Consider the following 72,089-nt stretch of genomic DNA (forward strand, 5'->3'; position numbering starts at 1 on the left):
CTTTGCATACATTTACTAAATTCTACCGTTTTTATGTATTTGCTTCTTCGGAAGCAGTTTTTGGTAGAAAAGTTCTTCAGGCAGCTGTTTCAGTTTGATTCTTCTGCTTTTGATTTAAGTTTTTTTCTTTCAAAAATGAAAATAAACTTATTTTTTTGGGTTGTGGATTAATTTTTTCAGCGGTATATGGCTGTTTTTATTTTATTCCCTCCCTCTCTAGTGACTTTTGAGTAGATAACTCCACATCTTGGGTATTGATATCCCATATGTCACTAGCTCATGGACTCTTGCCAATTACATGAAAGAAAACATAATTTATGTAAGAACTTACCTGATAAATTCATTTCTTTAATATTGGCAAGAGTCCATGAGGCCCACCCTTTTTATGGTGGTTATGATTTTTTGTATAAAGCACAATTATTTCCAAATTTCCTTTGTTGATGCTTTCTACTCATTTCTTTATCACCCCACTGCTTGTCTATTCGTTAAACTGAATTGTGGGTGTGGTGAGGGGTGTATTTATAGGCATTTTGAGGTTTGGGAAACTTTGCCCCTCCTGGTAGGATTGTATATCCCATATGTCACAAGCTCATGGACTCTTGCCAATATGAAAGAAATGAATTTATCAGGTAAGTTCTTACATAAATTATGTTTTTTTATTATTTTACATTTCAAGGGAAATGAAATCCAAATTTTTTTATGATCCAGCCAGAGCATACAAAAGGTTTGCAATGTATTTCTATTATTACATTTACTTACTGTAGTTCTCATGGTATATATCCCAATGCTGGGGGTTAAACACATATATCTCAATGCTGGGGGTTAAACACATATATCCCAATGCTGGGGGTTAAACACATATATCTCAATGCTGGGGGTTAAACACATATATCCCAATGCTGGGGGTTAAACACATATATCCCAATTCTGGGGGTTAAACACATATATCCCAATGCTGGGGGTTAAACACATATATCTCAATGGTGGGGGTTAAGCACATATATCTCAATGCTGGGGGTTAAACACATATATCAAAATGCTGGGGGTTAAACACATATATCCCAATCCTGGGGGTTAAACACATATATCCCGATGCTGGGGGTTAAACACATATATCCCAATACTGGGGGTTAAACACATATATCCCAATACTGGGGGTTAAACACATATATCCCGATGCTGGGGGTTAAACACATATATCCCGATGCTGGGGGTTAAACACATAGGTACGTACCAGCAACAGAGCAATAATTAAATGTTGTAACATTAATAAAAGCATTTTGTTTTTTGCAACTTTTATATCCCTCATATTTTAAATATAAAACTTTATTTTAAGAAGTTGCTCAGTGTCAGCATTTCTCTCAGAAACTGAGTCATTGGTAGGTCAGGTCACATACAATAAAAATAGGTTGTGTCCTGACGTCTTCCATCCAAAAGAACTTTTCATTTACAAACCTGGGTAATACCTATTACCAATACGCGTAACGCCACTAAATTCTGAGTCACATGATCTGCCAAGCGCATTAAATGCTTCCCGTCATTGCCACCTCCAATATGGCGGTTACGACTACCAGGGGCGGGGTTTAGTGACGGAAGAGATTTAGGACTTCTACGGAAGTGAGGTTTATTGACATCTGAAGCCAGCAGCTGCCAGGAAGGGCGGTAGGGAGGTTTTGCTTCCATCATTATTTTTTGTATCAGTAAATAGCCAAGAGCTATGATACCCACCGAGGAGAGCTCGGGCCGGAAGCGGGCAATAGAAGAGAAGCTCAAGCAGGTTGTTATACAATATATGCATCTGTATGGTGATCTCTGTCATGGGTGTGAGCTACATTGTATTTACTTGCAAGCACAGAGGGTTGTAAGCTATATTAATTCTCTCATGTGTATAAGTTATTTGGTTAGAGATTTCCACTAGGGTATTTTTTATGTTGAGTGGAATAGTTGCTCTTATATAGTGATTCATTTATAACCCTGCATGTGTATATAGTTAAAGGGACAGTCAACCCCCAAAAATGTATTGTTTAAAAAGATAATGCCTTTATTACCCATTCCCCACTTTTGCACAGAAAACATGGTTATATTAAAGGGACACTACACCCAATTTGTTTCTTTTGTGATTCAGATAGAGCATGACGTTTTAAGCAACTTTCTAATTTACTCCTATTATCAAATTTTCTTCATTCTCTTGGTATCTTTGTTTGAAATGCAAGAATGTAAGTTTAGATGCTCTGTGTGTTCTGTGAAGGGACCAAATTTTGTAAAAGAGCGAACCATGTCACTTCCTGTGACGTTTCATCAGCTGTTGCTCTCATTTTGCACAAAATGCGCATGCGTGCCAGCGTCATCACATACCTGGCCGCATACATCACGCTGAAACTATTTAGACTTGTGAAATTCTGAAACCTTTTTATAGCGCATGCGTGGGCTTTTCTATCACGAATGGGGGTGGTTTATGGAACGATGTTTATTCAATACAGTATGTGAATTATGGTGTGAAACACAAATCAATGTATACTTATTTAAAAATATTAATTTATATGTAACCTCAAACATGGAACGATGTGTTTTCGTCCCTGCATGACAAACAGCCACTCGGCTATCGCCACTGCATGTCGTATTTTAAAGTAATCATAAAGTGAAGTGCTTTGAATGCACGCCTTCTTGTTTGTATGCACATCGTTCCATGTTTGAGGTTACATATAAATTAATATTTTTTAATAAGTATACATTGATTTGTGTTTCACACCATAATTCACATACAGCGTTCCATAAACCACCCCCATTCGTGATAGAACAGCCCACGCATGCACTATAACAAGGTTTCAGAATTTCACAAGTCTAAATAGTTTCACCGTGACGTATGCGGCCAGGTATGTGATGACGCTGGCACGCATGCGCATTTTGTGCAAAATGAGAGCAACAGCTGATGAAACGTCACAGGAAGTGACATGGTTCGCTCTTTTTTACAAAGTTCGGTCCCTTCACAGAACACCAGACCATTTTTGGTGAACAACCAGGGTTGTCCTTGCTGATTGGTGGATAAATTAATCCACCAATAAAAAAAAAGTGCTGTCCAGAGTACTGAACCAAGAAAAAAGCTTAGATGCCTTCTTTTTCAAATAAAGATAGCAAAAGAAAGAAGAAAAAATGATAATAGGAGTAAATTAAAAAGTTCCTTAAAATTGCATGCTCTATCTGGATCACGAAAAAAAAATATTATTATATTAATATACTTTTTATCTCTGTGATTACCTTGTATCTAAGCCTCTTCTGACAGCCCCTGATCACATGATTTTTTATCTATTGACTTGCATTTAAGCCAATTAGTGCTGTGGTCTTAGAACCTACGGGTGTGAGCACAATGTTATCTATGTCACACATGAATTAGCACTCTCCTGTTGTAAAAAGCTAATAAAAAAGCACGTGATAAGAGGCTGTCTGTAGTGGCTTAGAAACAGGCAGACATTTAGAGGTTTAAAGGTTATAAAGTATATTAATATAACAATGTTGGTTGTGCAAAGCTAGGGAATGGGTAGTAAAGGCATTGTCTATCTTTTTAAACAACAAAATCTTTTGTGTTGACTGTCCCTTTAAAACTGATTGTAAACTTAAAGGGACAGTTTACTCAAAAATGTCCTCCCCTTTAATTTGTTCCCAATGATCCACTTTACCTGCTGGAGTGTATTAAATTGCTTATAAGTATTTCCATTACCCTTATATTGGCATATGAAATAGATGATTTAGCCTGTGGTATCCACACCCATCCTTTAAAGTTTTTGGCCTTGAGGCCAAGCTGTGTTAACACAGCCAGTAGAAGAAATCACACTCCCAGTGGGTTATAGAAGAGATAAGGTAATAAAATGTTAATTATCCATTGTTCTCCAAGTATTGGTGATTGGTTTATGGACAGATATAAGATAAAGAAGCAGGTGATATGTACACCATGTGATAATGTAACGAGATCTGATTATACCTACAAGCTCAACCCTTTTTATTAGGTTGTGGCTTCAAAACACAAAATCAGCTAATTTATATACACAAATAAGCCTTAAAAAAAGCAAATCTCATGCATTTTATACTCTGCAACTGGTAAAAAAAGTAATTGGAAACACAATTGTATAGTATACTGTCCCTTTAAGCTCTACTCTCAACAATATTTGTAATAAAAAAGTAAATGATGGGCACTTTTATTGATCAAAATGATTGAAGATACTAAAATATATTATTTTCTTATACATTCCGCTGTTCCTACTCCCTCAACGCATAGCCTTTTTCTGTGTAAAATGATTGATCATGCTGTAGCCAATCGTAACGCACCCCTTTGGCGTCAATACCGGGGCAGTTATTATTATATATTTTTTTTTAATGATTCAGATAGAGCATGCAATTTTAAGCAACTTTCTAATTTACTCCTATTATCGATTTTTCTTTGTTCTCTTGCTATCTTTATTTGAAAAGCAGGAATGCAAAGCTTAGGAGCCAGTGTTCTGTATTATTTGCCAACTTCGTTACGTTCCCCTACCTCCGGCCACACCTACCAAATTCTTACAAAGCCGGTTGTTGACGCATGCGCACACCGCAGCATTGCTACAATAAAGTGCAGAATGACACTAAATAGTATGCATGCGCCCATGCCGCAGTCGGCAAATATTACAGAAGCGGGTCAAACACAGTTTTGGCACTAGCTGGGTCAGGTGGCATACAAATTGATTGTCCTTATATTTTCGCAATATACATAGTTACAAGCACTTAGATGTCCCCCAGAGTGTGTGTTTGTAAATATTCATATTATGTAATATAGGTACGATCCATTTGTCTGCCACCCAGCTAGTGCCCAAATTGTGTAGGTCCCCAGAGTGCTTTTAACTATGTATACTGTGAAAACATAAGTACGATCAATTTGTATGTTGGATGTTTTATTTACTCATTGGGCGTACAGAACCTCTCTTTTTTTTGCACGATCAATTTGTATGCCACCTGACCCAGCTAATGCCAAAACTGTGTTTGACCCGCTTTTGTAATATTTGCCGACTACGGAATGGGCGCATGCGTGCTATTTAGTGTCATTCTGCACTTTATTGTAGCAATGCTGCGGTGAGCGCATGCGTCAACAACCGGCTTTGTAAGAATTTGGTAGGCGTGGCCGGAGGTAGGGGAACGTAACGAAGTTGGCAAATAATACAGAACACTGGCTCCTAAGCTTTGCATTCCTGCTTTTCAAATAAAGATAGCAAGAGAACAAAGAAAAATCGATAATAGGAGTAAATTAGAAAGTTGCTTAAAATTGCATGCTCTATCTGAATCATTAAAAAAATATATATAATAACTGCCCCGGTATTGACGCCAAAGGGGTGCGTTATGATTGGCTACAGCATGATCAATCGTAACGCACCCCTTTGTGAAGTGCCGGCTGGGAGGAGTCAGATCTAAATCGGATCAAAGTTAGTATTTAAAATATATAATAAATGTTAAAAAAATATATATGTGTAAACGAAGTAGTAGGAGGCTTCATTCACTTTAAGTTGAAGGGACATTCCAGACAAATTGGAATCCACATGGGTGTATTTAGTGTTGAATATAGGCATTTTTATAATATACATGTATTAGCAAAAATGCTTTTTAATAAAAAGCTATAGCTGTTTCAAAAGTGTAATAAAAGAGTGGTGTACAAACGTACATCCAACCCCACAAGGGGTGCTTCCTACTACCTGTGTACAAAAACAATATTGGTAAAAGAAATACAACTGTTACAAAAAAAAAAAAAAACGAAAACAACTATACATAAGAGTCCATATAATCCAAAAATGGGGCAGCTCTCTGTTGAAGGACGGTCAAATCCTGGTATGTCATGATCTGCAGAAAAAGAACAAAAGGGGCCACCATGGCCTGGTACCACCAAAACAGATATAAAAGGATGCAAGAAAACATATATACTCACAAACAAAAAGCACCCAGGTGCTAATGGGGCAGACTGGAACTTCGCAGTGGTCTTCTCACTGTGTGCGACTGTGTGTGTTTCAAAAGTGCATTTAAGTATGCACTGTGCACCAGCATTTTAAACACAGCACTTGGTCAGAGAGCCTAAGATGCTTGTACCATCTGGTAATGACTCAATTTGTTAATTGCTGACATGATACAAGCCCCACTGGCGCTCTGAGCAGCTGCAGTATTTAAAATGCTGGTGTACTGAGAATATCCGGTTATGCTTCACATGCACGTGCAGAGAAAAGTGTTAGCACTATAACTGTGATAACTTATACTAGAAGCATTTTTGCCAATACATGTATACTGCAATAATGCTTCTATAAAAATATGTAAATCATCTACGTGCTATTAAGTTTTGACCGGAATGTCCCTTTTAATCTTGCTGGATAAGGTTATGAAGATAATTATGCATTACATAAATTGTTGTTATAAATTAACCTGGTGTCAGAGCAATGATGATTTAACAGAGGATATCCATCTGAAAGGTTGAGGCCTTCACAATTTGTTTAGTGTTCTCAAGTGTAGAAATATTGAGAACTGAACTGTCATTTATGGGAACTATGAAGAGACTGGAATAAAACCACCGGCTATGTTCTGAAGGAGAAACATCGCAAGATTCACAGGGATACAAAAACCATGAAGGACAGCTCAAAAAACCCTTCTTTATAGCAGGTCCTGAAGGGCTAAGAAAAGGAAGACTTTTTGTGGTGCAAGCCTGACCAAGTCTGCACTGTAATCCTGGGATTGTTTGCCTATGGATTCACCAAACATAAAAACTGTGTTTGCTGAGAATATCTTGAAGTAGAAGTCTGCATATACAGAGTCTGAGCACCAGGCATCCATTGGCGTCACCCAGAGACAGAACTTTTCTTCACTTTCTGCATTGAGATTTTTTTACTGAAAAATGTCTGTAGAGCTGCAACAACTAATCGGCATAATCGTTAGTTGCAGCCCTAAATGTCTGCAGGTCATTTTGTAATAAAATTCAATTTTAAATTAAGCTGTTACACTAAAGCACCAGTTCAATTGTAATGTGTTGATTACCTGGAGAAAAAAACAAGTTTTAAAGTTTTATAATATAGTGAAGCAGTTGAAAACTGCATTGCAAATTAGGTGCAGATAATAAAAAAAAAAAAAAAAAGACATTTTGTTAAATAGACAGTCTACATTTTTTATTTTAAAAAGATAGATAATCCTTTTATTACCCACTCCCCAGTTTTGCACAACCAAAACAGTTACAGGTGGCCCTCGTTTAACAACGGTTCAATTTACACCGTTTCAGAATAACAACCTTTTTTTCCAGTCATGTAACTGCTATTGAAAAGCATTGAGAAGCAGTGCATTGATTAAAATAGCCAGTAGGTGGAGCTGTCTGCTTGTGTTGCAGCAAAGCCAAGCAAGCTGAAATTAATCAGTTTAACCAGAGCTGAGCTATCGAGCAGATTTCAAAAGAACAAGATCTTCCTGTCTATAAATCAGTCCAGATTGGAATGCATAGAAAGAACTGTTTGCAGAAAAATGCAAGTGAAGTCTGTGTTGTGTGATTATTTTATTAGGTTTATAATGCTGTTTATCATTTAAAGTCTTCATTTCAAAGCTTTAAAAATAATGTATTAGATGTTACTTATGACAATTTGAGAGGGGCCTGGAACCTAACTCCTTCACTTCCCATTGACTTACATTATAAACTGGGTTTCAATTTACAACGATTTCGATTTACAACCATTCCCTCTGGAACCTAACTGAGGGCTACCTGTATATTAAAACACTTTTTACCTCTGCGATTACCTTGTATCTAAGCATTTTCTGACAGCCCCCTAATCACATGACTTTTTATTTATTATCTGTTGACTTGCATTTTAACCAATTAGTGCTGTGTTGTGCTAACTCTTAAATAACTCCCTGAGCATGAGCACAATGTTATCTATATGGCTCACGCGAACTAGCACTCCTGTTGTGAAAAGCATTCTGATAAGAGGCGGCCCTCAAGGGCTTAGAAAATAGCATATGAGCCTACCTAGGTTTAGCTTTTAACTAAGAATACCAAGAGAACAAAGCAAATTTGATGTTAAAAGTAAATTGGAAAGTTGTTTAAAATGACATGCCCTATCTGATTCATGGAAGTTTAATTTTGACTAGACTGTCCGTTTTTTAAGTTTTTAAAATTTCTTTTTGAATAAATTTGTTTCTTTTTCTCTTGACCTAACATCACAAGGTAGAAATGTAGCAATAAAAAGGTGCATTGCTCACAAGAACATCTTACATTCAGAAGTCATATCTTTTCAAGCCGGGAAAGGCTAGAGGGCGGGGTTGAAAAAATCCCTGAGAGACAGTCAACAATAAATGCACTGCTGCTTTGCAGCGCTGCTCCATATTTGACTGTTCTCTTTGAACAGATGCTCTGTGTTAAGGAAAACTTACACTGTGCAGCCAGAGCACAGCTCTGTTTAAAGAGAACCGTCTAATGTGGAGCAGCGCTGCAAAGTGAAAGTGCTAACAGTTCCTGCATGTGTCCCATTCTTTCTGCAGACATGCTGCATTTTCTGCAATGACATCTCAGATCACAGCATGTTCTGCCTTGGGGGGCGTCACCTAGGTAGTCTTCATGCAAGACTTAGTAACAGATTACCAGAAATACTTATCAACCTGTTCAGAGAACTCCCCTTATACACAGTATATCACGAGGAAGGAAAGTGCTCTTACTGATTTAATAATATGTATTTACAGGGAAAGTATTTTATTTCAGCCAAAGGGGTCATCATTCATAAGCAGATGCCAAGATCCTTAAGGCATAAGACCACTTGAGTCTGAGCAATAAAGTCTCACAGCTACCACCAAAACTAGTAAAGGGGTAATGCAAGGAGGGTCCATATTTTTCTGGGCATTTACAAGCGTATGTGTATAATAGTCTGTAATTAAGTGATGGCTGACACACGATACAGGGCAGGGAAATAGAAGCAATCTTGAAATTTCTTAGAACAAAAGTCTACTGAACATGTGAAATTCAGAGTATGTTATTTCATATTTGTTTTATTGTGCATTATGCAACTATACTGTATTTAATGGTTTCTTTTATATCCTTTAAAATATTTTATGGGGATTTAATTTTGCATTTCATGATAATTTCTAGCTCTAAGGTACGTGAACTATTGTGTTTGGGTACATAAATATTATATGGTGTTTCTTACTGATAATGTCAGTCTTATCCCTTCCTTTGAATAGTTGATATGATTATGCATATTTATATTCTAGATACTTCTTGCATGTTTTAAGTAACTTGGAAACTTTGAGGGCATTGTAGTTGCATTCAACCCTAAACTGGAACTCGTATGTGTTTAAAAAGGGTTAACACACAAAGCCAGTGAGCCAATTGGCAGCCGTAGTCACATGACCCTGCCAATAACCAACTTTATTCAGCTCAGGAGCCGCAGTGCTTGCTGGCATTTGCACCCAGTGTAGTTGTTAATTTTCTACTTCCGGTAAGGCATGTTAAAGCGTCTGTAACGGAACTCTGTAAAGCTGCAACCTGGAGTTTGCTGCATACTTTCAAGAAACAGGTGATGCAGTTCATATTTCAAATGGACCACACACTACAGCAAGAGTGACCTAAGAATAGAGTAGCACTTATTGTTAACATTTCAAGCTATGTAACTGCTTGTTGCTAATACATATAGGCATCATAAGAAAGTTATATTTAATAAAACTATATATTTGTGTGTGTATGTATATATGTGTGTATGTGTATGTGTATATATATATATATATATATATATACATACATACATACATACATACATACATACATACATACATACACACACACCTGCTTTATGTTTTCCTTTGCAGTTTATAAGCATCGGCCTTACATAATTTGTATTCTCCTCTCACTGTGTTTCCTTGGCTGTCTTTTTTTTTTTTTCTCACTTGCAGGAGGAGGAAACTTTAAATTTTATTAGAGAGAGTTTGGACAAAAGTGACCAGCTGACAAACAACATGGTGAGTTTAAAAAAATAAATTTTACCTGCTGCAGTGTATTATATTGTTTACAAATAGATCCTTTAACTTTCTATCAGCATTTGAAATAACTGGATTTTGCATGTGGTATCGCTTCATATACTTAGTTTCTATGCTATAAAAAAAAAACTGGGCAAACATAGCCAGCAGAAGAAATTACACTCCCAGTGGGAGGTAGGAAAGAAAAGAAATAAAATGTTAATTTCTTATTGTTCTCTCTAAGTATTGGGATCTGGTCTACAAGTAGAAAGAAGATAGGTAGCATTTGTGTGTACATAAAGTGATACCATAAGACGATCTGATTTCCATGCCAGCTTAAACTATTTTGATGGTACAGCATCTTCATAATTTGAGTGAATTGTTGCACTTGTGGATGAGAGTGGTTGACTTTGGCAGAAAAACATCTCTAAGCTACAAATCTATGACCTTTATACATTTTGTTAATCAGACTTTGATACTGTTTAGTTAATACCATCAGGTAGGTATGAGTACGTAACAACCTTACTGAAATAGACGTATTCCACAATTTGCAGCTGTACAACAAACTCATCTGGGCTTGGAGCTTAGGACCAACTAAATGGTTAGTTTTCATATGTTGTAAGTGCGCTGGTGGAGTGTGGACCAGTTTGCTTGTCTGTGGTTCCTACTTTTACTGGCCACCCATATATAACAATCAGTCCTTGTGGTCCCCAGTCCTTTCATTACATAGACCACAGTTTGACTGCCTAGAATATATTTATTTTATTTCTGTACATACCCAAATGAATATACAGCTCAGATTTCTAACAAATCAGCAGTTATCACATACTTCCAGTTTGGTTACTACTGTTTGCTGCTCCTTCCAAGCTTTGACCAAGTGATAGAGGAGCCAGGTAGGGTTTCCTATTCTTAATGGTCATTTTATGAAAAGCAGGTAGGAAGTGGATATGTTGTAGTGGTTAACGGTTGCTTGAGCAATTGCATATTTAGAATGAAGTCTGGAACAAAGGTGGATAAAATGATTGGGATATTGTGAACAAATTAATTTGAGTGGTTGGGGTATGGGGAATAAAATCATGAGGGCATGGGGTATTGGGAACAAGAGTTGCTTAAGGATATTGATATTAAACATTTTGTTAGTTGGAATCTCCTATGTAGTAGGGAGAGGGGCATTATGAAAGATGGTGTTGCTTACAAAATACATTGTCTTCATCCCCTTAGGTTTCCATTCTGTCCTCTTTTGAGAGCCGTCTCATGAAGTTGGAAAATTCCATCATTCCAGTGCACAAGCAGACAGAGACCCTCCAGCGCCTACAGGAGAACGTGGAACGTACTTTGTCTTGCCTGGACCATGTGATCAGTTACTATCATGTTGCTACGGAGACAGAGAGAGTCATCAGGGAAGGGTGAGGATGGAGTTTTGTGTCTAATGAAGGCAATCTCTTTACACTAATAATTAATGACTGATCATAAATACAAGGATAGTGGGTAATAATTAGTTGTGTGCACAGCAAGAAACTAGTTAGTAGGAGTCAGTTGCTAATTTATTTATTTTTCTTGACCAGTTTCATATGGTATGATTTTTTTTCATCCAATAGTTCATTTTCTTTTCAAATAAAATCATAATTGCCCTTTTCAGTCTCAGTGTTTAACATCTAACACTGCAACATGATGCTGCATCAATGTTTTATTTATACTGAAAACATAGTTTGGGTTTTAAAACATAAATATTATGTGGACTTCCGGTAGCGGCCATCTTGCAAGTTGCAAATTAATCCGGCTCCTAAAGAGGCCTACACAATTCACTGAAAAAGAGTTTGAAAACCACCTCCATAAGTGTTACTTGCACAAATTGCTGAAGAGATACAGATTGGATTGGTATGAATACCTCAACATCTGGTGGCCTCCGGATAGAGAATAGTGAACAGCAAGGGCCTGCATTGTGCTAGATGTCAGGTTTTACTGGTGGGGCACCGCCAAGTAAGCCCACAGCCGTACCCCCTCTTAGTGAATGGTTTGCTATGCACTATCTTTTTTATGCTTATAATAGAGGAGACCTGTGTGTCAATTGTAAAAGAGCTTGCTAAGCTCCTAAATGGTCGTCGGCAAGCTTTCAAAGAGAAAATAGATGGCACAATCCTGAGAATGCTTTGCAGACACTTTTTTTTTGGGTGAGTTAGAAGCAACATGAGCCTGCAAGATACCAAGCTGTCACTTTGGATTCTGAACTAGAGAAGAGTGAGCTTGATAATGTATGTTCAGTATAGACCGGCCACTGCCTCAATTTGTCCGTTACGACTAACTGTTTTATCTGCTATTAAAGATCTACTATCTATGTACTTAGAGGAATATGACCTCGCTAATTCTCCTCTAGTGGATACAAGCCCTGAGGGATAGCTGGAGCCAATTGCTACAAATAAGCATGTTGTGCACAAGCCGCTACAGAATATTCTGGAGCTTGTGAGATATGTGTGGACAGACGAGCTATACTTTAAAGCTGCGAGTTAAACAGAGAGCTGCCACCATTAGTAGTAAAAAAAAGCCAGTTATTAACACCTTACTGACTGGATCGCTTAACCAGCTGATTGGTGGTAATGCTGCACCCTTGGAGTCCTGTGATTATTACCTTGAGAAGGTGACCAGAGATCCTGGATCGCTTATTGTCTCTGTGAAAGAAATTATCAGCCTGCGGGCCGCTCATGCTAAGATATTGCAGAATTATCTTTGCTGACAACTGGCTGTATAGGTTAGGCAGGAGGTGTTAGGTTTTGCATCTTGGACTTCTATTCCTTTTTAAAGACCTAATGCTGCTTTTAATTTATTCATTTTTGGGAACTATTAGACTGTTTGCTATTAAGGAACTCCTATAAAACGGTTTCTGCTGCCGAGGCAATTTCGTAAGGGATATGTGCATGTTATTAACTTTGGTAATGCCAACATTATAAGCCTGGACTCGATAAATACAGTATGTGTGTAAATCACCATAGAACAGGCTAACAATAGTATTGAGCCAGTTGTTCGTTCCTGTGAGTGTGCTTCTCTGTGTGTGTGTATATACAAATGACTTTGTATTTTATTTTGTGATCAGACCCTCTGGGCGACTTGAGGAATATCTGAACTGCATTGCTAAAATCCAGAAGGCTGTGGAGTATTTCCAGGACAACAATCCTGATAGCCCGGAGCTGAACAGAGTGGTATGTTCTGCAGCACCTCCCCCAAGGAGCTCTATCTTGTCTTCTCCATCACTGATGAAGTTTTTGCTCCTACTGTACTTGTTTAAATTGTGAGCTGTCTCTAGAGTAGGCCCCTTAAACCCTTTTATTTCAGTCTGCCTATCCCTGTTTTTTTCTGTTGTTAATCCCCAAGTGTTGCCATATTGAATTTGCTTTTGTGCTACAAATAAGAATGATCAACGTAATTCAATTTTCATTATAATAGTCTCTAAAATCTTGCAAGTGCCAAGGGGTAAGTCATGCCATTAACATTATTGTACTGTAAAATAATTAAATGAAAGCTAATGTATGAATGGTTTAATGAGAGAGCTAGTACGAGGAGTTTACCACTACAGTACTAGTTCCTGACTTGTAATTACAGTCAAACAAAATCTGATGGAGACCCAGGTTCTAATGTAAATGGTTCATAACTCTCGGATATATTGTTTCACTCACAGGGAAAGGAACTTGAATACCTTACTAAATATCGCTTCCCAAATAGAAACTGAGCTAAGAAAAAAAAAAAAAACTTAATACTGCAACAGCACGACCAACGACTTGTCAATGGGGAAACATTGACATTGTATGAGACCTATAGAGCTTCATTGACATGTTTTGCCTCTGTAATGAGAACTATCATAGACAATTTGCTGTTACATTTACAGTTTATTTAAATATTTCATTAACCAATTATATCCCATGTTTTTTCGCATACTATCCAATATGGGTATCAGACAATCCGTTTCTAGCATTCAGCATCTACTAGCAGTAAGATATACTAGAATATGACAGCTTCACATTTGTCTACAACACTGTATCCCCAGTATTTTATTCTTTAATTGTTATGTGTTGTTATCCATGTGGTTTGTGTCATATGACTGTGAAATGAGATCTGTTATATAATCTAGAGCAGTGTTTTTCAACCAGTGTGCCGTGGCACACTAGTGTGCCGTGAGAGATCCTCAGGTGTGCCACGGCAAACTGACCACAGTGTGACATTTTTTAAATTTTGCTTGTTTTTTACTCTGGGACTTTTCCCAGTGCAGGGGTGTCCCTCTTTAAAATTTTGGAATATTGGGAGGTATGTGACAGGTTCATCAGGCATTGTTTACAACCATTACATATTGAAATTAATTCACAGACAATCATTATGATTGTTTGTGAATGAATGTCAATATGTCATGTATAGTTTGTAGGAGGCATGGCATGACAGCACAGTACAGTATGTGTGTATATATATATTGTAATAGGCTAGAATGTGTGATTTTGTAAAATTTTGGGATGGTGGTGTGCCGCAGGATTTTTTAATGTAAAAAGGTGTGCCACGGCAAAAAAAGGTTGAAAATCACTGATCTAGAGCTAAGCATGTTGTCCTCCATTTCTGTGCAGAAATCCCTGTTTGAGAGAGGAAAAGAGTCATTAGACACCGAGTTCCGGAGCCTCCTTCAAAGACACAGTAAACCGGTACCACCTATCCTCATCTTGGATCTGATTGGCTCTGATGAGGAAATTGAGGGACAGGAAGATGGGGTTATTGAGCATCTCCCAGAGGGAATCCTGCAGGATGTGATTCGTATCTCACAGTGGCTGGTTGAGTATGGAAGGAACCAAGGTAAGAAAGGATTCCTATAATGCAAACAACACTCTATTGTGGTCCAGCAAGCTTGAGTGTAATGTAGCACAGCCCAAGAGCCAATGTTCATCTGCCCAAACTGGTGTTACTCCATTTTATTTTGCTCTTGATCTCTCTTCTCTCCTTTTCTCCTGTCCTTTATTTCTCTCCTGTTCTTTTACACCAATCACCAATCAATTTCCTAGCTCCAGTTCCTCCCTCTGTTTTTCTCATTATTGCTTCTCAATACACTTTATCAACCTTGTTCACTAGCAGTTTTATTAATTCTATTTCTCACCTTCCCCATGTTGCCTCTCTGTGGCTTACTCCTCTTTTCATCTCCCCCATAGATTTTATGACTGTTTACTACCAGATACGCTCAAGCCAGCTGGACAGGTCTCTAAAAGGTCTAAAGGAGCACTTCCGAAAGAACAGCTCCTCCTCAGTTCCCTATTCCCCTGCAGTGCAGAACAAGAGGAAGGACACCCCCACCAAGAAGCCAGTCAAAAGGCCAGGTCAGATAGGAACTAGCATGGAAGGGATGGGGCTACTTCTAGGATCTTCTTATCATTGTAGAGCACTTGTAGGTCTAGAACTAGCAAATTATTTTGAGGAAGCGCTGTTGGTATTTATTTGTTCCTTGTGAAGTATTGACAGAAATGTGTTTCCTCTCTCTTATGTCCTGACATCAGTCTTCATCCCAGGTAAAATAAATAAAGCGTTTTGCTCCAGCTCAGCATTGCATTGCACATTAACTTTTGCAGAACATGCGTGTGCAGCTTATTGTAACGTGCCAGGCATTGTATAACACTTCCAGCCAGCTTCATCATATTTAGATGTTATTTTGTTTGTTCTGTCACTTGCCTAAGGTAAAGTTTTCCTGTCTCTCTTGTCATGAAGTTTAATAAATGTTCACATAACTTTTAACCCTTGTTTTGCCAGCCTACAGCCTCCACCGAGATCAGGTTCTCCAAGTGTCTACAGCTTGTGGGTGGGAGAGGGAACCATGTGCGATGTGACACTCTGCACCCCCTTTCCCTCACTCTGGTGGACTAAAATTTCTCCTCTGATAATTTGGTTACTAATTTACCCCACTGCATGCTGGGAACTTAAGTGTAGACTGTAAGGCATTAATTATACTCAGTGAGCACTGCACTGCTGCAGAGTTTCCCTATTACTATCCTGTGTGTCCCCCTGTTTTCCTGTAACAAAATTTGACAGTTACTGTCTCTGATGACTGTGTGCTTTGACCTATTGTAGTATATATGTTGCAATTACAGTCCCTGAGAAATGTGTGCTGAGATCTCTCTGGAAGTGTATCATCTCTCTCTTGCCCCAGTGTGGCATCTTTCTTTCCACCGTGTGAACATTACTGTTATGTATTGTGTGTGGCCTCTCTCTAGCCGCAATGTGTGCATTGCTGTTCTCTCCCTATTAGCCACAGTGTGTGTATCATTGTTTTTTCCCTATCTTGCTGAAGTGTGTGTATTGCTGTTTTCACTCTGTTACCGCAGTGTGTGCATCTAATTTTTTTTCCCCATCTTGCCACAGTGTGTATCATTGTTTTTCCCTATCTTGCCACAGTGTGTACATTGCTGTTCTCTCTCTATTTTGCCGCAGTGTGTACATCGTTTTTTTCCCTATCTTGCCGCAGTGTTTGTAGCATTGGTTTTTCCCTATCTTACCGCAGTGTTTGTAGCATTGGTTTTTCCCTATCTTGCCGCAGTGTTTGTAGCATTGGTTTTTCCCTATTTTGCCGCAGTCTGTGTAGCATTGGTTTTTCACTATCTTGCCGCAGTCTGTGTAGCATTGGTTTTTCACTATCTTGCCGCAGTGTTTGTAGCATTGGTTTTTCCCTAGCTTGCCGCAGTGTTTGTAGCATTGGTTTTTCCCTAGCTTGCCGCAGTGTTTGTAGCATTGGTTTTTCCCTAGCTTGCCGCAGTGTTTGTAGCATTGGTTTTTCCCTAGCTTGCCGCAGTGTGTGTAGCATTGGTTTTTCCCTAGCTTGCTGCAGTGTGTGCATCGCTGTTATTTACCTGAGAGTGTGCAGCCTCCTTTCTGTTACTGAGTACTAGTTATTGTCCCTGGGTATCCTGTAGCCACTACAGTGTAACAAACTAGACTGCTCTGATTTTATTATACCAGTTGTAAACTTGAGAAATTAATTCCAGTCACTATTTATTGGTTTAGTTCCCTCTCAAGCTTCCCAGCATGCCGTGGGGTGTAGAGGTGGTGGCGCTGCAATTCTCTTGCTAAACTTTGTGGCATCTAACCTTTTGCTGTAATAACACAATCTGGGGTTTCTGCATTTTTTAACGTCCTTGTGAAGTTATCTCTAGCTTCTGGGTGTACTTGGTGTTTTTCCTGCTCACTCTTTGGTCTTGTCTCTTGCCCTCCTGTTTTCTGCTCTCCTCTTGGTGACAGGAACTATCCGCAAGGCTCAGAATCTCCTCAAACAATACTCGCAGCACGGGCTGGATGGGAAAAAGGGAGGGTCCGGCCTCGGAGTCTTAGAAGGTAATCACATTATAGTTTAGGATGTCCAGGTACCAAGCTGAATTTGGATCTCACATCAAGACACAAACTAGTCACATCTTGATTGGAGAAACAAGAACTGAAATAGCTCAAAGATTTTGCTTGGTGTATTGGTTGAAGGCAGCTACATCCTTCTATTGAGATTTTTCATTTATAAAATGTAATATACTATTTATATAGTAAAATCAGGTAGTTCATTAACTCAAATCTCAGGCACAGAATTTAAAAACAAAATGGCAGCTGGGTGTCTGGCTATAAAGCCATCTCAAATTCTGTTAATTTATTGTTGGGCTCTGTTTGGTGCATATTCTATAAAGCAGAGATGCCCAAACTGTGTTGTGGGGTCCACATCAGCCTCTCAATGGTTTTTGTGTGGCACTAAGCACCTCTGGGCAAAAAGACATTTAAGGATGGTGATATAGGTAGAACTGTTGAACTGCATAACCCACAAAGGAATAATAAAAAGACAATGCATTAGCACTTGCTATGGATTTCATATAAGTGGCAGATTTATACACTGAACTCTTGCACAGGCTCAGTAGGAACTGGTGCACAGTTTGATAATGGAGTCAAATAGGACAGGTTTTTTATTTTTTTATTTCATGCCCTATCTGAATCATGAAAGTTACTCTTTTACTTTATTATCCCTTTAATAATTTGATATTGGATAAGTAATTCCACACTTCTCATTAAGTAATTTAGAGCATGTGTATTTGTACCACAGTTTGTAAATTTCAATAGTATAATACAGTAGAATTCATTAAAGGGACAGTCTACTCCAGAATTGTTATTGTTTAAAAAGATAGATATTCCCTTTATTACCCATTCCCCAGTTTTGCATAACCAACACTGTTATAGAAATATACTTTTTACCTCTGTGATTACTTTGTATCTAAGCCTCTGCAATCTGCCCCCTTATTTCAGTGCTTTTGACAGAATTGCATATTAGCCAACCAGTGCTGACTTATAAATAACTCCAAGCGAGTGAGCACAATGTAATCTATATGGCACACGTTAACTAGCGCTGTCTAGCTGTGAAAAGCTGTCAAAATGCACTGAGATAAGAGGTGGCCTTCAAGGGCTTAGAAATTAGCATATGAGCCTACCTAAGTTTAGGTTTCATCAAAGAATACCAAGAGAACAAAGCAAATTTAATGATAAAAGTAAATTGGAAAGTTGTTTAAATTTGCATGCCCTATCTAAATCATGAAAGTTTTTAATTTTGTAACGTTTAACAAATGTGGTTCTAAAAGAATAAACTGTTTATATTCACATTTAAATGTGATTATAAACTAATTGTATTTTGAGGCGTCAGTTTTGCTTAATTGAGTATAATGTGATGTGTCTACCAGCTAATGTCATTTTAATGATCAGCCGCCATATAAAAAAGTTTGGGCACCTCTACTAAGCAGCCAAAGACCAGAATTACCTATGGGTAAGAATAGGAAGGTTAATTCTATAAATGGCACCCTTTCTTGTTCTATAACAAATGGAACAAGGTCTTTGTGGCCTCCTTAGAAGGATGTAGCCTGCAGGATTTTGTGTGTTATATGCACTTTAATATATGGGTTGGTCATCTCCTGCATCTTCCCACCTTTACCTCCTCACTTCACACACTCCCACCCCCTTTTTGGACACCGGACAACCCCTCGGAATGGTCCAGGCCTCCCTATTTTTCATGCCAGATAACCCTGTACCCTGCCTCCCCCTCCACACCAAGCAGGTCATGAACAGGACTCACGTGGCCGATACCATGGAGAGGCCATGGGAGATAAACACGGGCCGGCATCTGGTAAGTACAGGGAGACCCCACATATTACCTTTTATCGGAACTGGTATTTCAATAGATCTCTGACTCATGTTGAGTTTGGTGTGTTTTCCTTTTCATGGTGAACTGGTTTTTTGGTTTTGGGATGCTCTATTCTGAGAATTTCTTTTTTAAGTCTCCATGTAACTCCTCATGTTCATTTCTAGGGAAGGAAGACATGTTGGACCTGGAGATTGACACCTACGTTTACTGCATTAGCGCCTTTGTCCGCTTGGCACAGAGTGAATACCTGCTCCTTATGGACATAATTCCTGAGCATCACCAAAAGAAGACATTTGACTCTCTCATCCAGGTCAGCAATGTACTAAAAAATTGCAACCATAAGTGGTATTTCTGGGGGAAGATACCCTGATTTGTGGCATTTATTCTCCTTCCTTTCTCTAGGAATCTTTGGATAATCTGATTTTGGAGGGGGAGAATATTGTGTTGGCTGCCAAGAAAGCCAACTCCCGGCACGATTTCACTTCTGTCCTAAGCATCTTTCCCATACTCCGCCACCTCAAGCTCACTAAACCTGACTTCGATAAAGTTTTGCAGGTTAGTGCTGTCCCTGTATTGTGAAGGGGTTATATCTCCATTCACCTATCACTGATCCTCTGCATCTTCTCCAGGGGACAGCAGCCAGCACCAAGAACAAACTACCCAACATCATAACCTCAATAGAGACAACTGGAGCCAAAGCACTGGAAGACTTTGCAGATAGTATCAAGGTATCTCATCCAGATTGGTTAACAAACAAGCTAACTTTAGGGGTAAGTTAATAGTTTGAGAACCAACCTACAAAATGGTCTTTCTGTTGTCCCCAGAATGACCCTGATAAGGAGAATAGTATGTCCAAAGATGGGACTGTGCATGAATTGACCAGTAACGTGAGTATTTGGAGGGCAGATGAAACTGGACGTACTACTGCATACTTGTGTGATTGTAGTTCTTCTAGTAGGAGTAGTCTGTGCTTGTGCATTACATTGGATCTCTGGATTGTGTTTATATGTGATAAATATTATGTATATATGTTGTGTGATTTGCCTTGTTACTTGGTATAGTGATTTATTTAGACCTCTCTTTGTAGGCTATTCTGTTCTTACAGCAGCTACTGGAGTTTCAGGAGACAGCGGGGGCCATGCTTGCTTCACAAGGTAACCTGCCTGCCTATAATCCCTTTACCCTGCGGACTCCTATTGTCCTTTCTGTGTGGTCACAGCTCCTCATCTCCATGGATACAATCATTTCAGTATGGTGCACTTGTGTCTTCATTCACCTGCTCTCCCCATTCGCTAATAAATGGCGTTCTCTTGTTTTCAGTGATTTTCACTCTGACACTTTCACTGTTAGGTTTCCACTTTACCTCACTTCTTTCTCCGTTTTTGTTCTCATTCTCCTCCTCCCATTACCGGTTTAACGTTCCTTTTTTTTTTTACCTGTAGTATATTTTTGCTTTCACTTTGTCTTCTCTTTATAGTGCACTAAACAAATCTTCTGTTGATCTCCATCTTATCTCTTCCCATGTGGCTTTTACCCTCCCACCCTGCCTTATCACCCCTCTTTCTTTACCCTTTTTCTGTCTATTTTTCCTTTCCCCAATTGTTTTTCCTTTTTTCCTCTCCCCACGTCTTTCTAACCTAAATACACCCACCTTTCTCGCTCTGCTTTTTTCTTCCTGCTTCTTTACCAATAGTTCTTGGGGACACTTACAATATTCCTATTGATCCTAGAGGTAAGCAGTGTAATGCGGTCGTTCTGTGCCATGCTGCCATTTTGCGTATTTTTGTTTTTTACTCATTGACCTTTTGTGCTGGCTTCCAGCAGATCACGTATGAATGATTGTTTTGAAAATAAATATTTAGCATTTTTATTATTTTTTTTAAGTCTTTTTGATCATCTATGAGACACGTAATTGTTGCATAAGAAATATTTAACATTCCAAACTGTTATATACTGTTCCAATGTGTGACTGATGACGGTCCGGAAAAGTCTGTCCATGTTTGTGTTTATTTTAGAGTTTCTTTGGGGCACTGTTGCTTGCATATAACTGCATTTAACCACTGCAAATGTGTTAAATACATAGTTAAAGTCTGCTTTAGACCAGCAATACACTGTTGGGAAATACCTGAACACAGGGATTGAGTCCATGATGGAGGATTTTGTCATGTTCATATGTGGTGTAGACGTAATTTATATGCAAGCAACAGAGCTTTAATAAATTTGTTCAAACACATTTGAGCATCTTCTTAGTGCACGTTTATGCCCCTTTAACTAGACTTATCTCTGTAGAAAAGGCTCACTGACCCTCTTCTACAACGTATTCTGCCCCAGGTCCTAATTAATCTCCAGATCAGACCCACATGACTCCTCTGCTCTCCTGCCCATAATCAGATCCTTCTCATCTGACACCTCCTCCTCAGATTAGACCCATATGCCCCTCCAAATCATAGTTGTTCCCCTTCTCCTGGCTGTATTTGTCCAGTTTGTAGCAGTTATCAATCATCCTCCAGTTCAGTCAGCTGTCAGATCAGACCAGAGTTACTGTTTCACACAAGGTTAAATCCACCTGTTCCCCTCACTTCAGATTGACTTAACCTGTACTTTACACTCTAGAGTAGGTTCCCATCTCCTGAGACGTTGTCTGTTCAGATCTCACCAATGCTTTAAGACCACTATGTATCTTGTTTCTTTAGTTGGCTACACCACACCACGTTTTCTGTAAAGTACAGTCTTCTCATGCTTGGAATATGGGTCATGGTAGCTCATCCCTTTTGTATCTTTATTTCCAGAGACCAGCTCCACCGCTAGTACTTACAGTACTGAGTTCAACCGCCGTCTACTCAGCACCTATATCTGTGAGTATTACAGCAGACTGGAGATAGTACAGTAGAGCATTGTGATTCTCTTGTTGGTCTGTATTCTCCCTCTGTATTGTCTGTTTTGTATTTTATGTAATGGTTCTACCATGACAAACGCATGAAGTAGTAGTCTGTAGAGATGTGTATGTACTATCAGCACACAATTAGAAAAAAGCTCATTCAAAGGTGTTCACTTGGCTTCTAACACTTACTGCTTTTTTTAGTTACTTAACTGGAGAATCAATCAGTTCTTGAGCTGTGCTCCATGGTGTACAATTTTCTTCAATTTATTGCTTTCCCAAATTTGATGAAAGGGATACATTTTTGCTTTCTTTAAATACATTGGATAACCCAGAGCTACCTTTTTTTTTTCTGGTAAATATTGAAGAAATAAATGTAAAGTTTTAATCTCCATTAAAGGGACAGGAAACTCCAAAATTTTCTTTCATGATTTTGGATAGAACATACAATTTTAAACACGTTTCCAATTTACTTCTATTATCAAATTTGCTTCATTCTCTTGTTATCCTTTGCCGAAGGAACAGCATTGCACTACTAGCGGCTAGCTGAACATATTTAGTTAGCCAATCACAAGAGACAAATGTGTGCAGGCACCAATCAGCAGCTAGCTCCAACTAGTGTAGGATATGTGCGTATTCTTTTTCAAGTATATTTCAAAATAGAAATGAATTTAAAAGTGTCTTAAAATTACATGTTCTATCTGAATCATGCAAGTTTAATTTTGACTTTCCTATCCCATTAATTAATGAATACTGCCTTGTTAGCTAGGTTTACCCTTTTTTTTATTTTTTTTATCTCCTCTGCTGAGGCCAGTAAGGTACACATATGTGAGCAAATCGTGACTGTGTAGAATGTAGCAGTGTTGGGCTTGTGAAATTTACAGTGTGTACTTCTTAGAAATTGGCTCACAATTTACAGGTTAAAAGTAAGGGAAATTGGGGCAAAATAAATAATACTGTTGTGGTGTTACTACACGTACACTTTTTATATTACAATATCAAAGTGTTTTGATGTTTCACCTGAAATCTGCTTTAGTCACAGCTCACTGACATTTAACTGCTGTAATTCACCGCTCTACAGAATTCTGCAGCATAACTAAGGGTGTCAGTAACCTAGTGAATTGCAACCCAGTATTACCAACTCAGGGCCAGATTACAAGTGGCGTGGTATTTTTTTTTTTTTTTTTTGCGTTAGGGAAAACTCTGCTTGGATTTTCATTTTTCCCCCATAGAGATCAACATAGTAAAAAAAGTGGAAATATATATATATCTACATCTTTAGCCTGCCTTTTTTTTTTCTAACTCCCGAAATCTCCAATCTTTGAGCTCTTATAATGTTTTTGTGCACTATTTTTTAAAAATAATATTTATTAGACAGTGTAACTGTACTTTGTAATGTATTTTTGAAGTGCCATAGCACTGAGATTGCAGAAAAGATTGAAGCGTAAAAGGCGATTACGCTAGCGCAGTTGCGATTTTGCACAACTTGTAATATCAGGGAATGAAGAATTCTCCTAGAAAAACAATATTGCTAGCGCAAAACCGTTGCGCTGCTTTTCTGTGCAGTTTGGGAGCCACAAGATTTTTCTCTTGCAGCACGAGTAAAGACGCTATATCCGTTGCATTTTCTGTATGTCACAAAGTGGTTGTCTCATATCTTGTAAAGACAGGGACCATTCAGCAGCAATGACCATGCTTACAGGCTCCTCTATACTACCCATGGGGCAGCTTGAGATTTCTTCGTGGGAAGACCTGGCTTGCTGAGTTTTCTTCATGGGACGACATTTAGGGTTTTTTTTAGCCGCATGCTACAGACTAATTTTGTAAGTCATCATTATGCTGAGCAGTGCTGTAGATATAGCCTGCATCCTGACCTGGGTCTCAGTATTTGTTATACTATTGTGCCATTTCCCATTATTTTATGAGATCTTGCTCTTCTCTATTTTACCGGGATAAATCTACTAACGTCTGCGATATAAATTAGTGAGTTTACCCTCATCTGTAGAAAATATTTAAAGGGACAGTAAACACATTGATATTTGTATATAAAATGTTTAATTATGCATAAACAACTTTGCAATATATATTTAATTATTTATTTTGCCCCTTTTTGTGTAATTTAGCTCTGAAATTGAGCAATTTCTAATTCTCAGAACATAAAATGCACCTGCTGACTTACCAAGACTAACCCTGCTACATATACGTTCCTAATTGGCTCTATCAGATAACTACACAGATTACAGGAGTACAAGAACAGTGGGAATATTTTACAAATTTTATTCTAGATGCAACTAAACACTGTGTTAGGCTTGTTTGTAAAAGAAAAAGAAAACCAAGAGAAGTAGCACATGCAGTTAAGTCAAAAAAGACAGTCTATAAAAAACTCAAACTCACTGGCTCAGAAGAGGATGAGGAAAAATAGAGAACCCATCAAAAGATGACAAAGCAGTTAATCAGAAAGGCTAAAGCTGATGCAGAAGAGAAAATAGCACAATCTGTAAAAAAAAACAGCGACAAAACCTTCATTAGATATATCAGTGAAAAGAGAAAAACTAACAGAGGGATAGGATAGTTAGACTCAAGAATGATGATAGAGTAGTGGAAGAAGATAAACAAATAGCAAACTTTTGTTCAGTCTTTACAACAGATCGTAAAGATAGTGAGATTCTATTAAGGGATGTTACTGTAAATAATAATGTGAGTAGTATATATTTTTTTTTTTTTTTTACAGAGGAAGAGGTTTCAAGGGCTTTATCAAAAATAAAAGTAAATAAGTCTGTGGGTCCAGATAATATTCATCCAAGGGTTCTAAGAGAACTTTGATCCATAATCGGTACTCCATTAGCTGATTTATTTAATCAGTCACTTCTAACAGGAGTTGTTCCAAAAGACTGGAATTGCCAATGTAGTCCCTCTTCATAAAAAAAGGGTAGTAGGGAAGATTCTGCTAACTATAGGCCAGTCAGTTTGACCTCTATTGCAGGGAAATTAATGGAAACTCTTTTAAAGTCTTGCGTCTTTCCTTCAGACAAACAACTTAGAAGACAAAGGACAGCATGGTTTCACTGCTGGAAGATCATGCCAGACTAATCTAATTGATTTCTTTGACCATGTAACTAAAATAATAGACCAGGGAGGAGCCGTAGATGTTGCATATCTAGACTTTAGCAAAGCATTTGACACCGTCCCACACAACAAACTTATTCACAAAATGTATTGCCTTGGAATAGATGCTAAGATTGTTAAGTGGGTAGAATGCTGGCTTAAAGATAGACGACAGAGGGTTTCAATTAATGGAGTACATTCAAATGAGGCTTCAGTTACCAGTGGTGTTCCCCAAGGGTCAGTTCTTGGGCCTGTTTTGCTTAACATGTTCATAAGTGATATTGGAAGTGGACTAAAGGGGAAGGTTTGCTTGTTTGCTGATAAAAAAATTTGTAACAGGGTAGATGTTCCAGGAGGGGTTGATCAAATGAACAGTGATATTAAAAAACTAGAGGATTGGTCAAATAAATGGGATCTGAAATTTAATATTACCAAGAGCAAAATTATGCATATAGGATCCAAAAACCCAAATGCCAATTATAGTCTCAATGGTACATTACTGACTGTAACTAAAGAAGAAAGGAACTTGGGAATTATTATTTCAGATGATTTAAAATTTGGTACGCAATGCAGCAGTGCAGCCAGTAAGGCCAGTCGAATACTTGGTTGTATTGGAAGAGGTTTTAGTAGCAGAAATAGCAAGGTTCTTATGCCCATTTAAAGATCATTAGTTAGACCAAATATGGAATACTGTGTACAGGTCTGGAGACCATATCTTCAGAAAGATATAAATAAACTAGAAGCTGTCCAAAGGAGGGCTACTAAATGGTACATGGTCTAAAATATAAAACGTACAAAGAAAGACTCTATGATCTAAATATGTATAGTTTAGAGGATAGAAGGGAAAGAGGTGACACGATAGAAACCTTCAAATTACATTATATGAAGGGACTTAATAAAATAGAAGCTGAAAGCATTTTCACAAAATAATGAATGCCAAAACAAGGGGTCACAATCTAAAGTGAGAGGGTAGCAGATTCAGGAGAAATTTGAGGAAGAAGGATGGTGGATTCATGGAATAAACTTCCATTCGAGGTGGTAAACACAAAGACTGTAAAGGAATTCAAAAATGCCTGGGACATGCACAAGGCTATTCTAAGGAAAACGTAACATGTAATATGTATAGACTTGATGGGACATGCATAAGGCTATCCTAAGGAAAACGTAACATGTAATATGGATAGACTTGATGGGACATGCACAAGGCTATCCTAAGGAAAAAGTAACATGTAATATGGGTAGACTTGATGGGACATGCAGAAGACTATCCTAAGGAAAACGTAACATGTAATATGGGTAGACTTGATGGGACATGCACAAGGCTACCCTAAGGAAAAAGTAACATATAATATGGGTAGACTTGATGGGACATGCACAAGGCTATCCTAAGGAAAAAGTAACGTAATATGGGTAGACTTGATGGGACATGCAGAAGACTATCCTAAGGAAAAAGTAACATGTAATATGGGTAGACTTGATGGGACATGCACAAGGCTATCCTAAGGAAAAAGTAACATGTAATATGGGTAGACTTGATGGGACATGCACAAGGCTATCCTAAGGAAAAAGTAACATGTAATATGGGTAGACTTGATGGGGCATGCACAAGGCTATCCTAAGGAAAACGTAACATGTAATATGGGTAGACTTGATGGGACATGCACAAGGCTATCCTAAAGGAAAAGTAACATGTAATATGGGTAGACTTGATGGGGCATGCACAAGGCTATGCTAAGGAAAACGTAACATGTAATATTGGTAGACTTGATGGGGCATGCACAAGGCTATCCTAAGGAAAACGTAACATGTAATATGGGTAGACCTGATGGGGCATGCACAAGGCTATCCTAAGGAAAAAGGAACATGTAATATGGGTAGACTTGATGGGGCATGCACAAGGCTATCCTTAGGAAAAAGGAACATGTAATATGGGTAGACTTGATGGGACATGCACAAGGCTATCCTTAGGAAAAAGGAACATGTAATATGGGTAGACTTGATGGGACATGCACAAGGCTATCCTAAGGAAAAAGTAACATGTAATATGTGTAGACTTGATGGGACATGCACAAGGCTATCCTTAGGAAAAAGTAACATGTAATATGGGTAGACTTGATGGGACATGCACAAGGCTATCCTAAGGAAAAAGTAACATGTAATATGGGTAAACTTGATGGGACATGCATAAGGCTATCCTAAGGAAAAAGTAATATGGGTAAACTTGATGGGACATGCACAAGGCTATCCTAAGGAAAACGTAACATGTAATATGGGTAAACTTGATGGGACATGCACAAGGCTATCCTAAGGAAAAAGTAACATGTAATATGTGTAGACTTGATGGGACATGCACAAGGCTATCCTAAGGAAAAAGTAACATGTAATATGGGTAAACTTGATGGGCCTTTTTGATTCTTATCTACCGTCAAATACTATGTTTCTATGTTACATAACAATACACTTTATACTAACTTTATGACAGTGGCTATCGCTGTCTGTGGACTAAATAATTGCATTGAAAAGGATGTTAGTTTTGTTTTTAAAATATTAAAACTCGGCTAATATGTTATTCTTTGAAATCGCAACAGAAATGTCTTGTAATAACAAGGTTTTTATTGTCTCTTTAAAAGAAAAAGTAGTGAGATTATATCCTGATGACACAAGTCTCCAATAAATGCTTTGTTTTATTTCAAATGCTTTTTAAGCACATCTGTGTTTGAGTTTGCGCAGTACAAGGGTGACTTACTTTAAAATAGCAATTCATTTGAAAGCTTGCTATGCAGTCCATTCTATACTGGAGGATTTGTGTATATTACATGGTAGTATCTTGCATATTTATTTACACTATATACAGAATGTGCAGATTTCATGCTGTACCAACCAAATATCATTTACAATGAAATGAACACATTACGCTGAAATATTGCAACGTTTTCTTCTTAAGCTGATTCTTGTGGAATGCAACATCATAGGTGCTGGATACCACATGTTTATATGAATTTACATTTAGCCACCAATAAGCAAGCGCTATCCAGGGTGCTGAACCTAAATAAAGATACCAGAGAACGAAGAAAAATTTATAATAGAAGTAAATTAGAAAGTTGCTTAAAATTGCTTCTCTCTCTGAATCATGAAAGCAAAAAATTGTTTCATATCGCTTTTAATGCGCTTTTTTGAATATACATACTTTCTGCATGTTTGCCGTTTTTGTGGTTGCCTTGTGGCTTTATAGAATGTGTCGGATATGGAGACTTTTTTTTTTTTTTTGTTTCTTTGCCCTTTTCCTTTTATCCATTTATAATTTATTTTGATTTCTCCCAACATTAGGAAAAATACATTCGGTGCTACCTATGCAAATGATTTTTGTTTTCTCTCAGTCTATACAGACTTCTGATAGTGATGTTATTTAGGTCAAGTGGGTAAAGCATTTGACCACTTTCTCAGTACTGGCATTTTCGATGGACTGTGTTTTTAGTATTACTTCATGTGGTGTCATGAAAGAATAGCATCAGTTTCTTCACATTCAGAGTGACACCACATGAAGTCATACTAACATCAGTTTCTTCACATTCAGAGTGACACCACATGAAGTCATACTAACATCAGTTTCTTCACATTCAGAGTGACACCACATGAAGTCATACTAACATCAGTTTCTTCACATTCAGAGTGACACCACATGAAGTCATACTAACATCAGTTTCTTCACATTCAGAGTGACACCACATGAAGTCATACTAACCTCAGTTTCTTCACATTCAGAGTGACACCACATGAAGTCATACTAACATCAGTTTCTTAACATTCAGAGGGACACCACATGAAGTAATAATATCAGTTTCTTCACATTCAGAGTAACACCATATGAAGTCATAATAACATCAGTTTCTTCACATTCAGAGTGACACCACATGAAGTCATACTAACATCAGTTTCTTCACATTCAGAGTGACACCACATGAAGTCATACTAACATCAGCTTCTTCACATTCAGAGTGACACCACATGAAGTAATACTAACATCAGTTTCTTCACATTCAGAGTGACACCACATGAAGTAATAATAACATCAGTTTCTTCACATTCAGAGTGACACCACATGAAGTCATACTAACATCAGCTTCTTCACATTCAGAGTGACACCACATGAAGTAATACTAACATCAGTTTCTTCACATTCAGAGTGACACCACATGAAGTAATAATAACATCAGTTTCTTCACATTCAGAGTGACACCACATGAAGTAATAATAACATCAGTTTCTTCACATTCAGAGTGACACCACATGAAGTAATAATAACATCAGTTTCTTCACATTCAGAGTGACACCACATGAAGTAATAATAACATCAGTTTCTTCACATTCAGAGTGACACCACATGAAGTAATAATAACATCAGTTTCTTCACATTCAGAGTGACACCACATGAAGTAATAATAACATCAGTTTCTTCACATTCAGAGTGACACCACATGAAGTAATAATAACATCAGTTTCTTCACATTCAGAGTGGCACCACATGAAGTAATAATAACATCAGTTTCTTCACATTCAGAGTGACACCACATGAAGGCTGAACCCGTCTGATTAGTTGGTGCTTTTCTCTTTTTCCCCTTTATGGTCTTTGTGCTGCTTGTTATGGCGGCTACACATAAAACAGCAGAGGGCAGGAACAGAAAGGGAATGAGCCAGCTGGACACATTTGAATTAGTTTCGGCCTTCTACTAGCTTGTGGGTACATTATATGAACACAACTGATACCACTTTATATAGCATGGCTTTCAATGTGAGCTAATTCATTTATTGTTTTTAATTACCTCCTTACCATTCTCCTCTCTTCCAGGTAAAGTTCTAGGAAACTTGCAGCTGAAGCTTCTGTCCAAGTCCAAGGTGTATGAAGATCTGGCTCTAGGGGCAATCTTCCTGCACAACAACTACAATTATATACTCAAGTCACTGGAAAAGTAAGAAGATCAGGGGAAGGTCTGGCCGATACCTTTTGTAGGGACGGCTCCCTTTCTTTGTTTGCGTGCCTTGGATTAGACCTCATGGGCGTGTTCTAGTTTTTAGTACTAACATTCTTAGTACATTGAGATTTCTAGCTCTGGGTGTCCCAGCTGGTTGGGTAGCCTAAGAGTTGGTCTCCTGTTGAGTATCCTAGCTGTGTTTTTGTTGGGTTTGTTGTGATATGAAACAGACTATTGCTTTCTTTGTGTTTATTTCACAGATCAGAGCTAATGCAGTTGGTGGCTGTTACTCTGAAGAATCCAGGCAGACAATACCAAGAGCTCATCGAGCAGCAGATTAAGATCTATAAGCACAGGTCAGCTAGATAAATCTGTCCTTCACACAATCCTATTAAAAAATTACTATATTTTTGTGTGTATATATATGTGTGTGTATGTATCTGTGTGTGTGTGTGTATGTATATGTGTGTGTGTGTGTGTATATATATATATATATATATATATATATATATATATATATATATATATATATATATAATACACACAGAACAGAAGACAAATCTATTTGGTGTGACCACCCTTGGCAAAACTGCATCAATTCTTCTAATTACACTTGCACACAGTTTGTTATAAGGAACTGCATGGGTAGGTTGTTCCAAAATCCAAAACTAACCACAGTTCTTCTGTGGATTTAGGCAGCCCTAGTTGCTTCTGTCTCCCAGACAGAGTCAATGTTGAGATCTGGACTCTGTGAGGGCCATACCATCAATAAATAAATATATATATATCCTCACTTCTTTCTTTTTTTTGCTCCTTATTACACATCACATTATGACGTCCTCTCTTTGTCTGTATTTACAGCTGGTTGCGCGTAACTGACCATGTGTGTGTGCAAAACATGCCTTTGTTGCAAGGACCCAAGGTAAATGAACAGGCATCACAGGGGTTATATTTGCAGGTGTTTGTAAACACTTTTCATGTATACTGCTCTATTTACTTGCAGTTGAAAGACAAGGAGCGCCAGATGATAAAAGAGCGGTTTAAGGTGAGTCTGGTAACTGCAAGGTGCCAATGGTGTGGCTGATAACTTTACCATTTGTATATAGTGAGCAAGGGTACATTACATAAATGGTTAGAGTGGAAGGGTGATGGGCTGCACTAATAAAACGCTCACATTTTTCAATAAACAGGGATTTAATGATGGATTAGAAGAGATCTGTAAGATCCAGAAATCATGGGCCATCCCAGACAAGAGGCAGCGCGAGCACATCCGGCAACAACAGAGGAGCTTTGTGCAGGAAGCATATGGAACATTCTTACTTAAGTGAGTGAGGGCATTGTATGCATCTAGCACTCTTTTCACACCCCTAAGAATTTCACTAATGTCTTCTTAAAGGGACAGTCTACCATAGAATTGTTATTGTTTTAAAATATAGATAATCTATTACCCATTCCCCAGTTTTGCACCACCAACACTGTTATATTAATATACTTTTTACCTCTGTGATTACCTTGTATCTAGGAACCTTTTGACAGCCCCCTGATCACATGACTGTGACTGTTTATTATTTATTGTCTTGCATTTAGCATTGTATTGTGCTAGATCTTAAATAACCCTCTGTGCCTGAACACAGTGTTATCTATATAGCCCACGTGTACTTTCTGTCTCTTTGTGTTGAAGAGATTTAAAAAGCATGTGATAAGAGGCAGCCCTCAAAGGCTTACAAATTAGCATATGAGCCTACCTATGTTTAGTTTAAACTAAGAATACCAAGAGAAAAAAGAAAATTTGATCATAAAAGTAAATTGGAAAGTTGATTAAAATTAAAAGTCCTATCTGAATAATGAAAGTTTAATTTATACTAGACTGTCCCTTTAATACTGAAAATCAGTCCTAACACGTCTTCTTGCTCAGTATTCTTGCCTACTTTGTATATCTTGCTACTTCTCTCTCGGGGAGTACAGTACACAGTCTTACCTTTGCTTTACAGCAGGAACACAATACAAATCTAACAGTTTAAGACAAAACAAGCACTGTGCATGATATAAAGCTAAGATACCTCCTGAAATTCATCTTTTTTGGGTTCCCAATATCCCTTGTCCTCTTCAGAAATTGCATAGCTATCTAGTTTCCTGGTCTATTTTAAGCCTGATTTAAATTGAAATTTGAGTCTATCCTTAACAACTTGGGGAAACACCGTCTACTGTAGACGTACTGGTCTTGACGAAATAATGCACGATTGCTCTGGAGGATGGTACTTTTTTAAAGATATAAAGGACATCAAGGTTAAATCTTCCAGTAGGAAACATTTGGCATGGCTGCTTCTTCCTTCTGTCCCTTAGTGAATTCCACTTGTGTAGCTAAAATTCTCATGGTGCTTCAATAAAAACATTATGTTGACTAGTCCGAGCCCAGCTTTGCAGTTCATGCAGGGCAAGTACAGGCTAAAAACCTTGGTCAGCTGACAGTGCCTGAAACTGCAGACTTGATGACCTTACTGTTTCAGCACTAAGGGCTAGATTACATAGATTACACGTGGAACGCTGAATATCGCTTACGTGCAAGCGATATTAACGCTCCAATTAGTAATACCAGTGCACGCTAATGTATGCTGGTATTTCAAGTTAAGCTGAATGCGAACACGAGCTCACGTTCACATTGCCTGGAAGCATTGCGCTCACGAGAGAGCACTTCCATAGGCTCCAATGGGAGCCTCGTTCTGATGTCGTCAGAGACGGCATCCGAACCTAAGCGCAGCGAAGGGGGTAAGTAGCACAGCGATGGCAGCAAATATAAATATATGATTATATACATATGTTTGTGTTAATATGTGTGTACATATATATATTTACTGGGGACACAAAGTTCCCATAGACAGAAAAAAACGGCATTAAAAAGTGCCTTTACATTACCAACACCCCACTCCCACCAACTTTACCCCCAAAATACTGCCTGGTGCAGTTATTTTATTAACAAATAAAGATGCTGCTATATTTTTTTAAATAAAATACACTACACTGTATTTTGGGGGTATTTGGGGCACATTTATAAAATTAACCAGAGATCTGATCTCTGGTTAATTTTATAAGCGCTAATTGCTACCACGAGCGCGCAGTAGCAATAACCAGCCACTTGTAATCCAGCCTTAAATCTCTCAAACGTATCTTGTTCCACGATATTGTTTCTTTCAGGTACAAGATGACGTTTAGCTCACTACCTCCCTCCTGCAATTTTTTTGTTCCCAAATTCCCTCAGACCCTCTGCTTCCTCAAGGCTTTCCTGACTGAAATGGGACATATCTTTCTTGCTGACTTGACTCAAGCTATCCCTTTACCATTCCTAAAAAGAAGGGCTAGATTTGTCCAGTGTTGGACCTCATAGCTATCAACAAGTTTGTTAAATGTCTCCCATTTCCTTACTTAGGACTATGGAATTTGGGCAATACCTAAAATCGGTAGTGGACACAGATCTATATATTCATATTCCCATCTATCCCAAAGCTTACTGAACCTCTCCTTCTGCCACCAATATTTAGTTTGTCTACCTGCGCTTCAGTCTGATTACACCCAAAGGTTTTCTCTCCCTCCCTAAACCTCTGCTTCCTCTGTATTATTGTATGAATGTTTTTTGGGGTTTTTTTTCTCTCTGCCACTTTCTGTGTTTCGTCCCCCCACTCGCTGATGCTTCTTCGGCTGTGCTTGGTGCCTGCTGTTTTCTTTACTGTGTCATCCTTGTTTATGCTGATATAGTTTTTTTCTTCACTCTCCTCCTATTTTCTTTGCTCTAGCTTACATTCTTTATGAACTCCCCTTTCTCTGTGATATTTATCACCTCATTTCCTTCTCTTTCTACAGATATGGCACTGGTGTAAATTTCACTAAGAACCCAGACAAATACATCAAATACTCTGTTGAACAGGTTGGTGCTATGATTGACCGGCTATTTGATACATCTGCGTGATGCCAGCATTCTATTGGTGGATATATTCTATGAATATACCAGCAGCCTGACTGTATATAAATCTATAATCTAACTCAATAAAATGAATCACATTCATCAAGCTTTTTCTGTGTGTTGTATCGTGTAACTGTGAGCTTCTCTTTACAGCGCTTGAGGTGTCCTCCTTTACCTAAGTCTACCTAGCAGTCCTAGAGGCGCCAGCCTTTATGTCAGTGCACAGGCTAACCTAAAAGGTGTTAAGCTTTACTTCAGTCACTAAGATAAAAAATTTTTTTAACCTTAACGCTGGAAATATAACTCAAAGCTGCAGTGTATAATTAAGGATTCCCTCACTCCTTACTAACAAAGTACTATAAAGGATTTAACTACACTGATTGCAGTTGACTGCAACCAGGTAATTTAACACTGCTGCGCTATCGCAATAGATTGCTAAATGAGTGCAGCAACCAAAACTGTAGGGGTATTAGGGGAGAGATTTTCTCTAAAAAGTAATTTTAATGAACTCTTCTGATGTATAAATCAAAAATTAAAATGTCTCACATTAAGATGTACAACTACAATCATACAAATCACACAAATGCAATGCATAAATAAACATATAAAATAAACATTTAAAATAGATCACAATATACCAGCATACAAATTCGTGTGGCACACTGGTAAAGAGGATAAATGTACAGTCTCTTAGCTTAGATTCGTCCGTATGTTAAAGTCTTTCAGTATGCCAGTTTTTGTGTTAAAAGCAAAAAAGACGTCAGGCACTGCCAGGTTTTACCATAGTCACTGGCCATTCCTTTAGGTGACAGACAACACCTTTGTCTATTGGCAAGCTTTAGAACAATTGTCACTATACTATGAAATATATAGGATTATGCAGGACAATAAAACATTTTGCAGAGAAGTATTACGAGAATATACCATTTAATTTCCTCCACGTGTCTTAGTCACAAATCTGACAATAACATTTTTCTGACCTAAGTAGATTAAGAAATTAATTTATTGTATTCCTCTTAAAGTGATGGTAAATCCTAGCATTTGTGAAACGCTAGGATTTACCATTGGAACAAATGAAGGGGACTTTTCCCCCCTCTTAGCAAAGAGCCGTGCGGCCCAGCTGGCGCCAAGCCGAATAGCCCCCACGGCTATTGGCTAAGAGGTGGAAATGTCAGCTCTCAGCAAAATAGCGTTCTGCCGTGGGCTGCCTGAGGCACTCAGTGCGGCGAACGCATCAAACAAATAAAGGAACTTTACACACAAGGTATTTTATACTTGATGAAAGTCCCCTTTATTTGCTCCAATGGTAAATCCTAGCATTTCACAAACGCTAGTATTTAACCTCACTTTAACCATCTGCACTGTACTATCAGGGGCAGCTACGAAACAGCACAGTGTCTAATCTACCAGACCTTCTCTTTTCTTTAATATTTTTGTTCAGTTTTGCTTCTAATTGTCCCAGTTTTGCTGGTGAAGAATGAGCCCTAGAATCTCCCACCGTGTGTGTAAGCGCAGGCCGCATCTGACAATATCATTCACCTGCTTGTTAATTTGTTGCTAGTTTCTTATGATGCCCTATGGAGCATCTATTGGCCCAGTTTTACAGCCATGTGGTTGTCATGGTTACAGATATATATCTGTTCACGTATCTTTCCCCCTAGTGCTTGGGTGTGACAGTTGAAAGAAGCCGTGCTGTGCTGTGTTGCAGTATAATAAATCAAATTATCTCTGATGTAAGTGAAGGTCTGTTTACCAAGATATCTGGAGAAGTGTGGTACAAAAGTATGACTATATAAAGAGACTTGCAGATTCTGAACATGATGCACAATGCATTGCAACTGATTACTCTCAGAGATTTAAAAAATGAAAGTGGGACCGTTTTAGAGATGGACAGAATAATTCAGAATAAAACTGAAGAAAACCTTACTGCAATACCCTCTCATATAGAGCATCAATCCATATAATAAAGCCACAGCACCACAAATATCTTCAAAGGATATTACCTTTATTCAACAGAAAACATGCCAATCGTGCCTCATTCCAAGGTAATGAAAACTGAAGGATGCCCCATCTGTAGTTTGCTGGATCCACCAGGTATCTCAGTGTAACCTAAAAACAGAGGGTAATGGAGCACATCCTCTTGCAAATAAGCAAAACCTTTTTTAAATGCTGCAGAAATATGCAACAAACAGCTACACTTTTTATATTAAAGTTCAGATCTTAGTCACACAATATGGCCATATTCTGCTTAGCCAGTCACCAACTTACAAGGTGTCTCAATGTTGACTGGTCCGAACACTACAGTACTTTGTCTTTTTGGGCTGAATCCTTCTTGCTTTTTCTCTTTATATTAGAATGAGACTCCTTTTGCTTTATATACAACTCTGATATACTGTCATGAGAACACCTGAACTTGAGTGAGGTACTTTAACCAATGGAAGATGGGGGGAGAGGGAGACTGACCATCTTTCATTGGTTAAAGCACCTCTCCCAAGCTCGGATTTGTAAGGTTTGCTAAACCAAACTTTGTGGATCTCAGTGTAACGTCTCTAGTACTAAAAAATACCTCAACACATAAAGGTTGGACAAAAAAATTCTACTGGGACAAAGTAAGACTTTCTCCTGTTAAGTGTAGTCAGTCCACGGGTCATCATTACTTATGGGATATTAACTCCTCCCCAACAGGAAGTGCAAGAGGATCACCCAAGCAGAGCTGCTATATAGCTCCTCCCCTCTACGTCACACCCAGTCATTCTCTTGCACCCAACTAATAGATAGGATGTGTGAGAGGACTGTGGTGATTATACTTAGTTTTTATATCTTCAATCAAAAGTTTGTTATTTTAAACAGCACCGGAGTGTGTTGTTCCTTCTCAGGTAGAATTGAAGAAGAATCTACCTGAGTTTTTGTATGATCTTAGCGGACGTAACTAAGATTCATTTTCCTGTTCTCGGCCATTCTGAGGAGTGAGGTAAACTTCAGATCAGGGGACAGCGGGCAGGTTCACCTGCAAAGAGGTATGTTGCAGTATATTATTTTCTGAGGAATGGAATTGACTGAGAAAATACTGCCAATACCGATATAATGTAAGTTCAGCCTTAAATGCAGTAGTAGCAACTGGTATCAGGCTGTTATGTATATATGTGTACACTTCAGTATTCTGGGGAATGGCACTTCACTGGGACAATACTGTATGCATATAACTTTTAGCCTAACTTGCAGTGGGAACGACTAGCAGCAGGCTTTTTAATGACATTTCATATTATTAGATTTTAAACGTTTGCTGGCATGTTAAATCGTTTAATTATCTGAGGTACTTGGTGAAAAATTGTTTTGGGCACTATTTTCCACTTGGCTGTCGTTTATTTTAAATTTAAAACAGTTTCACTGAACTTCCCTCACTGTTGTGTGTGAGGGGGAGGGGCCTATTTTGGCGCTTTTGCTACGCATTAGAAATTCAGTCACAAGTCTGTTTCTCTCCCTGCATGATCCGGATCGTCTCTACAGAGCTCAAGGGTCTTCAAAACTTATTTTGAGGGAGGTAATCACTCACAGCAGACCTGTGAGATTGTGCTTTGACTGTGATAAAAAACGTTTATATTTTATACATTTTTTTCTGCTATTAAGGGTTAGTTATCCATTGCTAATGGGTGCAATCCTTTGCTAAATTTATGCCTTTACCGGGAAAAATTTGGTTTTTATAACTTCTCCGGTTCATTGTTATTCAACTGTCATAGTTTTTTTCTGTGCTTCTTAAAGGCACAGTACGTTTTACATATTACTTGTAAATTTAGTTGAAAGGTATTTCCAAGCTTGCTAGTCTAATTGCTAGTTTGTTAAACATGTCTGACTCAGAGGAATATCTCTGTGCTATATGTGCAAAAGCCAAGGTGGAGCCCAATAGAAATTTATGTACTAATTGCATTGATGCTACTTTAAATAAAAGTCAATCTGTACATGTTGAACATCATTCACCAAACAACGAGGGGGAAGTTATGCCGACTAACTTGCCTCACGTGTCAGTACCTGCATCTCCCGCTCGGGAGGTGCGTGATATTGTAACGCCGAGTACATCAGGGCGGCCATTACAAATCACCCTACAGGACATGGCTAATGTTATGACTGAAGTTTTGTCTAAATTACCAGAACTTAGAGGTAAGCGAGATCACTCTGGGGTGAGAACAGAGTGCGCTGATAATAATAGGGCCATGTCAGATACTGCGTCACAATTTGCAGAACATGAGGACGGAGAGCTTCATTCTGCAGGTGACGGATCTGATCCAAATAGAGTGGATTCAGACATTTCAAATTTTAAGTTTAAACTAGAAAACCTCCGTGTACTGCTAGGGGAGGTATTAGCGGCTCTGAATGATTGTAACACCGTTGCAATCCCAGAGAAATTATGTAGGCTGGATAGATACTATGCGGTACCGGCGAGTACTGACGTATTTCCTATACCTAAGAGGCTTACAGAGATAATTACTAAGGAGTGGGATAGGCCCGGTGTACCCTTTTCCCCCCCTCCTGTATTTAGAAAAATGTTTCCAATAGACGCCACCACACAGGACTTATGGCAGACGGTCCCTAAGGTGGAGGGAGCGGTTTCTACTCTGGCTAAGCGTACCACTATCCCGGTGGAGGATAGCTGTGCTTTTTCAGATCCAATGGATAAAAAGTTAGAGGGTTACCTTAAGAAAATGTTTGTTCAACAAGGTTTTATATTGCAACCCCTTGCATGTATTGCGTCTGTCACGGCTGCGGCCGCATTTTGGTCCGAGTCTCTGGAAGAGACTCTTGACTCAGCAACTATAGATGAGATTTCAAACAAGCTTAAAACCCTTAAGCTAGCTAATTCATTTATTTCAGATGCCGTAGTACATTTAACTAAACTTACGGCTAAGAATTCCGGATTCGCCATTCAGGCACGTAGAGCACTGTGGCTAAAATCCTGGTCAGCTGATGTTACTTCTAAATCTAAATTACTTAACATACCTTTCAAGGGGCAGACCTTATTCGGGCCCGGTTTGAAAGAAATTATCGCTGATATTACAGGAGGTAAAGGCCATGCCCTGCCTCAAGACAGAGCCAAACCTAGGACTAGACAGTCTAATTTTCGTGCCTTTCGTAACTTCAAGGCAGGAGCAGCATCAACTTCCTCTGCTCCAAAACAGGAAGGAGCTGTTGCTCGCTACAGACAAGGCTGGAAACCTAACCAGACCTGGAACAAGGGCAAGCAGGCCAGAAAACCTGCTGCTGCCCCTAAGACAGCATGAATTGAGGGCCCCCGATCCGGGAACGGATCTAGCGGGGGGCAGACTTTCTCTCTTCGCCCAGGCTTGGGCAAGAGATGTCCAGGATCCCTGGGCGTTAGAGATCATACCTCAGGGATATCTTCTGGACTTCAAAACCTCTCCCCCAAAAGGGAGATTTCATCTTTCAAGGTTGTCAACAAACCAGATAAAGAAAGAGGCGTTTCTATGCTGTGTACAAGATCTTTTACTAATGGGAGTGATCAATCCGGTTCCGAGGTCGGAACACGGACAAGGGTTTTACTCAAATCTGTTTGTGGTTCCCAAGAAAGAAGGAACCTTCAGACCAATCTTGGATTTAAAGATCCTAAACAAATTCCTAAGAGTTCCATCGTTCAAAATGGAAACTATTCGGACAATCTTACCCATGATCCAAAAGGGTCAGTACATGACCACAGTGGATTTAAAGGATGCCTACCTTCACATACCGATTCACAAAGATCATTTCCGGTATCTAAGGTTTGCCTTCCTAGACAGGCATTACCAGTTTGTAGCTCTTCCATTCGGGTTGGCTACGGCTCCAAGAATCTTCACAAAGGTTCTGGGCTCTCTTCTGGCGGTACTAAGACCGCGAGGAATTTCGGTGGCTCCGTACCTAGACGACATTCTGATACAAGCGTCAAGCTTTCAAACTGCCAAGTCTCATACAGAGTTAGTACTGGCATTTCTAAGGTCGCATGGGTGGAAGGTGAACGAAGAGAAGAGTTCTCTCTTACCACTCACAAGAGTTCCCTTCTTGGGGACTCTTATAGATTCTGTAGAAATGAAGATTTACCTGACAGAGGACAGGTTAACAAAGCTTCAAAATGCTTGCCGTGTCCTTCATTCCATTCAACACCTGTCAGTGGCTCAATGCATGGAGGTAATCGGCTTAATGGTAGCGGCAATGGACATAGTACCCTTTGCACGCCTGCATCTCAGACCGCTGCAATTGTGCATGCTAAATCAGTGGAATGGGGATTACTCAGATTTGTCCCCTACTCTGAATCTGGATCAAGAGACCAGAAATTCTCTTCTATGGTGGCTTTCTCGGCCACATCTGTCCAGGGGGATGCCCTTCAGCAGACCAGACTGGACAATTGTAACAACAGACGCCAGCCTACTAGGTTGGGGCGCTGTCTGGAATTCCCTGAAGGCTCAAGGATCATGGACTCAGGAGGAGAGTCTCCTTCCAATAAACATTCTGGAATTGAGAGCAGTTCTCAATGCCCTTCTGGCTTGGCCTCAGTTAACAACTCGGAGGTTCATCAGGTTTCAGTCGGACAACATCACAACTGTAGCTTACATCAACCATCAAGGAGGGACAAGAAGCTCCCTAGCGATGATGGAAGTATCAAAGATAATTCGCTGGGCAGAGTCTCACTCTTGCCACCTGTCAGCGATCCACATTCCGGGAGTGGAGAACTGGGAGGCGGATTTCCTAAGTCGTCAGACTTTTCATCCGGGGGAGTGGGAACTTCATCCGGAGGTCTTTACCCAAATACTTCGACGTTGGGGCAAACCAGATATAGATCTCATGGCGTCTCGCCAGAACGCCAAGCTTCCTTGTTACGGGTCCAGGTCCAGGGACCCGGGAGCGGTCCTGGTAGATGCTTTGACAGCACCTTGGGCCTTCGGGATGGCTTATGTGTTTCCACCCTTCCCGATGCTTCCTCGATTGATTGCCAGGATCAGACAGGAGAGAGCATCGGTGATTCTAATAGCGCCTGCGTGGCCACGCAGGACCTGGTATGCAGATCTAGTGGACATGTCATCCTGTCCACCTTGGTCTCTGCCTCTGAGACAGGACCTTCTGATTCAGGGTCCTTTCAAACATCAAAATCTAATTTCTCTGAAGCTGACTGCTTGGAAATTGAACGTTTGATTTTATCAAAGCGTGGATTTTCGGAGTCAGTAATTGATACCTTAATACAGGCTAGGAAACCTGTTACCAGAAAGATTTACCATAAAATATGGCGTAAATACTTACATTGGTGCGAATCCAAGAGTTACTCATGGAGTAAGGTTAGGATTCCTAGGATATTGTCTTTTCTACAAGAGGGTTTAGAAAAGGGTTTATCTGCTAGTTCCTTAAAGGGACAGATTTCAGCTCTGTCCATTCTTTTACACAAGCGTCTGTCAGAAGTTCCAGACGTTCAGGCTTTTTGTCAGGCTTTGGCCAGGATTAAGCCTGTGTTTAAAACTGTTGCTCCACCATGGAGCTTAAATTTAGTTCTTAACGTTTTACAGGGTGTTCCGTTTGAACCCCTTCATTCCATTGATATCAAGCTGTTATCTTGGAAAGTTCTGTTTTTAATGGCTATTTCCTCGGCTCGAAGAGTCTCTGAGTTATCGGCCTTACATTGTGATTCTCCTTATCTGATTTTTCATTCAGACAAGGTAGTTCTGCGTACTAAACCTGGGTTCTTACCTAAGGTAGTCACTAATAGGAATATCAATCAAGAGATTGTTGTTCCATCATTGTGTCCTAACCCTTCTTCAAAGAAGGAACGACTTCTACACAATCTGGATGTAGTCCGTGCCCTGAAATTTTATTTACAGGCAACTAAAGATTTTCGCCAAACTTCTTCCCTGTTTGTCGTTTATTCTGGACAGCGGAGAGGTCAAAAAGCTTCTGCTACCTCTCTCTCTTTCTGGCTTCGTAGCATAATACGTTTAGCCTATGAGACTGCTGGACAGCAGCCTCCTGAAAGAATTACAGCTCATTCTACTAGAGCTGTGGCTTCCACTTGGGCCTTTAAGAATGAGGCCTCTGTTGAACAGATTTGCAAGGCTGCAACTTGGTCTTCTCTTCATACTTTTTCCAAATTTTACAAATTTGACACTTTTGCTTCTTCGGAGGCTGTTTTTGGGAGAAAGGTTCTTCAGGCAGTGGTTCCTTCCGTATAAAGATCCTGCCTGTCCCTCCCGTCATCCGTGTACTTTAGCTTTGGTATTGGTATCCCATAAGTAATGATGACCCGTGGACTGACTACACTTAACAGGAGAAAACATAATTTATGCTTACCTGATAAATTCCTTTCTCCTGTAGTGTAGTCAGTCCACGGCCCGCCCTGTTTTTTATGGCAGGTCTAAATTTTAAATTATACTCCAGTCACCACTGCACCCTGTAGTTTCTCCTTTCTCGTTTGGTTCTCGGTCGAATGACTGGGTGTGACGTAGAGGGGAGGAGCTATATAGCAGCTCTGCTTGGGTGATCCTCTTGCACTTCCTGTTGGGGAGGAGTTAATATCCCATAAGTATTGATGACCCGTGGACTGACTACACTACAGGAGAAAGGAATTTATCAGGTAAGCATAAATTATGTTTTTGTTCCTAAACAGGGTAGGGGATTCCGATGACTGTGACTGGGTAGTGGTCTCACGTGTGAAACTTCCGATTTAATGGTGTCACATTTATGTCAATGTGTTTAGATTTATTTTAAGTTTTCACACTGGTCATTGTAAAAATAAAAGGGGAAACAAATGTGATGCCAATAAACCAACCATGTGTTCTTAAAGGGATATAATACTCATGCTAAATCACTTGAAAGTAATGCAGCATAACTTTAAAAAGCTGACTGGGAAATATCACCTGAGCATCTCTATGTAAAAAAGGAAGATATTTTACCTCAAAATGTCCTAAGTAGTAAGGATGCTTGTCCCAGGACTTGCTAGGGAGTGTGCATGTGGCATGTGCAGGCACAGTCATGTTACTTGCCTATATCTTACTAGGGAGCCACACTAATCCCATTCCATCTTCACAGAGCCCAGGCCCACGTTAATTGGAGGCATAGTGCGGCGCTAAACCTATTACCGCGGTTCTGGGCTCTGTGAAGAAGAGTCGGGATTAGCGCACCTCCCCAAGCGCGCTATAGGTAAATATAAGGCTCCAACTGATAGTTTTTCATCTGCAGTAAAGGAAGATTTACATTATTTTTAATGAAAACTAATGCAACTGTTCTAAAATATTCAGTGTTTGTGTTTTAAACAAAACTAATACCAAATAGTGCAGCAAACGAATATTCTAAATTACTAAAATTTCTGAATATTTTTTTATTATTATTACTTTGATGATTTTTAAGTTTCTTTAATAAATAAACGCCTGAAGAGGCTACATTAGAAAAATGAGTATATCATTAACAATAAAGATACATGAACAATCATTGGTATTGGATTATTAGTTAGCAGACTCTCGTATCGTTAATTCAAGAAGAGTGACAGGATCTGTGTGACATTCAAGTATACCAAATTCTTCTAATGATGAATAAAGATGGTTCCATTCCACTCTATCGAACGTTTTTTCAGCATCTACTACTAGGAGGCAGGCATCGGGTAATGGGGGGGGGGGTGCATAGCACGGTGTTATGGGGACCAGTATTGAGCGATAGCTGCAAGAGTCTTACGGATATTAACGACAGAGGCTCCTTTTTTAATGAACTCGGTCTGATCAGGGTGTATTATGTGCTGCAAGTCGTCTGCTAAAATTTGTGTGAACTATTTGTAGTTGCTATTAAGTAGCTAGATTGGCCTATATGAAGAGGTGAGTGTGTTGTCTCCCTCAGGTTTAGGTATTACTCAGATGTGGGTGCCTGTGAATCGGGCACCCGGAGTGGCTTTCCTGGATAAATAGTAATAGAACATGGTAGTTAGTGGGTGCGATCTCTGTCAGAATATTTGTTACGAATAATTTGCTTGAAACAAATTATGGATTGTGATCAGTAGAAAGAAATCAATTACGATATATTGGGCCATTTTTTCTTTTTTTTTTCTTTTTTGCAAAACTGTTAATGAAAATGGAAGAATGTGATTGTGTCAACATCGAAAGCATCTCATCGGCAGCCAGTAACATAGCGGTAATTATCCAATGATAGACTGTGATCAACCCCTATATTATTGTTTAATATTAAAAAAAAATAAGTGTTAAGTTTTAGTTCCATAAAGCAATGGGCACCACCATGTTGGAAGCTAGGTTTCCTTTTCTGCTGTGGCCAGTAAGGGACACTTATAAATAGGTCATTAGAGAGTGCAACTAATGTGTAGAATATAATATCAGTGTTAAATCTGGAGTCTGCTCTTTCACTTCTAAGATTATTTGGAAATCCTGCAATTTTCAAAATTAAAGGGACATGATTTAGATACAGCATATAATTTCAAACAACTTTCTTTCATACAGGTGGTGAGAGTTCACAATCCACTACTCCTGGGAGTTACCCTTCTCTACCAGTAGGCAGAGGCAAAGATTCCTAAAACCCCTCCCACCTCACCAGTACCTCAGTCTTGTCTTTGCCTCCGCTGGAAGTGGTTGAAGAATGAAGATGTGCTTTTGATTCTTCAATGAAAGGGGTTCTCAGACTGAGTTGAGGCCTATTTCCCCTCAGAGTATAGGGATTGTTGGAAGGATATATTTGAAGTATATGGGTAGTGTTCAACAGTGGGGATTTAGTCACAAGGGCGTTGCAGGGACTTGTCCTTTCCCTCCTCCTGTTGGTTCATCAATATACTCCTATTCCAGATCCTCTGCTGTAAGGTTTTTAGCACTGGTTTTGGCTTCATACTGTTTTTTCCAGTAGGAGAGAGAGAGAGAAGAAAAAAAACATAATTTATGTAAGAACTTGCCTGATAAATTCATTTCTTTCATATTAGCAAGAGTCCATGAGCTAGTGACGTATGGGATATACATTCCTACCAGGAGGGGCAAAGTTTCCCAAACCTTAAAATGCCTATAAATACACCCCTCACCACACCCACAAAGCCTGTACAAAACAATGAATATCAGGAAGATTAGCAATCTTTCTGTGAAAAAGAACAGAAAGAGCAGATATTTGTCCTTTCAAAGAACTTGCAGACAAACCTTTATCCAAACCATCCTGAAGAAATTGTAAAATTCTAGGAATTCTGAAAGAATGCCAGGAGAATTTATGAGAAGAACACCAAGAGATGTAAGTCTTCCAAACTCGATAATAAATTTTCCTAGATACAGATTTACGAGCCTGTAACATAGTATTAGTCATAGAGGTTTCTCTGACTCAGTGATTAAGTATCAAGCGTTCAATCTCCATACCTTAAAATTTAATGATTTGAGATCCTGATGGAGATAGAAGGTCTGGCCTTAACGGAAGTGTCCAAGGTTGGCAACTGGCCATCCGAACGAGATCCGCAAACCAAAACCTGTGAGGCCATGCTGGAGCCACCAGCAGTACAAGTGAGCGCTCCATTAGAATTTTGGAGATTACTTTCGGAAGAAGAACTAGAGGCGGAAAGATATAAGCAGGATGATAATTCGAAGGAATTGACAACGCATCCACTGCTTCCGCCTGAGGATCCCGGGATCTGGACAGATACCTGGGAAGTTTCTTGTTCAGATGAGAGGCCATCAGATCTATTTCTGGAAGACCCCAGATTCGAACAATCTGAAGAAAAATCTCTGGATGAAGAGACCATTCGCCCGGATGCAACGTCTGGCGACTGAGATAATCTGCTTCCCAATTGTCTACACCTGGGATGTGAACCGCAGAAATTAGACAGGAGCTGGATTCCACCCATACAAGTATCCGAGATACTTCTTTCATAGCTTGAGGACTGTGAGTCCCACCTTGATGATTGACATATGCCACGGTCGTGACATTGTCTGTTTGAAAACAAATAAACGATTCTCTCTTCAGAAGAGGCCAAAATTGAAGAGCTCTGAAAATCGCACAGAGTTCCAAAATGTTGATTGGTAATCTCGCCTCCTGAGATTCCCAAACCCCTTGCGCTGTCAGAGATCCCCATACAGCTCCCCAACCTGATAGACTCGCATCTGTTGAGATCACAGTCCAGGTTGCACGAACAAAAGAGGCCCCTTGAATTAAACGATGGTGATCCATCCACCAAGTTAGAGATGATCGAACATTGGGATTTAAGGATATTATTTGTGATATCCTTGTATAATCCCTGCACCACTGGTTCAGCATACAAAGCTGGAGTGGTCTCGTGTGAAAACGAGCAAAAGGGATTGCGTCCGATGCAGCAGTCATGAGACCTAAAATCTCCATGCATAATGCTACCGAAGGGAACGATTGAGACTGAAGGCTTCGACAGGCTGAATCCATTTTCAGACGTCTCTTTTCTGTCAGAGACAAAGTCATGGACACTGAATCTATTTGGAAACCTAAAAAGGTTACCCTTGTCTGAGGAATCAAGGAACTCTTTGACAAATTGATCCTCCAACCATGACTTTGAAGAAACAACACAAGTTGATTCGTATGAGATTCTGCAGAATGTGAAGACTGAGCAAGTACCAAGATATCGTCCAAATAAGGAAATACCGCAATACCCTGTTCTCTGATTACAGAGAGAAGGGCACCGAGAACTTTCGAAAAGATCCTTGGTGCTGTTGCTAGACAAAATGGAAGAGCAATAAACTGGTAATGCTTGTCTAGAAAAGAGAATCTCAGAAACTGATAGTGATCTAGATGAATTGGAATATGCAGGTATGCATCCTGTAAGTCTATTGTAGACATATAATGCCCTTGCTGAACAAAAGGCAGAATAGTTCTTATAGTCACCATTTTGAATGTTGGTATCCTTACATAACGATTCAATATCTTTAGGTCCAGAACTGGTCTGAAAGAATTCTCTTTCTTCGGTACGATGAATAGATTCGAATAAAACCCCAGACCTTGTTCCAGAACTGGTATAATTACCCCAGCTAACTCTAGGTCTGAAACACATTTCAGAAACGCCTGAGCCTTCACTGGATTGACTGGAATGCGTGAGAGAAAGAATCTTCTCACAGGCGGTCTTACTTTGAAACCTATTCTGTACCCTTGCGAAACAATGTTCTGAATCCAAAGATTGTGAACCGAATTGATCCAAACCTCTTTGACAAATCGTAACCTGCCCCCTACCAGCTGTGCTGGAATGAGGGCCGCACCTTCATGCGGATTTAGGAGCTGGTTTTGACTTTCTAGAAGGCTTGGATTTATTCCAGACTGGATTAGGTTTCCAACCGGAAACTGTTCCTTTAGTGGAAGGATCGGACTTCTGCTCCTTATTCTGACGAAAGAAACGAAAACGATTAGAAGCCCTGTAATTACCTTTAGATTTTTTGCCCTGAGGCAAAAAGGCACCCTTCCCTCCAGTAACAGTTGAAATTATAGAATCCAACTGAGAACCAAACAACTTATTACCTTGGAAAGAGAGAGAAAGCAAAGTTGACTTAGAAGTCATATCTACATTCCAGGATTTAAGCCATAAAGCTCGTCTAGCTAAAATAGCTAAAGACATATACCGGACATCAACTCTAATGATATAAAAAATGGCATCACAGACAAAGTTATTAGCGTGTTGAAGAAGTTTAACAATGCTATATGTATTATGATCTGTCACTTGTTGCGCTAAAGCCTCCAACCAGAAAGTTGAATCTGCTGCAACATCAGCCAAAGAGATAGCAGGTCTTAGTAGATTACCTGAACATAAATAAGCTTTTCTTAAAAAAGATTCAATTTTCCTATCTAAAGGATCTTTAAATGAAGTGCTATCTGCCGTAGGAGTAGCAGTACGTTTGGCAAGAGTAGAGATAGCCCCATCGACCTTAGGGATTTTATCCCAAAACTCCAATCTATCAGATGGCACAGGGTACAATTTCTTAAACCTTGGAGAAGGAGTAAATGAAGTACCCAGACTCTCCCATTCCCTAGCAATCACATCTGAGATAGCATCAGGAACTGGAAAAACTTCCGGAATTAACACATGAGGTTTATAAACCGAATTTAAACGTTTAGCAGTTTTAGTATCAAGAGGACTAGACTCCTTCATATCTAAAGCAATCAAAACTTCTTTAAGTAATGAACGAATAAACTCCATCTTAAATAAATATGAAGATTTATCAGTATCAATATCTGAAGTAGAATCTTCTGAACCGGAAACAACCTCATCAGAAACAGATAAGTCAGAATGATGGCGGTCACCTAAAAATTCATCTGAAGTGTGAGAAGTTTTGAAAGACCTTTTACGTTTACTGGAAGGAGGAATAACAGACAGAGCCTTCCTAATAGAATTAGAAACAAATTCTTTAACATTAACAGGAACATCCTGAACAATAGATGTTGAAGGAACAACAACAGGTAAAGGATTATTACTAATGGAAGCACAATCTGCATTGGAAAGTTTATCATGACAGCTTTCACAAACTACAGCTGGAGGAACAGTTACCACAAGTTTACAACATATACACTTAACTTTGGTAGAACCAGCATCAGGCAGCGTCTGTCCATTAGTGGATTTAGATCCAGGGTCAGGGTGAGACATCTTGCAATATGTAATAGAAAAAACAACATATAAAGCAAAATTATCAAATTCCTTAAATGACAGTTTCAGGAATGGGAAAGAATGCAAAAAATAAGCTTCTAGAACCAGAAGCAAAGAAAGAGAAATGTTTAAATAATGTGAGTAAAAAAGACGCCCACATTTTTTTGGCGCAAAAAAATGTCTGAATACGCATGCGTAACAGAATACAACTTCCGGCGTAAATTACGCCACCGGAAATGACAAAATTTTGCGCCAAAAATGACGTAATAAAAAGAAACATTTCTCCTGTTAAGTGTGATCAGTCCACGGGTCATCATTACTTCTGGGATATTACTCCTCCCCAACAGGAAGTGCAAGAGGATTCACCCAGCAGAGCTGCCATATAGCTCCTCCCCTCTACGTCACTCCCAGTCATTCTCTTGCACCCAACGACTAGATAGGATGTGTGAGAGGACTATGGTGATTATACTTAGTTTTATACCTTCAATCAAAAGTTTGTTATTTTATAATAGCACCGGAGTGTGTTATTCCTTCTCTGGTAGAATTTGAAGAAGAATCTACCTGAGTTTTTACTATGATTTTAGCCGGAGTAGTTAAGATCATATTGCTGTTTCTCGGCCATCTGAGGAGAGGTAAACTTCAGATCAGGGGACAGCGGGCAGATTAATCTGCAAAGAGGTATGTAGCAGCTTTTATTTTCTGACAATGGAATTGATGAGAAAATCCTGCCATATCGATATAATGTCATGTATGTATATTTTACACTTCAGTATTCTGGGGAATGGTACTTCACTGGAATTGCACTGTGTACATAAGACTTTAGCCTATTTTGCAGGGACTAGCAACAGGCTTTTTAATAACTCTTAATTTATGTTAAACGTTTTTTGCTGGAATGTAAAATCGTTTGCATTTTCTGTGGTACTGGGTGAATAAAATGTTTGGGCACTATTTTTCCACTTGGCAGTTGCTTGATCTAATTTCTGACAGTTTACTGATCTCTCTCACTGTTGTGTGTGAGGGGGAGGGGCCTTTTTTGGCGCTTTTGCTACGCATCAAAAAATTCAGTCAGAAGCTCATTGTATTTCCTGCATGATCCGGTTCATCTCTACAGAACTCCGGGGTCTTCAAAACTTGTTTTGAGGGAGGTAATCACTCACAGCAGAGCTGTGAGTTTGTAGTTGACTGTGATAAAAAGCGTTTATTCTGTAACTTTTTTTCTGCTATCAGGGTTAGTTATCCTTTGCTAATGGGAACAAACCTTTGCTAAAATTGTGTTTTTTACAAAGATTGATGCTATAACCTTTTCAGTTTATTAATTTTCAACTGTCATAAATCTTTCTGTGCTTTTTATAGGCACAGTACGTTTTCATATCATAGTATTTTACTTGAATAGTATTTCCAAGTTGCAAGTTTATTTGCTAGTGTGTTAAACATGTCTGATTCGGAGGAAGATATCTGTGCTATATGTGCTAATGCCAAAGTGGAGCCCAATAGAAATTTATGTACTAACTGTATTGATGCTACTTTAAATAAAAGTCAATCTGTACAAATTGAACACATTTCACCAAACAGCGAGGGGAGAGTTATGCCGACTAACTCGCCTCACGTGTCAGTACCTGCATCTCCCGCTCGGGAGGTGCGTGATATTGTGGCGCCCAGTACATCTGGGCGGCCATTACAAATAACATTACAGGATATGGCTACTGTTATGACTGAAGTTTTGGCTAAATTACCAGAACTAAGAGGCAAGCGTGATCACTCTGGGGTGAGAACAGAGTGCGCTGATAATGCTAGGGCCATGTCAGATACTGCGTCACAAATTGCAGAACATGAGGACGGAGAGCTTCTTTCTGCGGCTGACGGTTCTGATCCAAACAGATTGGATTCAGATATTTCAAATTTTAAATTTAAGCTGGAAAACCTCCGTGTATTACTAGGGGAGGTGTTAGCGGCTCTGAATGATTGTAACACTGTTGCAATACCAGAGAAAATGTGTAGGTTGGATAAATATTTTGCGGTACCATCGAGTACTGACGCTTTTCCTATACCTAAGAGACTAACTGAAATTATTTCTAAGGAGTGGGATAGACCCGGTGTGCCGTTCTCACCCCCTTCGATATTTAGAAAGATGTTTCCAATAGACACCACCACACGGGACTTATGGCAAACGGTCCCTAAGGTGGAGGGAGCAGTTTCTACTTTAGCTAAGCGTACCACTATCCCGGTGGAGGATAGCTGTGCCTTTTCAGATCCAATGGATAAAAAGTTAGAGGGTTACCTTAAGAAAATGTTTATTCAACAAGGTTTTATATTGCAACCCCTTGCATGCATTGCGCCGGTCACGGCTGCGGCGGCATTCTGGTTTGAGTCTCTGGAAGAGACCATTAGTTCAGCTACTCTGGATGAGATTACGGACAAGCTTAGAGTCCTTAAGCTAGCTAATTCTTTCATTTCGGAGGCCGTAGTACATTTAACTAAACTTACGGCTAAGAATTCCGGATTCGCCATTCAGGCGCGCAGAGCACTGTGGCTAAAATCCTGGTCAGCTGATGTTACTTCTAAGTCTAAATTACTTAATATACCTTTCAAAGGGCAGACCTTATTTGGGCCCGGTTTGAAAGAAATTATCGCTGACATTACAGGAGGTAAAGGCCACGCCCTGCCTCAAGACAGAGCCAAACCTAAGGCTAGACAGTCTAATTTTCGTTCCTTTCGGAATTTCAAAGCAGGAGCAGCATCAACTTCCTCTGCTCCAAAACAGGAAGGATCTGTTGCTCGCTACAGACAAGGCTGGAGACCTAACCAGTCCTGGAACAAGGGCAAGCAGGCCAGGAAACCTGCTGCTGCCCCTAAAACAGCATGAATTGAGGGCCCCCGATCCGGGATCGGATCTAGTGGGGGGCAGACTTTCTCTCTTCGCCCAGGCTTGGGCAAGAGATGTCCAGGATTCCTGGGCGCTAGAGATAATATCTCAGGGATACCTTCTGGACTTCAAATACTCTCCTCCAAGAGAGAGATTTCATCTGTCAAGGTTGTCAACAAACCAAACAAAGAAAAAGGCGTTTCTACGCTGCGTACAAGAGCTTTTGTTAATGGGAGTAATCCATCCAGTTCCACGGTCGGAACAGGGACAAGGGTTTTACTCAAATCTGTTTGTGGTTCCCAAAAAAGAGGGAACTTTCAGACCAATCCTGGATTTAAAAATCCTAAACAAATTCCTAAGAGTTCCATCGTTCAAAATGGAGACTATTCGGACAATTTTACCCATGATCCAAAAGGGTCAGTATATGACCACAGTGGATTTAAAGGATGCTTACCTTCACATACCGATTCACAAAGATCATTACCGGTATCTAAGGTTTGCCTTCCTAGACAGGCATTACCAGTTTGTAGCTCTTCCATTCGGATTGGCTACAGCTCCAAGAATCTTCACAAAGGTTCTGGGTGCTCTTCTGGCGGTACTAAGACCGCAAGGAATTTCGGTAGCTCCGTACCTAGAAGACATTCTGATACAAGCTTCAAGCTTTCAAACTGCCAAGTCTCATACAGAGTTAGTACTGGCATTTCTAAGGTCGCATGGATGGAAGGTGAACGAAAAGAAAAGTTCTCTCTTTCCACTCACAAGAGTTCCCTTCCTGGGGACTCTTATAGATTCTGTAGAAATGAAGATTTACCTGACAGAAGACAGGTTAACAAGACTTCAAAGTGCATGCCGCGCCCTTCATTCCATTCAACACCCGTCAGTGGCTCAATGCATGGAGGTAATCGGCTTAATGGTAGCGATGGACATAGTACCCTTTGCACGCCTACACCTCAGACCACTGCAATTGTGCATGCTAAGTCAGTGGAATGGGGATTACTCAGACTTGTCCCCTTCTCTGAATCTGGATCAAGAGACCAGAAATTCTCTTCTATGGTGGCTTTCTCGGCCACATCTGTCCAGGGGGATGCCATTCAGCAGGCCAGACTGGACAATTGGAACAACAGACGCCAGCCTTCTAGGTTGGGGTGCCGTCTGGAATTCTCTGAAGGCTCAGGGACAATGGAGTCAGGAGGAGAGTCTCCTACCAATAAACATTCTGGAATTGAGAGCAGTTCTCAATGCCCTCCTGGCTTGGCCCCAGTTGACAACTCGGGGGTTCATCAGGTTTCAGTCGGACAACATCACGACTGTAGCTTACATCAACCATCAGGGAGGGACAAGAAGCTCCCTAGCAATGATGGAAGTATCAAAGATAATTCGCTGGGCAGAGTCTCACTCTTGCCACTTGTCAGCAATGCACATCCCGGGAGTGGAGAACTGGGAGGCGGATTTTTTAAGTCGTCAGACTTTTCATCCGGGGGAGTGGGAACTTCATCCGGAGGTCTTTGCCCAAATACTTCGTCATTGGGGCAAACCAGAGATAGATCTCATGGCGTCTCGACAGAACGCCAAGCTTCCTCGTTACGGGTCCAGATCCAGGGATCCAGGAGCAGTCCTGATAGATGCCTTGACAGCACCTTGGACTTTCAGGATGGCTTATGTGTTTCCACCCTTCCCGATGCTTCCTCGATTGATTGCCAGAATCAAGCAGGAGAGAGCATCAGTTATTCTAATAGCACCTGCATGGCCACGCAGGACTTGGTATGCAGACCTGGTGGACATGTCATCCTGTCCACCTTGGTCTCTACCTCTGAAACAGGACCTTCTGATTCAGGGTCCTTTCAAACATCAAAATCTAACTTCTCTGATGCTGACTGCTTGGAAATTGAATGCTTGATTTTATCAAAACGTGGTTTTTCTGAGTCAGTTATTGATACCTTAATACAGGCTAGGAAGCCTGTTACCAGAAAGATTTACCACAAGATATGGCGTAAATACCTATATTGGTGCGAATCCAAAGGTTACTCTTGGAGTAAGGTTAGGATTCCTAGGATATTGTCTTTTCTACAAGAAGGTTTAGAAAAGGGTTTATCTGCTAGTTCCAGGGACAGATCTCAGCTCTGTCCATTCTGTTGCACAAACGTCTGTCAGAAGTTCCAGACGTTCAGGCTTTTTGTCAGGCTTTGGCCAGGATTAAGCCTGTGTTTAAAACTGTGGCTCCGCCATGGAGTTTAAACCTTGTTCTTAACGTTTTACAGGGCGTTCCGTTTGAACCCCTTCATTCCATTGATATAAAGTTATCTTGGAAAGTTCTATTTTTAATGGCTATTTCCTCGGCTTGAAGAGTCTCTGAGTTATCAGCCTTACATTGTGATTCTCCTTATTTGATTTTTCATTCGGATAAGGTAGTTCTGCGTACTAAACCTGGGTTCTTACCTAAGGTAGTCACTAACAGGAATATCAATCAAGAGATTGTTGTTCCTTCCTTGTGTCCAAATCCTTCTTCGAAGAAGGAACGTCTTCTGCACAATCTGGATGTAGTTCGTGCCCTAAAATTTTACTTACAGGCGACTAAAGAATTTCGACAAACGTCTTCCCTGTTTGTCGTTTACTCTGGTCAGAGGAGAGGTCAAAAGGCTTCTGCTACCTCTTTCTTTTTGGCTTCGTAGCATAATTCGTTTAGCTTATGAGACTGCTGGACAGCAGCCTCCTGAAAGAATTACAGCTCATTCCACTAGAGCTGTGGCTTCCACTTGGGCCTTTAAGAATGAGGCCTCTGTTGAACAGATTTGCAAGGCTGCAACTTGGTCTTCGCTTCATACTTTTTCCAAATTTTACAAATTTGACACTTTTGCTTCCTCGGAGGCTATTTTTGGGAGAAAGGTCCTTCAGGCAGTGGTTCCTTCTGTATAAAGAGCCTGCCTATCCCTCCCGTCATCCGTGTACTTTTGCTTTGGTATTGGTATCCCAGAAGTAATGATGACCCGTGGACTGATCACACTTAACAGGAGAAAACATAATTTATGCTTACCTGATAAATTCCTTTCTCCTGTAGTGTGATCAGTCCACGGCCCGCCCTGTTTTTTAAGGCAGGTAAATATTTTTTAAATTATACTCCAGTCACCATTACACCCTTTGGCTTCTCCTTTCTCGTTGGTCCTTGGTCGAATGACTGGGAGTGACGTAGAGGGGAGGAGCTATATGGCAGCTCTGCTGGGTGAATCCTCTTGCACTTCCTGTTGGGGAGGAGTAATATCCCAGAAGTAATGATGACCCGTGGACTGATCACACTACAGGAGAAAGGAATTTATCAGGTAAGCATAAATTATGTTTTTCTGCCCCCGCGAGCCTAACAGCATGCAGGAAAAAATGGTCAAATGAAATTTTTCAAGGTAAGAAAAAATAATTAAATGCATTATCCCAATAATGAAACTGACAGTCTGTATTTAAAAAGGAATACTGATTATCCTGAATCAAGGCAAATATAAGTTTATAGACATATATTTAGAACTTTACATATAAAGTGCCCAACCATAGCGTAGAGTGTCACAAAAAATAAGACTTACTTACCCCAGGACACTCCTCTACATATAGCAGATAGCCAAACCAGTACTGAAATGAGAATCAGTAGAGGTAATGGTATATAAGAGTATATCGTCGATCTGAAAAGGGAGGTAGGAGAAGAAATCTCTACGACCGATAACAGAGAACCTATGAAATAGATCCCCTAGAGGTAGACCATTGTATTCAAATAGGCAATACTCTCTTCACGTCTCTCTGACATTCGCTGCACTTTGAGAGGAAAACCAGGCTTCAACCTGTTGCGAAGCGCATATCAACGAAGAATCTTAAGCACAAACTTACTTCACCACCTCCACGGGAGGCAAAGTTTGTAAAACTGAATTGTGGGTGTGGTGAGGGGTGTATTTATAGGCATTTTAAGGTTTGGGAAACTTTGCCCCTCCTGGTAGGAATGTATATCCCATACGTCACTAGCTCATGGACTCTTGCTAATTACATGAAAGAAACCAACAAACCTCATTCTGTAGTTCATTAACAAATCTAGGCAGACCAGAAGGCTTATTTTCCTCACATAAAACCTCAGAATTACATTGTTTTCAATGCAGCAAATGATTCTGGGTAAGATATGCAAATGAGGTTCACAATGTCGCACTTTTTTTTACTTCAAGTCTGCTTTTCAGCAGATTCCCTTTACGCCAAAGTATCGCTGTTCACACAGCTTATAAGCTTAGCTAGGGTTAGTGCAGTGATTCATAACCATCCCAGGACAGACTGTTTCGTGGTTTTTGCCACTCATCAGCTGGGAGAAGGTTTGAATCACTGCTGGGTGAAGTTGATGTCTGTACAAAATGCAACAACATTTAAAATTAGGGGGAGGTAAAAGTGAGTTTAAAATCCTCCACTACACACAAAATATAGAGAAAATAACTCATTGTGTAGTTTATTAACAAATCTAGGCAGACCAGAAGGCTTGTTTTTCCCACAGAAAACCTCTGAATTACATTGTTTTCAATGCAGCAAAGGATATTTATTTATATATATATTTATATGACCTTAGGACAGTTCTATATTTTATTACGTAAATCCCCTTTAAAAACTCACGTGTGCTCTTTTCTTGCTTACTGGCGTTTTCCATATGGGTATATATTTTTATAAATGCATGCCAAACTTTTTCGCAGGCGTATAGTTGTTGACGTACGACAGTTTCCATTTGTGTCTTGGCGTAACAGCGTATGTTGTGGCACACTTTTTCCCTTTCTATGACGCCAGATTGGCACTTGCTTCCTTTTCTTTTTAATGATACAAGTCCACGGGTCATCTAATTACTATTGGGAATATCACTCCTGCCCTGCAAGAGGCGGCAAAGAGCACCACAGCAAAGCTGTTAAATATCACTTCCCTTCCCTCCCACCCCAGTCATTCTCTTTGCCTACGTTAAGAGCAAGGAGGTGGTAAAATTAGGTGTTAGAAAAGATTCTTCAATCAAGAGTTTATTATTTTTAAAGTAGTACAAGATTGTGCTGCTTTGTCCTAGGGTGTAGCTGTAGTCCATATCAGTCTCTACAGTAGAGCAGTGGTGGCTTTAGAGCAATGGGAACTTGTGGGACATAATTCTCACTGCGCCTCCCATATTTTTTATGCTGCCCTAATTATGAAAGCCAGAGGGGAAATGCTCAGTCTTTTTTTGTTTCCACAGGCCTATGTGAGGGAGCGGACCTCTCAAACCTGGTGAGCTGCACTGCTGTCGGGCAGAGTTGTGAGGTAAGTGCTGACTTTAATTATTTCTGGGAAGGCACTTTATTTTCAAAGTACAAGGAAAGAAGGGGCCGTTTTAAAGCACTTTATTTTCACAAGGGACATTTTAACTCTCCTTTCTGGGGAGGACTCTTAGACAGCATGGTTATGCAGGCACTGGGGCTGAGATAGCTGCTTATTGATTAAACTCTGGCGGTTCCATTTCTCCCGCAGTTAAACTTTTTAACTAATATACCGACCGGGAGATTATTTTGAGACGCACACGAGGGGCGGAGCTAAGTGAGGCGGTAATCTCAGCATTACGCGCCATTTTACTTGCATCTGAGAGCGGAGGATACTGAGTTTCAAGGGACAGCTTAGAAACGCATGATTTCCTGGAAGCATGCGATTTCTAGGATCGGAACTCGACTAAGATAGTCTGCTGCTGGGGTCCGGATCTTTTGGCTGCTAAAGGGACTAAACTACGGTGTTGCAGGGCAGGTAGGCACCTTAGCATAGAGCTGAGGTGTAGAGGTGTTTTATTTTCTCTTATTTAACTGAATACCGCATTCTGCAGTTTAGTGTAAAAAAGTTGAGGTTTAAATTTTAAAGAGACAGTAACATTTTTTCTTTTTATTAAAAATTTAACTACTTATTGCTAATTTGTTTCCATTGTGAGTCAGAATGGACCAAGAGGCTTTGCAAATTGTCACTTGCTCTTTGTGTTTTGATGCCAACGTGGAACCACCAATCCCTTTCTGTTCCTCATGTATTGAGAGGACTTTAAATTATAGGGATAGACTTTTTTCTGAGCCAACATGTTCCAAGGCTGACGTTGTTCAGGAGTCTATTGACGATGTTAAATATATGCTGCAGCTTTCTCCTCAAGCGTCCCAAAGTTTACCGCCCACACAAGCAGTGCCCTGCACTTCCTCCCGAACTCCTTCTGGGGTTATGTTGCAAGACATCGCTTCTCTCATGTCTTCAGTTTCTGATGCGTTGTCTGCTTTTCCCATGTTACAGGGAAAGCGTAAGAGGAAAAACAGACATTCAGTAAGCGAGGTTTCTGACGCAGTTGTTGCTATTTCAAATGCCCCCTCCCAGAAGCCTGAGGAGGAGGATACCTTAGTAGCATCTGAAGGTGAAATTTCATATTCTGACAGTGTAATTCCTCTTGCTGATGCTGAAGTTGTATCTTTCAGGTTTAAGCTAGAACACCTCAGTCTGTTACTCAAGGAGGTTTTAGCTACATTGGAAGACTGCAACACCACGGTCATAGTTAATCCTAAGAAGTCCAGTAAGCGAAACAAATATTTTGATGTACCTTCCTTGGTGGAGGTTTTTCCTGTACCAGATCGAGCTACTGAGATCATTGCTAAGGAATGGGAGAGACTGGGTATTCCTTTTTCTCCTTCTCCAATATTTAAAAAGATGTTTCCCATAGCAGACTCTATCAAGGAGTCTTGGCAAACAGTACCCAAGGTGGAAGGGGCAGTTTCCACTCTGGCCAAGAGAACTACTATACCCATAGAGGATAGTTGTGCCTTTAAGGATCCTATGGATAAAAAATTAGAGGGGTTACTCAAGAAGATGTACGTACACCAGGGGTTACAATAGCAACCTGCAGTGTGCATTGCTACCGTCACTAGCGCGGCGGCATATTGGTTTGATGCGTTGTCTGATGCTATTAGGACAGACACTGCCCTTGATGAGATTCAGGATAGGATAAAAGCCCTTAAGTTGGCTAATTTCTTTATTACTGATGCTTCCCTACAGGTTATCAAGCATTTCAGGCTTTGCCGTTTTAGCCCACAGAGCCTTATGGTTAAAACCTTGGTCTGCGGATGTGTCATCTAAGTCTAAACTTTTAGTGATTCCTTACAAGGGGAATACCTTGTTTGGACTGGGCTTGACGGAAATAATCTCTGATATCACGGGAGGAAAGGGTCATCTTCTCCCTCAGGATAAGAGAAACAAGCAAAAGGGACGTCAGAGTAATTTCCGTTCCTTTCGAAATTTCAAAGAAAATTCTTCCGCTTCCGCCTCCAAGCAGGAACAGCCTAAACCTTCCTGGAGACCCAATCAGTCTTGGAATAAAGGAAAACAATCAAAGAAGCCTGCTATTGAATCTAATCTAAGACAGCATGAAGGGCATGCCCCCGATCCGGGACCGGATCTTGCAAGGGGCAGACTTTCCTTCTTCGCTCAGGCTTGGATTTGAGATGTTCAGGATCCCTGGGCATTAGAAATAGTGTCCCAGGGATACAAACTAGAGTTCAAAAGTTTTCCTCCCAGAGACAGGTTTCTGCTTTCAAGATTATCTGTAGACCAGACAAAAAGAGAGGCGTTCTTACATTGTGTACGGGACCTCTCCGACCTGGGAGTGATAGTTCCTGTTCCGATGCAGGAACGCGGTCTGGGATTTTATTCCAATCTGTTCGTGGTTCCCAAAAAAGAGGGAACCTTCAGACCAATTTTGGATCTCAAGAGTCTAAACAAATTCCTCAGAGTACCGTCCTTCAAGATGGAAACTATTCGTTCCATTCTCCCTTTGGTCCAAGAGGGTCAATTTATGACAACGGTGGATTTAAAGGACGCGTACCTACATGTTGTTATCCTTCCTGCGATCTCACAGGTGGAAGGTAAATTTGGAAAAGAGCTCCTTAGTTCCAAATACAAGGGTAACTTTCTTGGGAACCATAATAAATTCCCTATCAATGAAGTTTTTTTCTGACAGAAGTTGGGAAATCAAAGATTTTTGATTCTTGCCTAGCGCTTCAGTCCTACTTCAAGGGCCCTTCCTTCATCCAAATCTAGTTTCTCTGAAGCTTACTGCTTGGAGATTGAACGCTTAATTTTATCCAAGCGGGGCTTTTCAGAATCGGTCATAGAGACCATGATTCAGGCTCGTAAACCTGTAACTAGAAAAATTTACTACAAGATATGGCGTAAATATCTCTATTGGTGTGAATCCAAGGGCTTCTCTTGGAGTAGAGTTAGGATTTCTAGAATTTTGTCTTTTCTCCAAGAAGGTTTGGAGAAAGGATTATCGGCAAGTTCCCTAAAGGGTCAAATATCTGCCTTGTCTATTTTGTTACATAAGCGTCTGGCGGACGTACCAGACGTGCAATCTTTTTGTCAGGCCTTGGTCAGGATCAGGCCTGTGTTCAAAACAGTTACTCCTCCTTGGAGTCTTAATTTAGTTCTTAAGGTTCTTCAAGGGGCTCCGTTTGAACTTATGCATTCCTTAGATATTAAGTTGTTATCTTGGAAAGTTTTGTTTCTTGTTGCTATTTCTTCTGCTCGTAGAGTGTCAGAACTCTCGGCATTGCAGTATGAGTCTCCTTACCTTAGTTTTTTTATTCGGATAAGGTAGTTTTACATACAAAGTTAGGATTTCTACCTAAAGTAGTTTCTGACCGGAACAATAATCAGGAGATTGTTGTTCCTTCTTTATGTCCTAATCCTTCTTCGCAGAAGGAACGGCTTCACGTGGTACATGCTCTAAAATTTTACTTACAGGCGACTAAGGATTTTTGTCAGTGTTCTGCCTTGTTTGTGGTTTTCTCGGGAAAACGTAAGGGACAGAAAGCTACGGCTACTTCTCTTTCCTTTTGGCTGAAGAGTATTATTTGTTTTGCCTATTAAACTGCTGGACAGCGTCCTACAGAGAGTGTTACGGCTCATTCCACAAGGGCTGTTGCTTCCTCATGGGCATTCAAAGATTAAGCTTCTGTGGAACAGATTTGCAAGGATGCAACTTGGTCCTCTCTTCACACTTTTTCAAAATTTGACACTTTTGCCTCGGCTGAGGCCGCTTTTGGGAGAAAGGTTCTTCAAGCAGTGGTGCCTTCCGTTTAGGTTCCCTGTCTTGTCCCTCACTTATCATCTGTGTACTCTAGCTTGGGTATTGATTCATAATAGTAATTAGATGATCCATGGACTCATCGTGTCAAAAAAGAAATACATTTATCAGGTAAGCATAAATTTTCTTTTTTATTATTACACTACTTGTCCTGGGTGCTGACGCATCTCCGCTTTATTGATTTTTGTATTTGTAAGTTGTTGTTTTTGTTTTTTTAAAGCATTTCTTTCAGAGGGGGTGTTTCCCTTTCTTTAAGAGCTCTTTTATGGGGGATATTACCATCTAGCTGTATTCTTGTTGTTTGCTGCATGTAACTTTTGTTTAGTTCTCTGCAATTATGGAGTCTTCTGATTCTGTTCCTAAATCTGACTAAGAAGCTGAATTAGCAGAACGCATTCCTACCAGTGTTAAATGATTGTATTGCTATGGTTTCTACTCAGGGTAATCTATGCAATAAATGTATTCATATTTTAATGCATTTTGGGCTGCTCTTGCTTCTAAAGGTTTTACTGCTCCTTCTGTTTTTTCCTTAATTCTTCTAATTTTCAGCCCTGGGTCAAGGACTTTATCCAATCCACTGTGTCTGAAATATTGGTGGACAGATATCCTTTGTTGAAGAAATAGCAATGCACATGGGTGAGCTAATCACATGAGACCACCAATCAGCAGCTACTAGGAATATCTAGATATGCTTTTTTAACAAAGGATATCAAGAGAATGAAGCAAATTATATAATAGAAGTGAATTGGAAAGTTGTCTAAATCATGAAAGAAAAAAAAATTGGGTTTTGTGTCCCTTTAACTAAATATGATTATGACACATCACAGAGGGCTCTCAATTAGGTCAAATCTGTTTTACAACTATGAATTAAGTGTCCAGTTAAAAAAAATAACACCCACAAATTATACCAAAGTTAGTTTTTTTTTTTTAAATATATAAAGGGGGCAGAGAAGGTAAAAAACAAACAAACAACTTTTCTTAAAGGGACAGTCTAATCAAAATGAAGCTTTCATGATTCAGATAGGGCATGCAATTTTATACAACTTTCCATTTTACTTTTATCATCAAATTTGCTTTGTTCCCTTGGTATTCTTTGTTGAAAGTTAAACCTAGGTAGGCTCATATGCTAATTTCTAAGGCCGCCTTAATGCATTTTCACAGTTAGACAGTGCTAGTTCATGTGTACCATATATATATATATATATATATATATATATATATATATATATATATATATATATATATATATATATATATAAATAAATAACATTGTGCTCACTCCAGTGGAGTTATTTATGAGTCAGCACTGATTTGCTGAAATGCAAGTCTGTCAAAAGAACTGAGATAAGGGGGCAGTCTGCAGAGGCTTAGATATAAGGTAATTACAGAGGTAAAAAGTGTATTAATATAACCGTGTTGGTTATGCAAAACTGGAGAATGGGTAATAAAGGGATTATCTATCTTTTTAACCCTTTGAGTGCTAATGACAGCTCTGAGCCGTCACAGAGTTTCCCACTCTGGTGCTAATGACGGCTCAGAGCCGTCACTAGCACTCTCCCACCTTGAGGGAGATCTGGGGGCTCCCACCCGCTCCTACCCTGGCGATCGGGCCTGTATAGTGACAGGTATCGCCGGTGCTTCCCGTTTTGTGTGGTGACGTCACGCACAATAACGTGATGACGTCACTGCGCAACTTTATTTATACTTAACAATGTTAAGTATAGGAGCAGGGGGCATGCTGCTTAGAAGCCTGTATCTCAGGCATCTAAGCAGCTACAGACCCCCAAGACCCACCATGGGGGTCTGAAAAAAATAAAAATAATTGTTCAAAAAAATAAAAAAAAAACATTTAAAAAATCTTAGCACCCAGGAGGGAAAGTGCTTAGCAATCAAAGGGTTAAACAATAAAAATTATGGAGCAGAGACTGTCCTTTTTAACCCTGTCCCTTTAACACAGGAAAATATTCTAGAAAAATAATGACCAAATGTTCTTGTGTTTTAATTTTATCACAACTTAAATTGTTATTGTCACCTTGATTCCTCCCCCACGCACATTGTATTGGATGTTAGTAAATTTGTATGTTATGTTACCTTGATGATATTTTAAAAAAAGAATCAGATTAACCATGCGTTTCACAATAGACTAGGGGGCCGAATTATGCCCCTGTTTCCGCTGCTCCGTAACTTGTCCGCTGCCTCTGAGGCTGCGGTCTACAATCTGCCCGATCCTATACGATCAGGCTGATTGACACCCCCTGCTAGCGGCTGATTGGCCGCGAATCTGCACAGGGTGGCATTGCACAGAACTGCTTGTGCGGTAATAAATGCTGACAGCGTATGCTGTCGGCATTTATTGATGTGCGGCGGACATGATCCGATATATCGTATCATTTTCAGAGCACTTTTTCACTTATTGATTTTTAGAGCTAAAGGGAGTTAAGAATTTGTTGTCTGAGGGTTTATTGACTTATTACCGAGTACTCCAAAAAGTTTTCTGATGTAACATTGGTTTTGCGCACATGTCCCGCAATATTGGATGATGTTAGGAAGCAATGTCACTGAGAGATACAAATGCTACCTGCTCAATCAATTAATAAAAGTTGTAACACAGGTAGAAAACCTGTTATCCAAACTGCTTGGGACTGCAAAAGCAGGGACGTAAGCTCAGGAGTGTGTCTGGAGCTCTAGATGGCAGCGGTTTAGCAAGAGCACTAGATGGCAGCGGTTTAGCAAGAGCACTAGATGGCAGCGGTTTAGCAAGAGCACTAGATGGCAGCGGTTTAGCAAGAGCACTAGATGGCAGCGGTTTAGCAAGAGCACTAGATGGCAGCGGTTTAGCAAGAGCACTAGATGGCAGCGGGTTTGCAAGAGCACTAGATGGCAGCGGGATTGCAAGAGCACTAGATGGCAGCGGGATTGCAAGAGCACTAGATGGCAGCGGGTTTAGCAAGAGCACTAGATGGCAGCGGTTTAGCAAGAGCACTAGATGGCAGCAGTTTAGCAAGAGCACTAGATGGCAGCGGTTTAGCAAGAGCACTAGATGGCAGCGGTTTAGCAAGAGCACTAGATGGCAGCAGTTTAGCAAGAGCACTAGATGGCAGCACTATTTCCTTACATGTAGTGCTACAGACACCTACCTAGGTATTTCTTCAACACAGAATATCATGGGAACGAATTTGACAACAGAAGTAAATTGGAAACTTTTTTTAAAATTGTCTGCTCTGTCTGAAGCACAAAAGAGAATTTGTGGGTTTCGTTTCTTCAGTAAGTTACCTAAGTATTGACTAATATTGTATCTGATGATAAAAAGGTGCGATGATGTTAGTAATGTTAAAAAGAATAGTCAAGTCAAAATTACATTTTCAGAATTCAGATAAAGCAGCAATTTTAAGCGGCTTTCTAATTTACTCATATTATAATTTTTTTTCTTTATTCTTTTGGTATCTTTATTTGAAAAAGCAGAAATGTAAGCATAGGAGCTGGCCCATTTTTGGTTCTGTACACCTGGGTAGCACTTTCTGATTGGTGTCTAAATGTAGCCACCAATCAGCAAACGCTACCCCGGTTCTGAACCAAAAATGTGCCGACTTGTAAGCTTAAATTTATATAAAGATACCAAAAGAACGAAGAAAAATTGATAATGAGTAAATTAGAAAGTTGCTTAAAATTGCTCCTCTGTCTCAGTCATGAAAGTTTAATTTTTACTGTTCCTTTAACTTATTCCTGACTCTCTATTAATACTAATTTTCCATCACCTCTCTAAGATTTATTAGGATTTACAATGACCACCTGGTTATTTGATTGTGGATGCCATTGGCTCAGAGTTTGTTGATATTTCTTTTTACAGCCATTAATGAAACGTCTGCACAGCTACATTCCAGACACTACTGCTGTATAAAAATAGCGCTGGTTCTGGGAAGTTTTCTTATTGTTTTACTACTGTTGATGCTTCATTTATGCACCTCAGTCCCTTGTGACAAAGGTTAGCAGCTATAGCATTTATTTTTAACCATTGAACCATTAACTGATGAAGAAAATACTTTTGCTTACCATCGGCCATAAGATATTTACACACAAACATACAATATGTTAGAAAAACTATAGAAACTGGAGACTTAGGCCCCAATGTTCAAAACATCGACAGACGTCAGAACGTTCCAAAAAAAGGGGCTTGTCCGAGTAATACCGGCGAGCAGTGATGTCGCTCCCACAGAAGTCGATGGGTGCGTTCCGTCACCCGCCCACATTGACATTGCTGCTTGTCTGCATTTTACTGCGGGGGGGACCCTATTTGAAGTGTTCTTACACAACGCAAACAGTGCGCATACTGAAACTAAAATTAGTTTCACTGTAGTCACACTTCAGATATAGCTGTGGGGACCTAAGTTTCACAACACCTACACTAACTAGCTTAGGCGATGCTGTCTCAGCAGCTGATAGCTGGCGAGACAAACTTGGCTGCTCCCCTCCTCCCCGCCTGCACTTCGCTACTTTCAACATATTGATCTTGTGTCGATGTGTCCAAAGCAAAATTCAGGCTACTCCCACTAGCACGCCTCGCTAACTCCCCCTGAACATTTATATCTAATTCACGCTTAAGCTATCCTCCCCATGCTCCGCCTCGCTACCTCCCACCGACCGCCTACATCTATGTCACAGCTAACCTACACTCCCCCTGCACCGCCCAGCTAACTCCCTGTGACCGCCTACACCTACTGTACCTTACGCCTAACTTACACCCCCCCAAAACACCCAACTAAGTCCCTGATACTGCCTAATGTAAAAAAAAACTATAATAAACTGTACTTTAAGTAATAAACCTCCTTATTATAACTATATAGCTATGTCGCTAAAGTTATCAATGTTTAAATAACGTGTCTCAGAGATGCCCTAAAATGCTGGCGGCCAACCGCCAGAGGACCGGCAGAAAATCCTGCCTATCCGGGCTCCTTGAACTCAGTGCCGTACCAAATTGAGCTTGGACCACTGGCAGTTGCCCTAACCTAATCACCTAATCAACCCCCATACAGGTATGAGGGGTGGTTAGTTTATTTTCGCCTAATAAATGGTAGCCATCAATAATCACCTAATCAACCCTCCTATAAGTATGAGGGTTGGTTAGGCAATTAACCCCTTATCGGCCACAACGTACTATGTATGTCTCTGGTCATTAAGGGTTTCCATGTTTATAATAGTGTGGGTCCCACCGTAAGTGGCGGGACCGTGTTATTATACCCTCCCTCCTGGTAACCAGAAATAGTGGCGAGACCCCACTATTGGTAACAAAAACCCCATAGAAAGACCAGCAATGTACAGGGTACGTCGCTGGTCCTTGAAAGGGTTAAGGCCTAATAAATGGTAACCATCAATAATCACCCAATCGACCCTCATACAGGTATGGGGTGGTTAGTTGATTAAAGCTTACAAAATCCTTACTAAAAATAATCACCAAATAAACCCCCATACAGGTTCATCCTCTTGCTATCTTCTATTGAAGAGTAAAACTAGGAAGCTCATACAAGCTCAGGAGTGTGCATGTGTCTTTAGAACTCTATGGCAGCAGTGTTTTGCAACATTATTTGTAGCTTTGTTATACAATGTTGCAAAACACTGCTGCCATAGAGTACTAAAGACACGTGCACACTCCTGAGCTCTTATGAGCCTACTGAGTTTTACTCTTCAATATAAGATACCAAGAGAACAAAGCAAATTTGATAACTGAAGTAAATTGGAAAGTGATTTAAATTGCATACTCTATCCGAATTATGAAAGTTTAATTTTTACTTTACTGTCCCTTTAATTTCCACACAAATTGTAATTCAGCAAGTGAATTATTTATTGACCTGCAGAGGGCGCCACAATCAGTATGTTGGTGAAACAAAGAGGGAAATAAATATAAAGCTTTCTGGAACACTTGAGAGCTATTAAGAATAAAAAATCACGAACTTCTATTGCACAACATTTTAGACAACTGCCTAATTCAAACATCAATTTGTGTTTTCGAGGTGTACAAGGTAAGGATTTTCAGTAAGGGCCTGATGTTCTAAAGCTCTCCACTCAGATGAGAACATCTAAAATGATCCTCCAGCACTGCGAGATTCTAGAAAGACAGGTTTTGTTCTACGCCTCTAAGTGGCGTTCCGTGCATTTCTGTATGTGAAGGAGAGACAAGTGTAATATAGCATTGTATGACATGAGAGGTTTGTTAACTTACACTTTGTGTTTTGTATTTTATATTACTTTAGCCCTCAGAATGGGTCCTTTAAGTTTTATTATATTTAAACTTTGCACTTACTATTTTGTATTTTAATGCATTTATAATGTGTATACAGCAGTGTATTTAGGATTGTGATTTTACAAATTCTGTGTAACTTTAACAAATTCGGATACTTTTTATATTTATGTGTATCTTTTTCGAATTACATTGCACTTTGTATTTGTATTTAAAATACAACTGATAGTTTTAGAAAGTGGGAAGAGCAGGGGAGTCCCCTGGGCTGTCTGAACCTCTCTCACAATTTTCATGATGTGCTCTATTTTACACCTTTTAGGCTTAAAACACGTGTAATCTGGATGCCTATTCTCTTGCTGCTGCATGTTAATTGTACAAATCTACAAAATCTTGAGTGTATTTCTTCAGAAGCAATGGAGAAAGTCCTTTTGTATAATCACATATATATCCATGCAGCTTTATTAGTTTAGATTTATATATAGATGTATTTATCTGCAGTATATTTATATTTGTTCATACCAAGAGCACAATTTTATTGTTATTCAGAAATATGAATTACTTGGAATACAATGCTATAAATTTCTTCTTCTCACCAAAACCTTCATATATATTTCAGAATGTCCAAGATAAAAGTCCCACATGGCAGATTTAGTTTTGGGGAACAAGAATGGTATATAAAATCAGGAATGCTGAATTATCCCAAATCACAAAGTCATACCAATTAAACATAATTCATTATAATTCTATTAAAGGGACATGATTACCAAATATTGAATCACTTGAAATTGACTAGAAAATAATACATGAACATCTCTATGTAAAATGGAAGATATTTTACGTCAAATTTTTCTCAGTAGCCACATCCCATTGTAAAGGGATTTTAAGCAGCCAATATGCTAATCTTGGGACTTGCAAGGGAGTGTGCATCTGGCATTTGCAGCACAGTCACTTTATTTCCTTCCTCTGTTTAAAGACGTTTACTGTGAAATCTCATGAGATCACTGTAAAACAAAGTGTGAACTCAGGCTTTTGTTTAAGGCCGAAACGCGTAGACGTATGACGAGTTAACGCTCTCAGGTTTCCAATACCACATTTTCTTAATTTACCATTCGTAAGCCTTACATATTTTTGCGCTCATATTATGATATATTGGTAATATTGCACTATGTATTCTTGTTTTCCATAGGTTAACAGTCTACATCACAATCGCGCTTTGGAAATAGTGGATACTTAACACAGATATTTGTATTTCCTGATCCATTTTGGGATCTGGTTAGGAGGTCTTATTTTCTGAGAAGCCTGTGTGGACACACTTTGTGCTGAGTATTTTTTCTAACTAAAGTGTGAACTCAGCAGTGATGACTCTGATTGGTCATTGTTTTCCCACCATGCAGATTTCAGTAAAAAGCGTTCCGTATCACTAGCACTTACTGTAGTGATCTGAAGAAATTCTGAGGTAAAATATCTTCCTTTTGCAGAGATGTTTATATGATATTTACTTGTTAGCTTTTTATTGTTATGCTGCATCACAAGTGATTTAGCATATGGGTAACGTCCTTTAATATTATTACTAGATCAAGCTCCCTCTTGTGGTATAAAATATCTATTTATTGTAAAAATGTTTAATTCTAATTCCATATGATAATCAGTTATGTTAATCTAGTTCCTAAATTAAACATGTTTAAGAAACAAACCTTTAGCTTTGAATCACTTCACTTTTTTATATTAAAGAGACATTGTACACTAGATTTTTCCTTGCATAAGTGTTTTGTAGATGATCCATTTATATAGTCCATCTGGGGGTGTTTTTGTTACAATGTATGGTTTTTCTTATTTTTTTTAATAACATTGTGCTGATTTTCAGACTCCTACCCAAAGTATCAGATGTAGACCCAGGTCTACAAATTCCTGCTACTCCTGTTTGTGTAATGTCTTTTCATATGCAGGGGCGGGTGTTTGCTCTTCCTTCTTTCACTTGGTGTCCCAGCCTAACCTCATCAACAGTGCTAAACTGGGAGCTTCTAAGTAAGTTTTTAAAAGGTTTTATACTGTATTTTTAGATCAGTATCTGTGCATATTATTCTTTATAGTAGCATCTATTACATGCAGTTATATAAACACTGGTCTATACTGTCCCTTGAATTTGTCATGGCCTTTATTTAAGCTGCCAACTACCACTTGAGGATTGTGCTGAGGCGCGCCATAGACTGATTGGTAACTGAGAGGATCCAGTACGCGGATACTGTGCCACACTGGTGCCTGTGAGTGTTCTTATTCCTAAATTTACATTTTATTATCCTGAATATTACACAATGAGGCACCTTCATCTCTCTCTGCAGAATTTGGGTCTTTCATGCAGTGACCCCTGTTTGTCTGAAGAGTGCTGCTGATGGTGTCTATTGGAAGAATGTTTTTTTTCTACATCCTGGGAGTTCAGAAACTTTTAGAGACTGTTGTTTTTTGAGATTGTTTACGTTTAGTTTTTTTACTAATGTCCCGAAGTGACAAAAATATGCACACAGTGTTTTTTTAATGTAGTCACTCAAGTAGTGGTTCATTTTGGAAGCAGGAGTGTTTTGGCTGTTTTGGGTTAAATAGTGGGAGCAGGGGCATATTTTGGCCTAGGCAAACATGGCACTTGCCTAGGGCAGCAGATTGAGAGGGGCAGCTATATTTGTAGGATGCTTACAGTTATTTTAGAAGTATTATACAGGTATATAATGGGAGATTTTGCCCAAAGAGCTTACATTCTAAGGAGGTATAATAATAGATTGCTATGTATATTGCAGCAATAGATAAACGCATCTGTGTGTGCATGCGTGCGTGCATATGTGTGTGTGTATAAATCTGTATCTGAATGTGTCTGTGACTGTGTATTTGAAGGTTTGCCATAAAAAAATTTGCATTACTCTCTGACCATAAAATATTATACAATGAAACGTAAAGGAACTAGTCCCATAGATATAAAGACCAATAAACTGTTACCGCATCAAGGTAACGCAGCGAAAGAGCCACTTAAACCTATCAACGCTCCTATATAGCCAGAATCATTGGACAATGTTGTCCCTAGAACACATCCATGTCCATACAGAAAAGTAACACGACACCTTACCAGGGAGCAGGGACTCACTTCCAACGATCAATGCGTTCCGAAACCGAGCCTGTCTGCGTCCCTCACCCTCTCGGCACAGGTATTCCACATGTATCTGCGTCTGATGTCACAGATCCGGGACTCCCAATGAAGCAAAAACATCGCTATAGGAGCAGGTACAGGTTCGCAGCAGTCAAAGTGCCATGAGCAATCCAGCTGGTAATAGACATTCAGGAACAAAAGGAACAAAAGGAGGAAGTGCTCAATTTAAAAAATCAAATAAATTTATTTGTAATCCAAGTAGGTAAAAACTTCATAGAGGAACACAATGTGCAGTAGAGTGTAGCACCACTGGCTTACACGTTTCGGCTTACGCCGTAATCCATAGCTGTGCTGTGTCTAGCTCAGAACTTAAAACAGGTATAGAAAGACCCTATTGGTTAAAACAATTACATGCCTTAAATGCACGGGCCAATAAACAGCACATAGGAAATAAAAGTTGTAACATATTTGAACAACTAATGTTCCAAATTTTTTTTTTAAACTTTTATTTTTATTGTCAACAGGTAAACAAAGATAAATTCGAACATACATGGTCACGACAATCCACTTACGTGGTCGAGCATTTGAGTATAAATGTCCAGCAGAGTCTACCTCACAAAAGGGGCAGACATTAATCACAATACCTATTGAACCGTTTTATATTAAAAAAATTAAACCTTTGAAAATTAAAGCACCCTAGGTTGTATATAAACCCCAGGGTAGAGCTCTTTTCATCTTTTAAAGAGAGAACAAACCCCCAAAAAAACACAAAAACAAATCAAACTTTGCTATGTGTAGCAGTAATTTACATTTCTAGGCATAAGGATACTTAGTGAATTAGAATCTAGACATCATCAACCCTGCTATTGTTAAATCATACATTTCCCATTCTCCCCCTATGCTCCACATCCTCCGACCAGATATTCCAGGCACCCTGTAGGTTCGCTTCTAGCATATACTGTATATGGTATTTCTGAATGGGTAAAGTATCTGTCTCTGGGTTGGGAGATCTAGGGATTCTAAAAAGAGTCTCCACTTTACATTAAAACAAGTTACTCTTACATTAACATCATATAGAGTATAACATTGCTCATACAACAAAGATTTCAGTAACGTTTGCTTCAAAAGCCTAATAGAGGGTGCTTCTCTAAGAAGCCACTTGTGGAAAATATAAATATTAATTAGGAGCTTCTTATCCTGTCTCCGAACTGGCATCTGCTCCAGAAATAACACTTGTATGGGTTTAAGTGTGACGGGTGCAGCTGCGATTCTAGAGAGCCAGAAAGAGACCTGGTTCCAGTATTTGCGAACCTTGGGGCAGTACCAGATATAATGCAGAAAGTCAGGGATTGGGTAGGAGCATTTACCACATATATTTGAAAAGTCTTTCCTCCATTTGCTCAGTCTCCCAGGTGTAAGATAATCTTGGTAAATAACCCGTAACTGTGATTCTCTAAGGTCTACTGCTAATGTCGCAGACCAGGTGAGAGTAAGACTGTCTAGAATAATTTTCTCAGAGGATACCATGAGTAGTCTCCTATTCCAGGTGTTAAAAAGGTGTGATAACATGGTAGGCATTTTAATATTTATCAGCTCCCTATAGATTGAAGATATGGTAAAGTTATGTGTTTGAAACTGTGCAATAGTGCGCGCCAAAGGCGAAGCAGTCCAAAATGTCTCACAGTTCTGTAGGACATGATTTACATAGTGTCGGGCTTGGAAATAGGCGAATCTGTTAGTGCATAGAATTAGAAATTTCCTACATATGACATCGAAAGGTAGGACAGATTTGGTGGAATGATCTAATAGTTTATCTATACTGTCTAGGCCTAGATTTCTACAAGTCTGAAAGACGGGGTATAATATGCCAGGTTGGAATCTTGATTTCCCCATGATGAGAAGATATTTTGTATGGCTAGAGTCCCACGCTAGAGCTTTGGTCATGGCTTTCCAGCCCAGGAGCACATCCCAAAACAGAGGATGGAATTGTACTGTTGTTTGCAGCTCAGATAAAGCAGCGTGCGGCAGGAAAGCGGGAGACATCTGAGGCAATGAGGCTTCTTCTAAGTGAGCACTAGAGAAGAGTTGTGTATTTAGTTTC

At 39.6% G+C, this 72,089-nt stretch overlaps 1 protein-coding gene across 5 annotated transcripts; it reads left to right on the forward strand.

Annotated features, from left to right (window-relative positions):
• Positions 1-1,628: 1,628 nt before the first annotated feature.
• Positions 1,629-34,160, forward strand: EXOC7 (exocyst complex component 7). Of its 5 annotated transcripts, XM_053709420.1 has the most exons (21): positions 1,629-1,777; positions 9,919-9,984; positions 11,203-11,387; positions 13,070-13,175; positions 14,583-14,805; positions 15,156-15,320; positions 15,498-15,509; positions 17,230-17,322; positions 19,064-19,132; positions 19,315-19,460; positions 19,553-19,705; positions 19,780-19,878; positions 19,975-20,037; positions 20,238-20,304; positions 21,940-22,005; positions 29,980-30,100; positions 30,364-30,459; positions 30,965-31,025; positions 31,107-31,148; positions 31,294-31,427; positions 33,959-34,160. In XM_053709420.1, exons 1-21 carry the CDS (start codon positions 1,718-1,720, stop codon positions 34,062-34,064), a joined length of 2,133 nt encoding a protein of 710 aa, XP_053565395.1. In that variant the 5' UTR covers positions 1,629-1,717; the 3' UTR covers positions 34,065-34,160. The 5 variants fall into 5 exon arrangements, with proteins under 5 accessions (XP_053565395.1, XP_053565366.1, XP_053565387.1 ...); XM_053709391.1 differs by lacking the exon at positions 19,064-19,132; XM_053709412.1 differs by lacking the exon at positions 15,498-15,509.
• Positions 34,161-72,089: the final 37,929 nt, after the last annotated feature.

The sequence above is a fragment of the Bombina bombina genome, chromosome 1 (genome assembly GCF_027579735.1).
Source record: "Bombina bombina isolate aBomBom1 chromosome 1, aBomBom1.pri, whole genome shotgun sequence".
Taxonomy (NCBI): domain Eukaryota; kingdom Metazoa; phylum Chordata; class Amphibia; order Anura; family Bombinatoridae; genus Bombina; species Bombina bombina.

What these genes read in the sequence shown, in the direction of transcription:
- EXOC7 (XM_053709420.1), top strand. Translation starts at nt 1,718, where the DNA reads ATGATACCCACCGAGGAGAGCTCGGGCCGGAAGCGGGCAATAGAAGAG. An exon ending in CGGCCTCGGAGTCTTAGAAG is followed by an intron (nt 17,323 to 19,063) that starts GTAATCACATTA and finishes CACACCAAGCAG; the next exon opens with GTCATGAACAGGACTCACGT. An exon ending in TGCATGAATTGACCAGTAAC is followed by an intron (nt 20,038 to 20,237) that starts GTGAGTATTTGG and finishes CTCTCTTTGTAG; the next exon opens with GCTATTCTGTTCTTACAGCA.